Here is a 72,089-nt window from a genome sequence, read left to right on the forward strand (position 1 = left end):
CCAATAGGTACTCGCAAATTGCGAAGGCAATTTCAAGGGTGCCAAAAGGACACCTTGTTGCACCCCTGAAATATGCATGTGTGCCCATGTGCCGCATATACATGCCCTAGGGCATGTATGCGCATCACATGGCACTTTGAAAAATGCAGAAAAATGAATTTTTCAAGGAAATTGCAAATTACAACCAACTTGAAGTTGGTGGTAATTTGCGATTTCTTAAGGCAAAATCGCACAACTTGGGTACTTCCAGAATTGCATTTAAGGAATCGCAATTCCTTAAACGCATTTGCAAAATAGGGAATCACAAATTTTGAGATTTCCTATTTTGCGAGGGCCTTTTGGGATGATACATCCCAAAAGGCTTTTTCCCGTTCGCAAATGGGCCGATTCTGAGAATCAGCCCATTTGCGAACGGGAAAAAGGCTTCATACATCTGGCCCAAAACTTCATGCAGCCTGCTTGACATTGCGTCACAGCCAATCTGACCCTCGCAATCCCATATGCAGCGGCAATTTGTCTGCTACTTACCCTTTGCTGATGCAATGTACGCCATGTTGGTATGGTATTGTGGTGTAAGTGGACAAGGGGTGGGAACAAATGGCAAGAGCAGAAAACTGCCTGCCCGAGGAGCATCCAGCTGACTCCCCCATGGTGCTGACAATTTAAGACTGCCTCCACAATCAAATGATACAATCGACAGCCTGTGTGCTGATGTAAACAGCAGCACAGAGGAATAATGTGTCTGCGGCTAGCCACTACATGCAGATTTGTAGGCTTTTATCAAAGACATCCTTGTGTGAGTGAATCCTTAAGGAAAGTGATTGGGGCATTGGGGGTACACTAAGATTTATACATCGGCTGCCAAAATACTTAAGCTGGCCCTGTGCCAAGTACAAAGGCGAACAGGACCAGAGTTGCCTGCATTTCTTATTTCCTTTTATTAACTCAGTCACTCAGTTCAGGCCCAAATTACACACAATAACATGACTGGTTTAAAAAGGGTTTTTGGTCTCACCTGTCCACAATGCATAAGCTGTCACTGCAAGATATATTGCATGCTATAAGGTGCTTGGCTAGCTCCTTATTGTCCAGCTCCTGCCAATGTCACTTCCTTTTCTTTTGTTGGGTGCTGTCGTGTTGTATTCATCCCATGGAGCTCATTCCTAAACAGTGTTTTTTACTGAAGAGACAGATTCAGTATTGTTGGTCTCAGCTTCTTTATTAATGTGGACTGACAGACCTCTCTACTTACAAAGGGCCTACACATGGGGAGCTGCCCTTTGATGTGTCTAGCATTAGAGTGTGAGTACCGGAGCATTACAGCTGACAGGGTAGAGAGAGAAGGCTGGGGAAGAGAGGTTTCTAGTGGTGATGGTTGGTGGCTGAGAAGGAGGATGGAGGCATGGTTGTTGTTGCTGCTCATGTTTAATAAAGTTCCACGACTTACCTGTGCTTTGGGGTCGTATTGTACACCCTAAACACATCCACCTTTGACTGTCTCCTTCACAGAGTCCCCTTACTTCCTGTGGTTTAACCAGTAGTAGGGATTAGTGGAACTCGTGGAGTTTTACTCTATGGAATTCTACGGGTGTTACCTTAAAACTCAGCGATATTCCGCAGAGTTCTGCGAACGGTGGAATTACGGTCTGCCATACACACTCATTATTATCATCAAACATCAATTGGTGTTCTTTGTGTTTTCAATGGCTGATGCTCTGAAAGAAGATGCTTCCATGGTGGAGTTCAAGGCGAGGGGACATTGTCAACCATTTCTCTTACTGCAATTGGAAGTGAAACAACCCACTGCAGCTGGCAGAACAATTCTCAAAAGTTGTGCCAATTGAGATACTTTATTTATTTCCAAATTATTAATACAATAAAGTTTTAGAAGCACATCACTGGCGGCCAGTTTACCAAACAGAACAATTTGTAGTCAATATTTAAAATCTATATGAGTGTGAGGGGCAGAATTGCATGTGACATTACACCGGACATCATGCGCAGTAGTGCTTCTAAGCACTAGAATGAAAGAGGAAGTGGTGTCACACTAACAGATGTCTATAACAATATGTGAAATATGACTTTATGCACAAGGTAGAGAGGGCGGGTTTATACTTGTAGATGTATATATTTAGATAGAGTGAAAGTATATTTCACAACATTTGGGCGTTTTCACACTCCTGCACCTTTCCATAATATTCTGAGCCCCAGCTTTCAAACATCATTACATTCTGACATTGAAGGATGAGGAGGGGTAATGAGGATGCTCAGAGCTGTCCAAAGTGTGAGTGACTCATTACACATTGAGCACAATGAGTTTGCATACGTAGAGGGCCTGGCAATACTGTGACTAGTCCCTCCTGAAATTGGTACACAAAACCTAAATTTAAAATAAATATTAATTTAGTCATATTTTTTAGAAGGTACTCGCATTAACATATAAAATACGTAACACAATTGGAATCCATCCACAGATTTACGTATCACACTTCATGAGATTACAGTTGTCCTTTCAAGAAACCTCACTGCACGAGTTTGGTTTATCCACATGAATGCAAAGAGAAAATTAACTAGTTTGTTGCACCTATGTGGTCATATTGCTCTTATGCATGAACTACTTTGATAGATGGTTTAGGTCAATCATACCTAGACTAGCCAGTTTACACTCAACCACACTTTACTCTGTGGACCGCTAGGATTAGTGACAAGGGGGATCAGAGGCATAAGTATTTTGTCCTATGCCCAATAAATGTGAAGCCCAAAGTCCAACCCTGGCCCACACAGAGGCAAAACCTTCTTGTGAAAAGTCTTTATCATCACACAATTTAAGATGTGAACTCCCCTCAAGCAACTATTTAATATGAAATACTCTCATTCTACCATAACTTATGCAATCAAACACTGACCTGACTTAACCACAGGCGACACGTTGTAACCTTCCGATGATTTCACATTTTCCCATTCCTTTTGGGACAATTTCCTTTTTCCTGAGGGCTGTTACTGATTGTTGGTCCCTGAGTTTGGGTGCAGGAGCAGGGGCAGCACATCTCTCTGGAAATCGAAGATAGCGAGCAGCTCCAGTTTCACTATGACAGACCAGCAGATGCAAATCTGAGCCTCAGCCTGACTCCTTGCTACCGCTTCCTGGGCCTTGAGGCACCTCACAGTCACACGTCCATGAGCTCAACACATCTCGGATCGGTGCCAGTAATGTGGAGACTGCATAAACCAATAGGAGCCAGCATGCTGCCAGCCAATCGAGACTAAGCTGTGCTACACCAGCAACCAATGTGAGTCAGTAGCCTGTCAGTCAACCAATCCAAGGCAGCACTTTCCTCCTCATCAGCAGCAACCAATGGGTGCCAGCAGACTGATGGGCAATCTGAACCTGCAGGGTTCATTAAAAGCAGCCAATGAGAGCCAGCAGACAGGATCTACTCATATAACTCATCATGCTGCAAGTCTAGAGGTGGGCCATAAACTCTGCCACGTGGCAGTTGTGGAGTTTTTATCGAATTCCGCACTCCGAGCTGAGCGCGGAGTGGGCAAAACTCTGCTGGCTCTCCTCTAACCAGAAGTTCCTGTTTGAGGAGTTCCTGTCAGTGCTGACTATACTGCTGACTTGCTGATGCAGATATGTTCTTTTCTAGAGGATATTAAATTACCAGCACACCAGAGAAAACAATTTCATTTCCTCCATGAGTCTCTTGGGATTCTTGATTGATCTTTTTGACTTGCGCGTGCTGAGGGTGGTCTCTGTATCCTGCAGTGCCTGCGGAGTTTTCGGAATGGTTTAATCTTCACTCTCCCATTTGGTACCTTGTGCCGGGTTGAGGTTCTCCCTCTTGCCACTGTGGCTTCATAGTTTTGTCTGAAGTGAGATATGGTCTGGGTAATTCGGCTGTTGCTATTCCTGGAGGTGACCGCTGCCCCTTTTCTTTTTATCACTTGTGATAGAGCGTCATGAGATTCTGAAATTTGTAGGGGTGCATCATATTCACAGTTAGTCAGCACCAGCATATTAATCGATGTATGTTTAGGAGTGCCATAGAAATGTATTGCTGTAATCGTTTAACATAGAGGTGATTAGAGATGTAATAATGCTTTTGTGAAGATCAATGTTGCAAATTATCGTGAATGTATTTAGTAAATGCATAATGATTAGTTTTCGTGTAATGCAATGTATTTGGTCAAACGTGTGCCATGTTAAAGTTACACGCGTAGGTTGCTTATTCACATATATGAGAATAATGAACTAATGCTTAGAGTGTGATTTATTAGCGTTTAACTTTGTAAGGGCCTGATCGCATACACGTTAGAAGAGAAGGGCCTGCTCATTTCCTTATGTTAGCTAATGTTATAGGCCGAAAATGATTTCCCTTGGTAAAGGCTTTGGGCTGCAGGGAGATGTAAAATCGTTCCCATGTTTCTGTTGCAGGTACAAGGACATTTAGCTCATTAGAGAGACTAGGTCTTTGTTTTAGGAGTTAGGTTGCTGTGAGAAGCCAACAGGGGAGTGCATTGGAATGTGGAGATGATACTTTCAGCGGAGAAGGTGCCTGGGACCCATGATCAAGCTAACCGTCGTTGGATGCCAGACGAGAACTGCAGGAAAATTACTGGGAGAAGACCTGGCAGAAGAGGTGTGCCGAAGGGCGTGTTCTATGATTTTGGGGTTTTGTATTAGTGACAGTGCCCCGTGGTTTGAGCAGTTGAGGTTTAGACGGGAAGCTAGAAAGAGCATATTAGATCGAGCTCTGACTAAGTGAATGTACTTCTTAGGGAGTCTTCACTTCTGACACCTTTTTCGGTTCTTGCCTGCGATGGGAGATGCTAAGTAGGGATGTCACCTTAGAGTCAGTGTAGGAATAGACTAACACTTTTTTTTGCTTTTGACTAATGATTCCTCATTTAGATATAGGTTTAACTATCGCTTTTTTGATGATTTTGGAATCAGTGATTCTTTTTGTCTTAAGTCGGATGAGAATCCTGCATAGGCTTGCTTTTGCGTTAGTGCCCATTTATCTTCTACACCTTGTACTGAGGTGTTTGTATGTTCAGCTATTTTTGGTTGTAATAAAATCTTACAAATTTTAGATTCGGAGTCAGTGGTCCTTTACAAATGAAATCTAATTGTGGTAAATATATTTTAATAATTGTATTCATCCCCTCTACGCTATTTAGCAGATAAAAAGATCCTGGCGACCTGAGAGGATACTTGGAGATAACCAGGTAGGCAAGAATCCGGTCCTATCAGTTGGTAGCAGTGGATGGTTATCTCTGATAGCGAGGGGAGATCTAGATTAGGATAAGAGATTCTTGAGGCACATAGAAGTCAAGTGATGGTGACTTATTGAATGACGAGCAGAGGACGACGGTGGCTGATGGAGGTTGATGGAGAGTAGCGGTGCGGCGGATGCAGTCGTTCGTGGAGGAGTGAGTATGAATAGGGTGAGATGTTTGTAGATTGGGGGGTTGATTTGTTGTGAGATGTCTTGCGCTGGTGGAGTGTGTGTTAAGTGATTGTGAGATCAGGCTGTGAGCGCGCGCAGCCCGGGAAAGTCTTAGGCTCGACAAGTAGCTTAAGCGATTGTGGTGTAGAAGACATCCAAGGTAGATTTTGTTGACCACCGAAAGGGGATTGTGAGACGTCATCGATTACCTGGACCGAGATAGGGGGAGCGAATGTGTGAGTGCGTGAGTAACCAATGCTGGTCGTGGGTTGTAGTATGTGGAATTTGAGTATTTGTAACCTTTCAGAGGTGATTGTCTGGTCGGTAGTGGACAGACATTTGCCAGCCGAGGTCGCCAATTTCTAGAGACTGTGGACGGACAGTCAGAGAAGTAACTTATTTGGGACAAACGGTTATTTCAGCGTATGAATGGGACGAATGCAAGGGTGAGACATGAGTTGTGAAGGAAGGGAACTGTTGCGAGCGGAGGACGGGTGACGTCAGAAGGTGCCACGGTGCGATAGGTCGGTTGGTGTGAGTCGCACTGCTATTGGTGGGTTTGATATCAGGAAGTAAACGAAAACATTGTGTGTGATCGAAAATTGCTCATCATGAAATGTTTTAAAGTTTTCCGAGAATTATGTAGAGGTGACAAACATGTGGTTACTCGTGGGGGAGAAGAGGCCCCTCCCGAGGATACCCCGGCGCATTACATGGCAAGAAATGTGGGGTTGCATACCATAATTTGGCTTGAAAATTGGCATAAGATGACCCAGAGTGAAGGAGAATTAGCTTTCCCACGATATGGCTCATTCAGGTTGGAAGTGTTGTATCAGTTGAAATCTGTGATGGCAGCTTTACGACCTCTGCTGAGACCGACACAATTTGAGGCATTGCATGCATGGATTAGAGTATCGCATGATAGGAAAAGAGATCGAAGTCAGGAAAGGGTGAAGAAGTCAATTAAGGCATTTCAGGAAGCGAGGTGGGATGCAGAAGAGAAAAGGTGGAGAGTACAAACAATAGAGGGAGACAGGTTGTATCCGTTATTGGTAAAGACTGACGGCTCAAAGGAAAATAGTGTGGACGATGATGACAGTGATACGGATGATAGTCTACTACAGAGGTTGTTGTCCGAGAGACCACCACCAAATAATCCAGATTCCTGTGAAGGGATGTCAGCCCCAGTAGAAGGGACTAGTGGATTACAGACTCAGTCAGAGGTTAGAGTAGAAGGGAAGGGAAGATCTCGACTGGACCGAGAGTACTAGGAACCAGCCAGTAGCCAGCACAGAGGTTGGGAGAGGTGTGAGGTTACCGGATGCTCTGAAGGTACCGGTCACCATTGGACCTATTGTTTCTGTTTACGACCCAGATCAAGAGAAGGTTGGGAGTTCAGTGCAGTCAGTTGTAGGAGCGAGGAGTGTTGAGGGAAATGGATCAGTGAGTGGAATGGAGCAGACTCCAAAGCCTATAGAATGGGGTACACCATTGCCAGCTACAGCAGATTCCTCTAGGGGACAGAGGGATGCAAGAACAGTGAGGCCGAGGTCTTTGGCCGAGTCAAGATCAGACTTGCGGATGTGGGCACCGCCAGTGAGAAATCAGAATCAGATTGAGAGAACCGCAGAACGTGAACGAGGCACGATAGTGAATCATTTTGTTCGTATGAGTATGTCAGAAGAGAGTAGATCTCAGGAACAGGAGTGTGATTATGATGAACGAGATGGAGCAGCATGTCGAGAAGTACTGAAGGGAGCCTTGAAAGGAAGAATGTTAGACGTTGTGAGGTTGAAAGCAGAAGAAGATGAGATAATAAGCGGAAATTTGCCTCTTGAAAGAACATACATGTACGAACAAGATGAATTGCTCTTTGTAGCGAAGGATGTGACTTGCAAAGCACGAACCGCACATGAGAAGTTGTCAGATTTGGCCAAAAAGTATGATGTGGATTTGTCCAAAATGAAATCATTGCAGGGAAATCACAGATTGCCCTATAGCGATCAAGAATTGGAAGAGAAAACGGTCATGGGATTGAGAACCCATATCAAAGATTTGATCATAGCAATGCGTGCATGGATCATGCTTGATAAGTGGGAAGAAAGATGGTCCAAGAAGAAAAGTTCTAGGAGAACGATAGGAGAGACGCCACCTCCAGGTGGGGGGATGACGGAGGTAGGGAATTTCCCTTTACGAGAGGAGAGAGGATACGTGCATGTGCCTTGGAGTAGGGGTGACTTAGCTGCATTCACGAACGACTTTCCCCGTCTTAGGGAAAACCCTGAGGAGTGGTACAAGCAAGTTGATTGCTTTGTTATGATCTCGAAGGTGTTGTGGGTCGACCTGAATACATTGTTTGACATTGTGGTTCCCGGTGATTTATGGTCGGCATGCAAAATCGCTGTTGAGTGGCCAACCTCAGAGCCTGACAGGGATTCAGTCTCAAATGGTCCATCACCTGTAGTCATGAAGAAGTTCGAACAGGTGATCACATGGTTGAAGTCGAAAATCTCACCTCAGGACATTGACTGGGTGAAGATGGATCGAATAGTCCAAGAGCCAAAGGAGACAGTGCATGAGTTTTATGAGAGACTTTTGCAGGCTTTTAAACCGTACAGTGGACTAGATGTGTTAGATTCTAAAGACATCGGACAGTTTTTTCAATGTTTGTGTTGGGATTGAGGCCAGAGGTTAGTCTCATGATACAGCAGCACTTGATTTGTTGGCAGAACAAGCCTGTGGATGAGATTTTACGGTATGCTAGGTACTGTAGTGATGAGATAAAATCGAAGTACAGGAAGTTGAAAGACAAATTGATGCTTGTTCAGATGCAAACGGCCCAGGGACAGCCTAATGGAGGGACGTTAGGAAGAAAGCAGGGAAATAACCATGGAGGAAATCAGAATGTCCAAGGTAAGGGAAGACCAAAGTCAATAGACCCGAAAACAGGGATAGATGTGGCGACATTGAAAAAGACCACGGCGTGTCATGTTTGTCACCAGATTGGACACTGGAAACGCGAGTGTCCCTTGAACCCGTTGAATCAGATACAGCAAGAAGGAGAGATAGTTCAGGTACCTGTATCTGAAATGTTTCCCACAGTGACTTGACCTAAGATGGTCGAAGGGGGGCCTAGTGTTCCGCAGGTGCAGGTTCCTCAACCACCTAGGGTTCAGAACATGCAACAGGGAGTTCGAACCGACATGCAGATGCCCATGTTTGAATGGAGTGAGGAATTCGGCCCAGATTCGTTGGCATGACGGTGCCTGAGAGGGGAGGAGGACTGCACGCTTGGAGCAGTCTTAGAGGTAGACCAGAGGGGACCATTTGTGGAAGCAGACATTGATGGTCACCCCACAACCTTTTTGGTTGACACTGGTGCTACCCGGTCTATTGTACGATCTGCAGTAGTCCCCGACCTACCCCTCTTGGGACAATCAATCCAAGTTGTTGGCGTAGCAAATAACAAACTGACTAGTCCATTGACAGAGCCAATTCCTGTGAGAATAGGAACCTTTAAAGATCGACACCAGTTTGTGGTGTGCGATTCAAGCCCAGTTTGACTGTTAGGGAGAGATCTGTTGTGCAAGCTGAATTGCACCATCTATTGCACCCCAAAGGGATTGGAAGTACAGACAAGAGATGATGATGCGACCTTTAAGGTTTCAAATCAACGTGTGTGCATAGAAATGTATCCAGCGTTGACAGTGGAGGAACTTCCACTCGATCTGAGGGATTCTGTGTCAATTGATGTGTGGGACGTCAGTGGAGAAGAGATCGGGTTGGTCAAAGGCATAGACCCAGTAAAAATCCAGATCAAGCCAAATGTGGAATTTCCTAGGACGCCCCAGTATAATCTGTCGCCTGAAACGATTGCAGGGATTAAGCCTGTAATTGAGTCTATGATCAAGCAGGGAATTCTGAAGGAGATCATGGGTAGCCCATGCAATTCACCTATCATGGGACTACAGAAACCAAGTGGAAAATTCAGGATTGTACAAGATCTGCGGAAAATTAATGAGATAGTCGTTCCATGTGAAGCTGAATGGTTTACAGTGATTGACTTGTGCCAAGCATTCTTCTCAATTCCTCTACATGAGGAGAGCCAATTTATTTTTGCCTTCCCGCTGGAGAATCGTGTGTTAACGTGATGTCGTATACCACAGGGGTATACGGAGAGCCCGTCGATCTTTAATCAGATCTTGAAAAAGAAACTTGAAGGTCTTGTGTTGCCGCAGAACTCCGTTCTAGTGCAATACATTGACGATTTGCTTGTTGCGTCAGAAACTGAAGACGCTTGCAGGATCAATACCATTGCCTTGCTGAATTATCTGGCAGAGAATGGACACAAGGTATCTCCGAGCAAATTGCAGTACTGCCTGGGTGAAGTGCAGTGTTTGGGTCACATAATTGAGAAAGGCAAGAGAAAGGTGTCACTAGACCGTATTGAGGCTATTATGAATATGTCTGTGCCCACCATTCAGAGAGAAGTCAGAATGTTCTTGGGAATGGTTGGCTACTGTCACCAATGGATCCCAAATTTCTCTTTTGAAGCAAAGCCGTTGCAGCGGCTGACGCGCAAGGATGTGAGCGATCCGGTACCATGGGACGAAGACTGTTTGAGGTCATTTTTGAGGCTGACAGAAGCCCTGTGTTGCGCTCCAGCTTTGGGAATGCCTGATTACAACAAGGCATTCGCACTATTTTGCTGTGAAAGAGAAGGTTGCGCATTAGCAGTTTTGACTCAAAATCATGGAGGTGTCCGTAGACCAGTTGCCTACTTCTCAGCTACTTTAGATCCAGTAGGTTCTGCGTTGCCCGGGTGTCTCAAATCTGTTGCTGCAACAGGTGTCAGTATTGAAAAATGTGAGAGCATTGTAATGGGACATCCGCTTACAGTCCATGTACCACATTCTGTTGAACTGTTGATGACAAGGACTAAAACACAGCACCTCACCAACAATCGATTGACGCGTTATGAGCAAGTTATACTTGCTGCAGAAAATGTGACTTTGAAGAGGTGTTCTGTTTTAAATCTGCCACATTGCTGCCTATCCCAAATGTAGACAATGAAGATTGTGAGGATCATGATTGTCTCGATGTTACTGAACTGTGCTCCAAACCGACACCAGCCATTGTTGATGAGCTGCTCCTTGACCCTGATGAAATTTTCTTTGTGGACGGTTCATGTCTAAGAGACAGTGCTGGTCGATTGAGAGCAGCGTTTGCTGTGTGTACCATCACAGGGGTGGTGGAAGCTGCTTGCTTGGAGGGAGTACACTCTGCACAGGTAGCTGAAATCATTGCCTTGACCCGTGCCTGCTTGGCTGCTGATCAGATTCTGATAACGATTTATACCGATAGTCAGTACGGGTTTGGTGTCGTTCATGACTTTGGATAGTTATGGTCACAGAGAGGGTTCATGACATCTTCTGGTTCGCCCATCAGAAATGGGGAATATGTGAGACAGTTGTTGGAAGCATTGCAATGTCCGAAAGAGATTGCTGTTGTCCAATGTTCAGCTCATTCCAAAGGAAACGACTTTGTGTCGAGGGGGAATTGTTATGCTGATGAAGTTGCCCGGTTTTGTGCAGAACAAGGATGCATATTTACTGGAGGGTTTACTGGAGAAAGCCAAGAAAGTACCGATCTCAGCATGATGTTAGCCATGGCCGATACATGGGAGGAACTAAAGCAACTGCAGGATGAAGTTTCTGATCAGGAACATGATAGTTGGATACGAGCAGGATATGAAAAGGGAGATGTGGATGTGTGGGTTTCGAGTGATGGACGGGCTGTGCTACCAGAAGGTTTGTTGAGCCCAATGGTGAGATTGATACATGGTGCGGTACATCTTGGTAGAGATGAGATGGTGCGCGTGTTTCGACAGACATGGTACAATCCGAAGTTTCATGCAGTAGCTGAAGCTGTGTGTCAGAGGTGTGTTACATGTCAGCAGATGAATGCAGGAAAGAGGACTGCTGTGACCTTGAGCCACATTGGGAGGTCAGGAGGGCCTTTCAATAGGATGCAGTTGGATTTTATTGAGATGCCAAAGTGCAATGGACTGTGGTACATCTTGGTTGTGGTATGTGTCTTTTCTAGATGGGTGGAGGCTTACCCAACACGCAGATGTGATACACTCACTGTAGCAAAGCTGTTGTTGAGAGAGCTCATTCCGAGGTTCGGTTTTCCAACCTCTTTGGAGTCAGATAGAGGAATGCACTTTCATAGCGAAATCATGAAATTGCTCTGTGCTGCCTTGAATGTGGATCAGAGACTTCATTGCAGTTACCGACCAGAGGCTTCTGGGATTGTGGAACAAATTAATGGGACTTTGAAAGCATGGATGGCAAAAGTGTGTTCTTCGACATCTCTGAAATGGCCCGACGCATTACCCTTAGTTCTCTTGAGCCTCCGTAGTGTTCCTGATAGGAGGACTGGGTTGTCACCTCATGAGATACTAATGGGGAGCGCAATGCGATTGCCAGCGATACCTGCAACTGCCTTAATTAACATCACTGATGACTTGATTCTCGACTACTGTAAGGGCCTGGCTGACATAGTCCGTTCTGTGTATCAGCAGATGCAAGCAGCAACTGTTCCAGCCGCAAGTGACCTGTGCCACGACTTGTGCCCAGGAGATTGGGTGCTTGTGCGTAAACACGTGAGGAAGAGTTGCCTGGATGTTCGTTGGCGTGGTCCGTACCAAGTAATACTGGTGACAAAGACGGCAGTGAAGTGTGGGGTACTGCCGAACTGGGTGCATGCCTCCCATACCCGCAGAGTTCCAGCACCCTTGGAAGATACAGCCCCTCTCGTAAATGAAAATCCAGCTGAGGTGGCCGGGCCATCTGAGAGGGCAAGTCAAGCTGTGAGGGTTGCTGATGCAGTTGGTTGTGCACTAGATCGAGCTAAAAGGGGTTGTGCAAATCGAAGCCCCTAATTTGACTCAGACAGAGAAAGTGTTGCTGTGGGTGGAGTAGAGTCAAATTCTGCCGAAGTAGTGCACAGGGTAGTCACAGGGAGAGCAGAGGTGTCCCAGAAGCAGAAGGAGTTTGGCCCGTGAGTCAGAGGCGGTTGAACTCGAGATTGGCACCTGGGAGAGACCTTGCTCCAGTTTCTGAGACATCTGAATCTGAGCAGAGTGACGAAGAGCAAGCTCGAACCGATCTGAGAAGGTCAAGGAGAGTAAGAGTGCCATGTCAAAGGTACGCCTCACCAGAGTGGACATACGTTGTGACTGATGCCACGCATACCGAGCGCAGGGAGACTGAGATCCTTGACGTTGATCAGCAATTCTCCGAACCTGAAAATAGAAGTGTTGTTGCTAGTTCCAGGATTGGAAATCGAAGGAATACTGACCCTCAATATTCCGAATCCACCGCTTCTGAGTAAAGTTCGTGAGTTGATTCTGGAGATGCTGGTTTTCCCGACTTTTGGTATCGTGCCCCCACACCAGGAGTTGGTGATACTTTGACTTGAAATTTTGCAAGGGGTTTTAGAGCTTTTGGGAGCGAATATCGTTCTGGACTGAAGGTAAACCCTTTGTTGTACATAAAGGTCCAAAGAAGAAGATAACCTAGGCCCGAGTGGAGAAGAATAAAGCTAGGGACTTTCCGTCGAGACAACAAAAGAGGGCTAATGAAGTCTTGTGTGGACTGTGTAAATAAGGAACTGAAAAACTGCTAGGGGATTTCCAGCTTTGAGGCGTTGATGATTCTGGTTTGATAAGCAACACCCGGAGGAGAAAGAGACTCTTACATGTTGCTGTTAAACTAAGAATTTTGAAAATCTTGTAAAAAGGGCAGATGCTGGAAACATTCACCGTAGGGCTAAATTAGTGATAGGTACACTTTTAGGGGTAGTGATAGTTGCTATAGTTGTAGCCTCATATATTGTGTCACATGAGCAGGAAGGGGAGGTACAGGGGACACCTACACCTACCACCTCTAGCCAGAAAGAGTTTACTTTAGGAGCTCAAAGAGCTTTGATACTTGAAGAGAGTCGTAGATTTCACATAGATATGTCTAGAAGTGATTTTAAGCTTAATGCTTACACGAAGCTGTTGCATTAGTATGTTGATGCAATGGATGCGAAGGATTGCTATGTGTGCATGCAGCTACCTTCTTCTGTAGATGAGGGTATTAGATACCATCAACTTCCATTAACATATGGAATTTCTTGTAGTTTTTTGCTTAGTATCTTTTATGAGCGAAGACAATTTGAGTATTTCTTTTCCAATTATGATGCAGTACTTCCTGAAGTTCGAGCCTATAAGCATTTGAATAAGTACGATTACTGCAAGTCAGAAGACAGACTTCGGAAGTATTTCATACCAACTTTGGAATTGGATACGGCTTATGCTCACCGACATAATTTGAAATGTTCCTTGTCAGACACAGAGAAGAAGTTTATAGGTCAGGTAGAAGATAGATATAGAAAACTAACCAAGACACGAAATACAGGAGAGAGTCCAGTAGATTGGACTGATGAGGAGAGGTTGCATAGATCTAAGGGGAGTTATGGACCCATAGCGTTAGACCAGATACAGAAGGGGAAGTTGTGTGTGAGACATCCTCAGACCTATTATGAAAAGGTTTCAGTGGTAAAAAGTATGTGTGACCATATCTTTACTATGGAGGATTCTGCTAAGAACTTTTTGCAAGGTCCGGTGCAAGTGATTCCAACTGTGTATTATGTGTGTGGAAGGAATGCCTATGTGAGGTTGCCTGCGAACTGGTATGGTACATGTTATTTGGCTATCATTTTTCCGAAGATCTATCATGCAGAAGATTTGAATCTTTTGGAGACTGGACATCATTCTAAGGTACGGAGAGCTGCGTGTGCAGGAGCAGTGATTGGTGATATCTTTGGAGCGATGATACCAAGTTTGGGTGTGATTTTGAATGATGTGAAGATTAGAAGGTTGGCGACTGTGGTTGATGAGTTGTCGATGAATACTGCAAGGTCTTTGTTATTGGTGGATGGAGAGATGTTGTTGATAAGGACGATGGTTTTGCAGAATCATCTTGCTTTAGACGTATTATTGGCAAAAGAGGGCAGAGTCTGTAAATTGTGGAAAGTTCAGGAATGTTGTACGTATATTCCAGACAATAGTAAGGATCTGGAGAAATATATAGATAACATCACTACGATTCATCAAGAGATTGAGGATTTGATGGAAGAGAGTGTGGGAAATTGGTTTGCAAATCTGGGAAAGGGGTTCCTTGGATTTGTGCTGAAGCCCCTTATTATCGTTGTTGTTTGTGCGTTCTGCTTGTGGGGTCTCATCAGAGCCCATAAGTGGAACAGAGGAAACAGAGTTGAAAGAGCTCTCAGAGCGAGTGAGAGGCGAATGGCTAGACTGCAGGACAGTCAATATCAGAATCTTAAGAGAATGGAGAGGTTCCGACAGGGGAGGATGGCAACAAGCACTGTTTAGGCCTGTTCTTTCTCCAAGGGAAGAAATTGTGTGATGGTGTGATGACATTTGTCATCAAAGGGGGGAACTGATAGAGCCTCATGAGATTCTGAAATTTGCAGGGGTGCATCATATTCACCGTTAGTCAGCACCCGCATATTAATCGATGTATGTTTAGAAGTACCATAGAAATGTATTGCTGTAATCGTTTAACATAGAGGTGATTAGAGATGTAATAATGCTTTTGTGAAGATCAATGTTGCAAGTTATCGTGAATGTATTTAGTCAATGCAAAATGATTAGTTTTCGTTGTAATGCAATGTATTAGGTTAAACGTGTGCCATGTTAAAGTCACACGCGTAGGTTACTTATTCACGTATATGAGAATAATGAACTAATGCTTAGAGTGTGATTTATTAGCGTTTAACTTTGTAAGGGCCTGATCGCATATACGTTAGAAGAGAAGGGCCTGTTCATTTCCTTATGTTAGCTAATGTTGTAGGCTGAAAATGATTTCCCTTGGTAAAGGGTTTGGGCTGCAGGGAGATGTAAAATCTTGGAGACGTGAAATGTTTTTCGTTCCCATGTTTCTGTTGCAGGTGCAAGGACATTTAGCTCGTTAGAGAGACTAGCTCTTTGTTTTAGGAGTTAGGTTGCTGTGAGAAGCCAACAGGGGAGTGCACTGGAATGTGGAGATGATACTTTCAAAGGGGGAGAAGGTGCCTGGGACCCAAGGTCAAGCTAACCATCGTTGGATGCCAGACGAGAACTGCAGGAAAATTACTGGGAGAAGACCTCGCTGAAGGGCGTGTTCTATGATTTTGGGGTTTTGTATTAGGGACAGTGCCCTGTGGGTTGAGCAGTTCAGGTTTAGACGGGAAGCTAGAAAGAGCATCTTAGATCGAGCTCTGACTAAGTGAATGTACTTCTTAGGGAGTCTTCACTTCTGACACCTTTTTCGGTTCTTGCCTGGGATGGGAGATGCTAAGTAGGGATGTCACCTTAGAGTCAGTGTAGGGATAGACTAACACTTTTTTTTCCTTTTGACTAATGATTCCTCATATTAGATATAGGTTTAACTTTCGGCTTTTTTGATGATTTTGGAATTAGTGATTCTTTTTTCTTAAGTCGGATGAGAATCCTGCGTTGGCTTGCTTTTGTGTTAGTGCCCATTTATCTTCTACACCTTGTACTGAGGTGTTTGTATGTTCAGCTATTTTTGGTTGTAATAAAATCTTATACATTTTAGATTCAGAGTCAGTGGTCCTTTACAAATGAAATCTAATTGTGTTAAATATATTTTGATAATTGTTTTCATCCCCTCTACGCTATTTAGCAGATAAAAAGATCCTGGCGACCTGAGAGGATTCTTGGAGATAACCAGGTAGGCAAGAATCCGGTCCTATCACTTGCATAGGGCAGAGGTCATACCTTGTGCCGGACGTTTCGGTTTGTTTCTGTGAAGGAATACTGGTTGTCACTGGTAGTACGTAGTCAATAATTATTTTACTATCTCTAACTTTTATTTTGTTATCAGAGGTTTTCGTTGACAGTGCAGCTAAGTCCTTCTGAATACATTTTATATCAGAAATAATGGCAGAAGTAGTGGGATGGACTGCTTGAATTTCCTCTAAAATAGAATTTACGGATGGTTCAGGAGGTTCAGTGACTGCATTTTAAAGGAGACGGGGAAACAGCCTATTTTCATTTATTGGGGCGTTGATGTAACGAGTTTATCTGCATTATAGATAAATATGAATGTTATTTGTGTAAAAAGTGGTTAATAATTAGTTGAACTGTTCCAACTCTAAGTATCAGCTGCTGAAGAAAGAACTTAATCATAAAAAAGAAGTTGTCAGAAATTCTGTAAATACCTTTATGAAAGCCAGAATTGTAAGTTAAAGATGTTGCAGCAGCTATGTTGAACTAATGAGGGCCTACTGGGAAAGTCGCGATTCTCATCTAGAAGGGCTCGCCCTCTGTGACAAGAAGCTCGGCTGAGACTGAGTGGGAGAAAGGTGTTTACTGTCTCTGTGTGTGGCTTGCAGAGAGAGCACTCAGTTAAAAAAGAACCAATTTATTGTGTACAAAGAAAATGCCCCTAAGCGTAGCTGGCAAGCTTTCAGATTGCTTATATGCAGGTGAACCTTCCTGCACATAAACAATCTAAAAAAAGAAAAACACATTTTAGAACTTAAATGTGTGCTGCATTAAGCAGCACACATAGAAGTGACAAAATAGCATTTCAAGATTGTTTATGTGCAGGAAGGGTGATCTTCCCGTACATAAACAATCTTCCCCTGCACGCAGACACCCTTGCACTATGGTGCAAGTGTCCCTGTGTTGGTACTACACTGCTAAGTGTAGCGCCAGCGCAGAGGAAACACGAGACTGCACCATATCCTTGTAAATATGGTGCATCCTTTCTTTTCTGAAGTGTTGGAGTGAGGCATTAAGCCATGATGGCTAAAGCCTCACTCTGCCACTTCTTTGTAAAGATCCCTCTCAATATGCATGACTAATGCATTGTAATGCGGTGATGTGAACACCAGCATTAAAATGCGTTAGTCTAACCCCTGATGCATGGTACTTGACATGGCTGCCTAAGTCGTCTTTTATTGGCATCATAGAGTGGTAGCATTGGAGCACTTAACACAAGTTAACATTCCCCAACACGCCTCTCATGCGTCTCTCATCCAAAAGCAGGTCTCAACTTGATTATGGTGTCCTTACCTCTTGCTAATTAGTCTATAATCAGCTCCATGTGTTCAGATAATGACAGTTCCACACCAACCTACGAAGCATCACCATTGCCCAATATTTACATAACTGACTCTCGTAAATCCTGAATATTCTAACTGTAATCAGGTCACATTGTCATGTGAGCAGCAGCTTCAGCAGTCTCTTCCTGAAAGATTCATATTCTAACTGCATTGCTAGCTCTACTTTGCTGATATCAGTTTACATATAGATGGCTTCTGTAGAGTCAGTTTGCTTTTTAACAAAGCACAGACTGTGTTTATTGAAGCCTTTCATTATTAACTAAGAAAATTAAATAATTATTTCAGCAATCTACTCCAGGAAATAAGCGTCATAGGGGTATATTCACAAGAACGTGTGCCAAACATCACCAAAAAATGCTGACGCAACTTTACACATCACAGCCTATCACGGGAAAATAACCCAGTGTCAACGTGGAATTCACAACACCATGCGATAGTCTGCCGAAAACGCGGTCAATGTTCGCGATACAACCACCTCGACGGAGATAAAAACACAAACCACAACACAAAAAATGTGCGATGAGGAAAGCATGGATAATCACAGCCAGGCCCACGACACACACGGCAGGCGGGAATAAGCACAACAAAAGCATGAAAAAGAAAGACAAACCAAACAGAAAACAACAGCCAAGCACAATGGAGGCAACCCAAGCCAGCAGACAACCCCACAAGCCCCATTGGCAACAAAACATTGTACATGGCAGGCCATCTTGGACAAGGTGAATGCGGCCTGAGAGCGGAGGAGGATAATGGAAGAAAACCCGAACATCCGGAATGATTCAAAAGACACAAACAAGCAGAAACACGCCAACAACAAGAAGGCAGCAATGCACACCTAAGGTGGGAGTCCGGCGCCACACCAGGAGCTGGATGACATGGAGGAAATGGTGTCCACCACATCAGTGTGGAGATGGTGGCAGGACTCGGGGACCGGAAACTGCCCAAAATAACAGACACAACAGCAACAGGGAGAGGAACCAGCAGGGACTGGGGGACGGGAGAAGATGAGCACAATGGCAAACATGCACAATTAAGCACAGACCATGCCAAAGAGTAACAACACCAACCAGGAGCACAACTCACACAACGCGTCAATATCACACCACTGAACAAGCACAGAAGTGAAAATAACACTGCCTGAAAGGGAGAAGGATGAGCCAAATCAGAGCTGAAGGAACATCTCACACACACTTCAGCACACACACATAGGAAGCAGAGCACCCCAACATCGAACACAATGTGGCACAAACACCAACATTTGTACAACTGAACACAGGACACAAGTGTACCCGCCTGTGGCCAGTAAACGGCCATACGCATATGGCTAAGCACAAAACAGGGACATGATAATGCACAACAACAAAGCCACAGTCTTGATGGGGTAGCAATGCACGTATGGCAGGGAGCCAGAGAGTCCATGACACACACATTGGCATACAAATCAAGACACAACACAGTGGGAGACAAGTGAAAGTGCGGAAACTTTATTAACAAGTGCTTGTCAGTAAGGCCAAGAGAAGTGCCACGATATACAGACCAATGCAGCAGCAGGTCTGAATGAGGAACGTAGGAAAGCAGCCATGTCCACCTCGGGTGAGTCCATCACCAACACAAGTCAGTGCCAAACCGCGTTGGTTGTCCGCACCTGGATCATGAGTCCAGGCCAATGCAGCCATGTCCACTGTCGTCTTGGGACATGTGACCAGTTTCTCAACATGCAACCAGGCCTCAGGACACGTGCAATGGGTCACATCCAGTTGTGGCTGCAGGTACCTGTCAATCGTCCATGAACGCGAGTGCAGCTGCGTAGGCCAACATCTCCAATGAGCGATTATGTCCACCACATCTGAAATGTCATCAACGTAAACCATCAGCTGACCCGTACAGATGTGCTGACACCAACCACTGGACCCAATGTGCGCCAAAGCCGAATCGGGTAGTGGCTCAATGTGCTCACTGCACACGACGATTCGTGCAATCTTCCAGGTCGAGTTTCCAGCCTTTATGGCAAACATCCATGCATGCCGTAAACGGGTATCACGGTGACACTCCTGGTCATGGGCCAACAGGGGGCGCACATACACGTCGTAATCCAGGTCAGCTACCGTTACATTGGAGAGGCAGATATCCATGGACCACTCGAATGTGCACGGCCGACAATGCAACACAGGTGACGTCCGCAAGGAAGAAGCTCAGCCGGTAACTGATCTGCAGCACTGCCAACGGCAGTGTCCCCAGTACATGCAGCAGACGTGCACGGTACAGTAGAGCATGTGTCTGGGATGGTCTGTCATTGCACCAGTGGCTCTGCTTGAAGCGGCACTGGCTTGCCCTGCACCAGTCCTGTGGATGAAATGGCACAGCTCAGTGCAATGAGCAGTGTCTGTGTGCAACAGGTGTAGGCCTGGGGTGGGGTGGGAGTACGTGTGAAGGTCATTTCACGCACGCTAACTACGACCAACGATGTCTGCGTGTTGGATGTGTACACATTGGTCTCACGTAGGGCAGTGTGTTGGGTGGGAGTCGCAAGCAAATGCTATTGTATCTGTCATGGGGTGCTGGTCACATGCAAGTTCCTCCTCAGAGCTGCAGATGTGCTACTGCCTGATAGTTCAGACAAAGGACCTTTCATACCTACAGTATCTTCACCATCTGCATGCATACAGGAGATGTACTGAGGCCTGTGGTGGGTGTGGTGGGAGGTCTGCGACCTTGGGGATCATGAACAATATGCCCAGCACGTGGCACAAGAGCGGCCTCACTGTGTGTTACGTTGCCACACAGCTGCTCCTCCCTCCCATGAGCCCCCACGCTTGTGTGTGCTGTGCGGTTGCATCACGTGCACTCCTACGGCACACCATTGTAATGCCTGTCCGCGCATGTCCAGCGGCATGCCAATAACACTGTGACGCTGGCCTTTGAAGGTGTGCGGCAACATGAGTGTGGGCCAATGGTCCGGACAGGGTGGACACAGGTGTACAGCCCATGGCTGGCTGCGATCACGCTGCGAATGAGGCTAGGCAACTGACTCATGCATCCACAGGACTGATACACATAACACATGGCATGCATGTGCCAAGACCCCGAGCGGTCTTGTGCTCCTACATGTCCCCGTACATGCAGGCCCGCCCTCCTGGTGCATGCCACATTGCAACATCGACTACAGTGGCCCTGGTGGCAACAACACCCCAATACAGAGACACACTTACTGCACTTCCTTTCCAGGGCCAGGTCCGAGCCACACCCTGCTCCCCCTGCCGAATCAGCACACCCCTCCGCTGACCTGACGTGCACCAGACCAGCACACGTCACTTGTGCCTGCTGGAGGGTGCATGGGAAGCTACATGTCCAGGGTTACTGCCAACGCCCGATGAAGACAGCACACTGTGATGTCGCAGGGCCCATGCCTATCCTGCTGACACAATGACCACACGGACACACTTGCTCAGATGGTGTGAATGGCTGCGGGCACGTGTGCCTGGCCACATTTATTAGCAGGCACACATACCGAGTGACACCTGAGTTGGATGTGTGTGGGGTGTGTGCACACCAGCCGGCAAGAGCTGCCTGGTGCAGTCAGAAATCGACAACAGTTTACATCGTAAAGGACACAACCATTCAACCATAAAGGCTCCATGACTTGTGCTGCACAGAGTTAGTGGTCCCAGATGCCCAGCATCCTGTACAGGTCTACCGCCACGGGCCGCTGACTTGCAGGACAATGGAGTAGGGTCTCGAGTGCAGAGCAGGTTCCTGTAGATGACAAAGGGGCTTGTTGTAGAGTGTCTCGGTGGCCAGTGGAATGTGCAGAGGGCAGGACCACGCTGAAACAGTCACTATGGTGGAGGTGAATGGACACCAAGCTCGGTCCTGCCAGATGAAGATGCAGAAGACCACCAGGCCATGGACTCAGACGCCACCAAGGTCCAACCAGATGGTGCCCAAGACTCATTGCACACAGAGTTAGTGGCATCAGTGCTGGTCGGGGATGCCGCCTGCGATGAATCGTGTCCAATGGTGTGGACTCCTCCGCATCTTACCCAAGACACAGTTCCACATGGCCTACTGAACCACAGTGTAGGCCTGTGGCAGCGGTCAGCACGGGCTATTTACTGGGTGTCGCCGGCTAAGGTTGGATGGCCCCACCGGCCTGTGTAGTACAGGTTCAGTGGCACCGTGGGACGCGGACTTGCGATGAACAGGGTTGATGGCACTAGGTCAGTTGTTGATAGTGTTTGATCATCTCCGTGACTCTGATCCAGCTTCCGTCCGGACTGAGCCGCATCTTCCTCTTACTCATCTCCGTGCAATCCCTGCTGTGGACTCTGCCATTCATGATTCGCGACTATGTGCTGAATGTGGGACTTACTGTCCGCAGGGTAGGCCTGAGCCCTAATCCACATGTTGCCAGCTTGCGTTGAACAGTGTTAGTGGCACCACCTGTCGCCAGCTTGCGTTGAACAGGGTTAGTGGCAACACGTGTTGCCGGCTTGCGTTGAACAGGGTTAGTGGCACCACATGTCGCAGGCCTGCGATATGGAATTATGCTTCACTGATCGAAGAGAGTCTGGTGCTGTGGTCGCTGTCACGGACTTGGGGTCACTGCCATTTAGGACTCAGGACACAATTCCACTTGTGGGACCTACTGGGCCAAAGGGGACGTCGGTGGAGTATGTCAATGAGAAAGGAGACATGTGGGCCAGCGTCAGGGTGGCCAGTGATGGTCTGCAGAGGCTGCAGAGGTTGCGGGACTGGTGCATGGACATTGCACCGGCACGTGGTGGGCCCTCATTGATAGACGCCGGTGTAGGCAGGTGAGCGGAGCCTCGTTGGTGCGCTGGAGCAGGCATGATGGGTCTGGGGACCAGTGGTCCGGGGTGCAGCATGTTCACAGGGACGCAGGCCCCGCCGCGCTCGGCGCAGGACTCGTAGCAGGCTGAGAGGTGCCACCCTGACAGACGCGTTGTCCATTCCAAATGAGAACCACACCAGTGCGACGGGTTTTTTGTTCACACCCCTACACAGGCCTGGCATACGCAGGTCCAACCCACTATACATGCACATGCAGGGGCGGACCTGACGTGAGACATTTCCGCGTTCTGCCCCACAGCCTGTGGGGACATGGTAGCGTCCACTGGCCACTACACTCCATGCTCCAGCAGTTGATCTCCCCATGGCCATTTCCGTGGTTTGCACTCTGTGGTCTGTCCAACAGCTCCACGCCACACCTGGCATTGGGTAGGTTCACATTCCTTAGTCACATTCTTTAGTCACTTGCCGCTCTCGCACATGCCTGCTCCATGCCTCTCCTCACATCCTGCTATTGTGTGTCTGTGGTGCCATGCCTTGGCTGGGTTATGGGCATGGCAAGGCAGGATTCCCAATGGAGTCCTGTTGTCGTGTCTGGTCGGTTGGCATTTTGTGTGTCATGTTGAATGTAGTTGTGCTGCATGCCCATTAGCAGTGTCGTGAGTTGCATGACTGTGAGATGGAGGTGTGTGGTGTGTATATTTTGGACTTACCAATGGGCACTGCATTTCCATGTGTGCCATCCTTGGAGCGCTGGGTGATGAAGGACTGTCGGGAGATGTGAGTTTCATGCACTCTGCTTGGGGAGTTGGCCACAACATTGTTGAGGCATCCCGGGCAGTCCACTATTGCTTGCACATTCATGGTATGCGTGTGCTTTCTGTTGTGGTAATTGTGTGCAGTGTGGGCAGGGGGCACAAGGTGTACATGTGTGCAGTTGATTTTCCCTGACACGTGAGGGAATCCAGCCATGGTGTAGGGGCCTTGCTTGGTCTTCAGCTGCTCCTGCGCAGTGTGGGTGACGTGGGGTGCTGGGGTATCAGGCTGATGTTGGCATCCAGGACAGGTGTGATGACCTTGGATGGGGCTGGCTGTGTGACTCCTCCGACTCTGGCAGTTGTGGGTTGGATGGTATCAGAGGCCGGCATGTGCTACGCAGCCGGCAGCTTTGTCTACGGTGGAATGTTGGTTGTCCGCTGGGTTGGTACCGTCAGCAGGTGGGGGATGTGGGTCAGGATGCAGGGAATGGTTGTCCTTTTGGGCCTGTGGTGGGCAATGTCCTCCTCTGGCGTTGGGTCTGGGTGGCAGTGCGTTTCAGGTGGGTCCACTGTCTTTGTGTACGCTGCCTCTGTGGTGTTCCCGGGGGGATGGGGGCGGGACGGGTCCGGGGGGTGGTGGTGGGCCTGGGGTAGTTGTGGTGGGTGTTGTGGCCCTCATGTGTATCCGCTTTGCATGATCATTGTCTCCATGGCATCTGTGGGTCTTCCGGTGTGGCTCTTGGCTGGGCTCCCTTTTATGCTGCACGTAGTCATCCTGCTGTTAATTCCCTGCTGCTACCGCGGCTTATCGCCTGTTTTTGGTTGGCAACGCAGATCTGGCAGTTCGTTGTGAAAGTGGTGTTGTGTTTTTTTCTTGTGTTTTTGCATGGGAACGCCTGCTCTGCATCTCATTAGGGTTAGTTGGTGGTGTCCAACGTGGAGATAAATTTTGGGGAAGTTATCGTGGGAATCTTGGTGTTGTTTGCAGCTTGTGAATGGGGTGTTAAATCTATCTCCACTTTTGATGCGTTAAGGTGGAGATAAATCGGATATAAGTCCTTGTGAATATAACCCATAGTCTCGTATGTTACGTTGTATTTCTTGGTTTCGTTTTTTAATGTAGTACATTGGTTATATACCTCTATTCCTTCACTACGCTGTGCCAGGCTCTCAGCACATTTCGATGCTTTCGCATCGAGTGGCTTTTGTTTGGGACAGGAGTGCGCAAAGTAAGCCGATATGCATGTTGTGTAAATTGCCGAGGGGAAAACGCTTAATATGAGTTCACTGGTATTTTTATTGTCTGCCTTTGAGTATCATCGGCTCGCACTCTTCATTTTACTATCTTGTTGCATGGTAGTAAGGGATATTCCTCTTACACTTGTTTCCAATGGTCAGTCTATTCAACGACAACTCAGATCTGTCTGTAGGCGTTTCAAAAAACTTATGTGAAACACTGTTTTCTGTATGTAAGGTGGTTGAGTAACACATCAACACTACTGCTGCAAGGCAATGCGAATAAAACGCTTTAAGTCAGATGATGCCAAGGGATACTTTTAAATCATTTTGGAAACAAATGCAGTTTTTTTTCTTAGTTTTTTTCAAGTCATCTCATCTTTCGAGCCTAGTGCTGTACTCTCAGCGATAACAGTTAAAGGGAATACACTTTCTCTTGAATGCTTCATTTGAAATAGCATGTCAGTTGTATAAAGGGTTAACATGTTCATTTCGCAAGTTTGCTAACACTACTTTGGTTATACAATGTGAGCTCACAGACCACATAGTGCGATTTTCTCTTCCATATTAGTGTACATCTGTTTTATTGTCGAATTTACATTTCAGAAACACTCTTGCTACGTTGTAGGAAACGCAAGTACAATGCCTTTAATGCGCTATTTGTTTTATCAGGGCCTGAGACCAAATGATCTCTCGAGGGCATCATAAATCTGAGTTCCCATTTGAAATTGGAAAGCTATAAAAAGAATAAGACAATATTTAAGCTTTACAGAAGAGACATTTTCAATGCAAAATGATATTGTTATGACAGTCAGGCAAAGAGCAGAGGAGAGTTGGAACTCTTCAGTCTTAAAAACCTCGGGAAAAAAGAATAAAGAAAACAATATGCGCTGCTCTAGGGAAAGTATGAGACGGAAGAATTGATAATTTGCTAGAGTTATTTACACAGTTACAATAATTTTGTAGACCCTTATAAACACTCCAGTTCACATCTCATTGACTCAAATAATAATACAGCAATAAAATAAGAATTGCATGTATTTCATAGCCAGCTCCTAATTTAACCATACACTGTTTAAAATAAATAAGATACCGAAATGTCTGTTTCAAAACAAAATGGTTTGTTGAAACTAAAGTCATTCAAGATCGTATTCTATGCTCGCACGAACACAATTACATTTTTGTTTTATGGTGAGAGTATTTTGAGAGTAGAGAACATATCAGTCCTTGTGAAACTTAAACAAAAAAAGAATAATTGAAAAATAGGTAGGGCAGCACTCAAATGTATTAGATCTCTTCAGAAAGCATATTCGTTTTAATTTCTTTTTTCTTTATTATCGAGGCAGGAAAGTAGTAGGTAGGGATACCACTCATCAAGCGCTAAATCCTGGCCTTAAAAGTGACAGGTCTGGCCGCAAACTGCTGGCCTTAAATGTGACAGGTCTGGCCACAAACTGCTGGCCTAAAATAACTCTGGTTTAAAAGGGGTGACATGTAGGGCTAGTCCCAAAAGTGGCAGGTCTGGCTGCAAAACAGTAGTATGTGTGTATATGTTTAAAAGTGCGCAGAAAAGTGTGTGCATGTAGGAGGGAAATGTCTGGGTATGTTTAAAAATGGGGGTTGCAGACAGCTGCTGGTTGAACAGCTGTGGAGCAGGCCTGAGGCCACTTGTTCGTGTTGTGTTGTAGAGGTGTACGCCTCTTTTAGGGGTTGTGGTTTCTTAGAATACATATAAGCCTGTGGCAAGAGCCGTGTACAGCAAGCAGACATTTGAATACGAAAAGGGGTCCACAGCCAAAATGAAGAGATACAACCCGTTCGTGAAAAGACCTGTGTTGGATGGCTCCCAGGCCGTTATCAATATATATTACCGCAGCTTAACACCTCTGGTAATGGACGAGAATGCTCAAAAAGATACACCTAGGGATATGGGCTGCGATGTTACTGGTTTTGGCAACGGCCTGTGTAGGCCTATGGAAGAACTTAGGCTCAAGGATTACGAATGCCGGATGGTCCCGGTTATGTGCGACAGCAGCGAAAGTGAGGGCTCGTGTAGTGGCAGTGTGCTTGCTGGCCTCAGTTCAGTGGATATGGAGGAAGATGAAGAAGTTGTAGCACCTCCTAACACACCCGTCTATGAAGACATGGACCTTCAGGAGAATACGACTGCTGAGAAGGACGGTCTGCAACATCCTGGGACAAGCGCCGAAGATGATGGGTCCTCGCAGGACATTAGCGACTCCCAAGATTTCAGAGCCGCCGCAGAGGCCGGTGAAAATGCAGAGGTTAGTAGGAAAATGTTATGAGCAGATAGTTACAAAAATGATGTATTTTATTTCTTCAACTAACGTATTGTCATTCTTTCGTCTTTTGAACTTAGAGAGAAACCCCAAAAAGGCCTGCGTCAGAGTGGCGGCCTGCAAAAGCGAGCAATGTAATTTTTAATTGTCTGTGGTGTTCAAAACAAGCTGAAAGTTCCACATGTCAAAACCGTGAGGGCTGCGATAAGTGTGTATGCGGCTCCGATGTGTGTGAAAAGGAAGAGCTTGGATTGACCTACGACGACAGGCAGGCAGTTAAGGCTTTCGTTGCGTCGGTGGTACTAAACTGTGTCAAACGTGACTATTATAGCCTTGGTCAAGGTCATCAAATCAGAGATCCTCAGCAGGCGGCGCACGAATGTTTGTGTGAATCAAACAATACAAGAACAATATGACATATTTGTACTTTGTTAGACCCTTACAAGGTGTATAAACTGCTAAGGGTTGTGTATGGGTTGTACAATGAAAATAAATATGTCCACCCTGATATGTTGAGGATCTTGACAGTGGCACTCAATGAGATCCGATACGCCTTTGAACCGAGCTTAAAACTAACCGTTATGCAGGGAATGGACACGGCTTTCAATAGAAGGATGATAGAAAGACTCATAGCAAGGCGTATGTGTAATCTGTATAAAAAAATAGACAAGCAGGGTCTTTGGCCCCCGAAGACTGTTTTAAAGAAGGTCTTATGTAACGTTACATGATAGCGTATATTTAGAACAAGCTAGTAGATTGTTAAACCAAAAGGGTGACTATGTGTTAAGCCGTACTTACTATGCAGAATGTGAAAAGATATGAAACCATTGTCTATGATTTTGCTAATATTCTTTATTTTTTAATAAAATGTTCTTTCACAACACAAGCGTCATTCATTGCATGGTGTGTAACGGCTGATAACATGCAGGGGGGCCTTTTAAGAAAACTTTATTATGATACTAGGGGAGTTGGCAGCTTGGGGAGCGCCATAGCTCTATATAGAAGGGCTGTGGATGAAAAGGAGCCGGTAAGCAGAGAAGTTGTGAAGACGTGGTTATCAGGCGAGGAGGTGTATTCACTCCATAAACCGGCCAGAAGACATTTTAAGAGACGCCCGACAATCGTTAATGCGCAAATAGATTATCAATGGCAAGCGGAGATAATAAGACTTCAAGATATAGCAAAACATAACAACGGCTCTTGTTATATATTAACCGTCATAGATGTGTTGTCCAAGTACGCCTACGCAGAGGTGCTGCGTGATAAAAGTGGTGCTAGCGTCACAACCTCTTTTAAAGCCCTCTTCGATAAGGGGGGTATTCCTCAAAAACTACAAACAGATGCCGGAAAAGAATTCTTAAACAAGGCATTTCAGAAATTATTAAAACAGCACAATGTTCAACATTTTGTAACACACACGGAGGTAAAAGCAGCTGTTGTAGAACGGTTTAACAGAACTTTAAAGTCTAAGATGTGGAGGTATTTTACGGCCCACAACACCTACAGATACGTGGATGTTTTGCAGGCTTTTTTAGCTGTATATAATGCCAGTTATCATAGAACCATCAAAAGGGCCCCCAAAGATGTAACACCTAGTGATTTGTAGTGTTTGGAGAAATGTGTATGGTCGTAATTTCTATACAAAGGTGAAGAAGCCTCTTTTTAAAAAAGGTGATCACGTAAGGATTTCAAAATTGAAAGGGGTCTTCACGAAGGGTTACCAACAGACTTTTAGCAGTGAAATATTTATAGTGGAAAGTGTGGAGCTTAAGTAAGGGCTGTATATTTACAGGTTAAAGGACTATGATGGGGAAACGGTGTCTGGGGGTTTTTACAAGGGAGAGTTACAAAAGGTGCCAGATGATCCGAACCGTGTGTACAGGGTTGAAAAGGTTCTGAAAAGGAAAGGTGGCGGTGCTAAGAGCCAGGCATATGTCAAATGGCGGGGATGGCCTGAGAAATGTAACAGTTGGGTGTTGGCCAGATCCCTGAAGGGTGTGTGAGCTCAAAACAGCTGATACGATGGAGACAAAGCCCTTTTATATAACCTTACCATCCTACGCTTCTAAGGGTATGTTCCCCAACAATCATATTTCTAATTACACCGTCAAATTGGCTAAGCCTGTGGACTTGAAAGGGGACTGGGAGGTTGCCCTAACAGAAATCCAGTACCCTAGAACATGGAATACATTTACAGCGGCCGAAACCAAGTTTCACATCAAGCGTGAACAGGACCCCAAAGGCATACACGTATCCTTCCCTCACGGCTACTACCCAAGCGTATCAAGCGTTGTCGAAGCCATCAACAAATCCACAGCTGCCATAGAACCACATCTGAATATTCATCTGGTGCTAGATAATGTTAAAAAGAAGGTGTTTCTTAAATCCATAAATCGCAACACCCTGTTTAACTGCTCCGGTAAATTAAGAAGGGTTTTAGGTACAGTACAACATGTGAAAAGTCCGGTGGAACAAGATCACACGTGCCCCGATATTAATGGGGGGTTCTACACGCTCTATGTGTATGGTGATATTATAGAGGCTCAGAGGATCGGGGATAGTTACTCACCGCTGTTAAGATGGGTTCATGTACAGGGTGATAATAATACGATGGTCAACATACAATTTAACAAACCTGACTACGTCGCTGTTTCTAAAAACCATTTTGACACTATTTCAATTATGATCTACGATGACCAGTCTGAGCCGGTGGCCTTTAAATACGGGAAAGTTATTGTTAAGCTTCATTTAAGGCCTATACAAGACAGGGGATATTAAGCAGCAGGAATGGTGGTTATGAAAACATACGGGGACCCGACCATGTACAGGGACTATTACAGAAGTCAAGCCGGTTATGGAGGACCCCCGTACTTTCAAGGTTCACCTGTTATGTACGGGGCTGGCTTAGGAGGATTCTTTAGGAGTCTGTTTAGAAGAGCTATGCCTTTCCTGAGAAGAGGCTATGAAATTGCAAAACCTCATGTTAAGACTGCCGCCACGAGCATTGCCCAGGATATGGTGGGGTCTATTACATCGGCGGTTGCCGAGCGCATGAACAAACAGCCGCAAGAAGGAGCGGGGTTGATGTATAAGCCACGCGCGAGTGTCAAAAGGAAACGCGGGGTTTCCAGACGCAGGGGCCCTTCGGTCCCCTATAAAAAAAGGAGGAGCTCTTCAAAACACACTCAGAAAAGAAGAGTGCCAAGAAGGAAGAGAGCTGCCAAGAAGCGAAACGGCTCTAAAGTAAATATTTTTTAAAGCCTTGTAAACAGCACTATGGCCTTCGTACATTGTGGATCAGGAGAGCGCGCCAAATCAGAGTTAGACTTGTTTACTCTAAAACCCACGCAGACAAGCATCGAAAACAGCTTCTTCATGGAGGTATCACCTTTAGCAGCATTGACGCCATTGGCCCCCATAGAGTTTTTTGTGTCAGGGTCCAGGGATATGTATTTGGATCTCAACAACACGCTGCTACATCTTATGTGTAAAATCGTAAAAGCCGATGGGACCGACATTGACGATGATGCTAAAGTGGCAACAATCGCTTACCCGCTAGCTACCCTGTTTAATCAAGTGGACATCACCTTGGGTGATCGACTGATCACCCAGAACGATAACATGTACGCCTACAGAGCCTACATCGAGAGCATTCTAAATTACAGTAGCGACGCCCTTGACACGCAACTTTCAGCGGCTCTGTTTCACAGGGATACATACGGTCAGTTTGAAATCACAGCTCTGGATGGAGCCAATAAGGGTTTTATAAAAAGAGCGGTGCAGGCATCAGGTAGTCGTACCTTTGACCTCCTGGGTCGCATACATTCAGACCTCTTCTTCCAAGATAAACTGCTCATCAACGGAATTGATCTTAAGCTCAAGCTCAGTCGCAACAAGGACTCATTCTGCCTCATCAGTGGGGATGCGGAACACTACAAGCTGAGCATCCTGACCGCGAGCCTGTTTGTAAAGCGAGTGAAAGTGTCCGCCGAAGCTTTACAAATATCCAATGCCAAGTACGCTGTGGAAAGAGTATCTCTGAAGGTATTCAGTATACCGGCAGGAACCCGCTTAACACAACAGCAGAATGTATTTCTGGGGCAGCTACCCAAACTCATCATCATAGGCTTTGTGGACAATACAGCTTTTAGCGGCACCTATGCCTGAAACCCCTTCAATTTTAAACACTACAGTATCAACTACGTGGCGTTGGTCCACGAGGGCAATGTGATTCCTGCAAAACCCTACACACCCAGTTTTACAGACGCCAACTACGTCAGGGAATATCAAGGGTTGGTTTCGATAACCGGGAAGCATCAAAGGGACTGTGGTGTGGCCGTGTCACGAGAAGGCTATGGGATCGGATACACGCTGTTCGCATTCGACCTAACACCCGACATGGAAGATGGCGATCACTACAACCTGGTAAAAAACGGGAATCTAAAAGCTGAAATACGTTTCGCCGAGCCTCTGAGGACGAATGTGAACATGGTCGTATTCTCGGTATTCAACAGCATGATTCAGATCAACCACGCCAGACAGATTTTGTTCGACTATCTTTGAAACATTTGTGAAATGGACACTGTGCAGATACGTGACTTCTTAAACAGGCATAAATACGCTAGGAAATACTTTTTAGGGGTTTTCCCTAGCGATGGGTTACCAACCGAAATAGGGTCAGAAAGACCTAGCACCCTAGTCTTTAACACAGACCCTCATGACAAGGGTGGGACACATTGGGCCACCTTTTTTATAGCTAGGGACAAGGTTACAGTGTTTGACAGTACAGCAGAGTTCCCTGAACACAGTATCTATACACAACCAATATTCAAGTTTGTGAAAAAAGCTGCAGCTGTGGTGGAGTATAACAAGCTGAGGGTGCAGGATTCTATGGCCATCACATGCGGGAACACTGTATTTATTTTATCAGTAAAATGTCAGAGGGTGTTTCGTTTAGAAATTTCTTAAATCTATATTCAAGGGATCTTGTTAACAATGACAGTATAGTAGTGAAATATGTAAAAGAAAACACAAGGGCGTCAGTCAGACCTGTGAAAACCGAATATGCAGCTTGTCAAAACTGTAAGGGTTTATAACAGTTGTGTGCTTAATGTTGAACGTGTAAAATAAAGACATTGTATTTTAAAAAACATGTATTCAGACTCCGTATTTCAATATACATGCACCTTAAATGTTTTAAAAGACGACTGAGACGGATTGAAAAGTTATAACATGTGTTTATTACAAACAGGTTGGTAGGTGGGTCATTAGTTTGACAAACTTTATTGAAGAAGCTTATGAAGAAAAAAAAAACAGACACGTTTATACACATAATACACACAATTATTCAAAAAGTCTGTAGAAGCATCAAGGCGTAATCCACGTGAGGGGTTTGGGCACTGTCTTTTTGCGAGGTGGCACCGCAGGTGCAGGGGTCGACCATTTTGGGGATAGCCTTCGAACTTCAGAACTTATAGGCGATGGTAGTAGGGGGTCCTTCAAATTTTCTAGCAGTCGACGATGTTCATTATTCCCAACAAGCGTGGAGGGTATATTGAGTTCAGCAGCGGCTTGCAGAAACTGATCCCAACCACGAGGCACATTTTGAGGCGTTAGGATTTTGGGGTGCGTGAGACCTTTTACTAGATCGTACATGTGCAACCCTGCAACTAGTTGTCCCTTGTAGAGAAATTCACCTCGCTCATTCCAAGAGGTTAGGTCTTTAGAAGCTGCGAGTTTACTCATTATCATCTGCGCCGCCCCTCTGTGCCTCTGGCTTATATTTTTTAAGAGATCACCAACAAAGGTATCTGTGGCTGTTGCAAGATCAGGAGGCGGCTGCATGGGCTGGGTGGCATTGGCTGGAGCTGTTGGTTGTTCAGAGTCTGGGGTATATAGAGTCAGCTTGTTTTTCTCAGTATTCCACTGGGTGTAGAAATTTAAGAATTTCTTGAGAGTGACGGTGTAAAGGTTAGCCTTGTCGTAGGGATTTAGATCGGTCCTGCTCAAAATTTCTTGAATTTCAGTATCCAGGCGTAGAGTCTCATTTCTACGGATATCCCAGGCATTGTCCGAGGAAGACCCCATATGCTCCCTTTGCTGCCTAGGAACCAGATACATTTTTGTGGCATGCTCCATCACAGGCCCGAGAGGAGGCTTGTAATTAAAGGTATAGCTATGCCCAGCAAGTTACCTATAAAACCCCCAGACTGTTTCACCAGTTTCTTCTTGGTGATGAGCGAGGCCCTTTTATTACTGAGCTTCCTGATAAGACCCCTCTTCTTCTTCAACACCTGTAACTGACGCTTTGATATAGGGACGTTGCCTTACAGGGTGTTTAGGGCTATTTCTGAAATGGCAGACATTTAGGTGCCGATCACGATCCGGTAAAAAATGTCCCCGTACGACTCGTATCGGGTCTTTTTACCGTACGAATCGTACAAGTGCCGTACGAACTGGCAATCACGATTCGCATGGTAAAAAGTCCATACGAACCGCACTGGGAATAGTTCCCCACACGTCCTCGGGTCGGAAAATGTGTCCGACACGTCCTCGTACGATTCACCGTACAAACGTGAAAGGTGAACTCCGACCGGGGAATCACGATCCATCCCGGGCGTCCGAATGTACAACCGTATGGTGAAAAGACCGTCCGCACCGAACTCCCATAACAACCATGGAGACGTCCAAACAGGTGCCCGGTACGTGCCGTACCCCCCCCAGCCCCCGTAGGTACGGGCCGACCCCCCCCAGCCCCCGTAGGTACGCGCCGACCCCCTCCCAGCCCCCGTAGGTACGCGCCGACCCCCCCCAGCCCCCGTAGGTACGCGCCGACCCCCCCCAGCCCCCGTAGGTACGCGCCGACCCCCCCCAGCCCCCGTAGGTACGCGCCGACCCCCCCCCAGCCCCCGTAGGTACGCGCCGACCCCCCCTGTGTGTACACCCGTGTACGGTGCGTACCCCCCCGTGTACGCTCGAGTCGGACCCCCCCGTGTACGCTCGAGTCGGACCCCCCTGTCTACGCTCGAGTCGGACCCCCCCGTGTACGCTCGAGTCGTACCCCCACCCGTGTATGTACGGTGCGTACCCCCCCGTGTACGCTCGAGTCGGACCCCCCCGTGTACGCTCGAGTCGGACCCCCCCGTGTACGCTCGAGTCGGACCCCCCCGTGTACGCTCGAGTCGTACCCCCACCCGTGTATGTACGGTGCTTAAATGGCTTTAAAAGGCATCAGCGCAGCTTTTTATAGGTCCGGGTCTTGGGCATTGGGGTGTAAACTACCGGTAGCTCGGGGGGAAAAATATCAGCCCTCAATCTATAGTCTTCTAGAGTTTCATTTTTTAAGTCTACCAACAGGTACCCGTGGGGTTTTGATGTAGCGTCGTTAAAGGCCTCCATGAAGAAATGTGTGTTGCCGGGGTACATCTGTTTAGCTATGACGGATATTTGTTGTTTGTCATGGGGGTTTTTAAATAAAACAAGGTATGAAGCGTTGAGAGCTATAGACCGACTGTTCTTACCCTTGTAAAAGAAGTCTGCACAATGTAGCAGATGCTTAGATTGCGATGATGTGAATATTGAGTAAAAGCTCTCTCTAACTCCGGATGATCACCACCTTCACGCATAAGGTCATCGACAATTATCATATTTACAAGGGTCAGGGGCAGTAGCTCATCATCGTTGACTTTATCCGGTATACCCTCTATAAATTTGATATGGGGGAACCTTCGAGCCAAGTCTGTATAAAGAGGCTGCCAGCAAGAATAAAGCCACACAATGTTGTTAGGAGTTTGGGATAAAACAGAGCCGGCATTTTCTAGGAGCTTTTTTATGAAGTAGCTTTTACCGCAGTTTGAGGGCCCTGCTAGCACGCAGGAGAACGGATGTTGCAACTTGGTGTCCATGATATGGAGGCTGGCTCTCTAATGGGCCTAATAGCCATAAGGCAGTGTTTTATAGTCAGTAGTCAGGACCCTTTTATCAAAAACAACTCGCAATGTTTTATGTAGGGGCTGGGTTGTAATTTCCCACTTCTTTTTGGATCTGACTATGCAGGGCTGGTTCACGACTATGGTTTTAGCATTCTCAGAATCGGCTGCGGTAGTGTATTCATGCACCAAATTCTTCAAACTATCAAAATTGATTTTTAGGGTGACATTTAATGTTATTCCTTTGACCTTCATACACACTTTGTTCTTGTTTGTACGGTAACTGTATGTCTTAGGTCCTGAGGACGTATATTCTAATATATTCTCATCCTTATCTAGCTCGCTGGTCAGATTACCCAGATAATCCCCTAGAGGAGGGTCTTCATCCCCCGGTTTGCTGAGAAAAATCGCAGAGTCTGTATCATGATACAAGCAGCGATCTTGGAGCTTATCCATAACCCCGTAAAGCTCTAGACATGCGTGGGCTGTCGTGAAGCAGGCTATGAAAATGTTTATGTTGTTACTCGTTGTGGGGTACTCTTGGGTGTATTTCCAACACAAAGCAGCCGTATCGTCATCGATAAACTCACAGCTGGACACTTCGTAGCATGGAGCAAACAGGTACTTGAACAGTTCATCAGGATCTGTTATTAAGGTAGTATTTGATAAGGGTGGGCGTAGTTCGCGAAGTAGCACTTCGCGAAGCTACGCAAAGTGAAGTTCGCACTACGCGAGCTACGCGTAGCACTTCGCGAACTGCGTAGTAACATGTTCGCACTGTGCAAGATGTTGTTTTCAATGATTGCACAGTGCGGACAAGCAACCGGCACTGTGCAATCATTGAAAATGGCATCTTGCACAGTGCGAGCTGTAGTTTTCTGCTGCTCGAGTAGATTTTTACTCGAGCGGCAGCTTTCTCAACGCGAACTGGTAGTTTCTCATCGCGAGCGGTCCCTCGCAATGAGAAACCTCACCTCCTCGCGTTGGGAATCTCGCCGGGAGGTTTATTTTCCATGCTCGCGATCGCGAACAAGGAAAAAGTCTCGCCAGGATGTCATTTTGCTTGCTCGCGGTCGCCAACTTGACGTTGAGGACCGCGAGCAAGCAAAAAATGACCGCAGCACTACGCAACACTACGCTACGCGTGTTCGCACTGTGCTACGTGCAGTTCGCGTAGTGCGAAGTAGCGCGAACTTCGCAAACTACGCGAGCGTAGCGTAGTGCTTCGCCCAGGCCTAGTATTTGACAGGTTCATGCGCTGTGCAAATTTTTCCCACAAGGAGTTGAGACAGAGTTTGGCTAACTGAGGGCATGCAGGGTTGACCTCTATCAGATGGGGGCGTAAACGGATACCCTCGTGAGCGTAGTAGTCAGTGATGTATTTCTGTTTTGCATCCTGACTAGTACACCATTCTGGATGCCCTGAGGCCTCCTGTTTGTCTCTGAGAAACAAATTATTGTAGGGTGCAAAGAGTTCTGTTGTAGTGTTCTTAAAATGCCACACTTCGTGTACTCTGCCGAGCCTGTACCCTTTCTCTAAGGCAGCCTGTACCTCGATGCTACACCAAGTCCCTGTGAGCATCCTTTGTTCCTCGGTGTGGCTGCAGACTTCAACCTCTTTAAGCATCGCACATGTTCGACAGAGGGAGAACAGCAGCTTACCATCGACTTTGCATGGTAACACCGGAAAGTAAAGCTGCTTAGGAGGATAGATTTCGCATTTGACCAGCCCAAAGTATTTTGTTAGGGGCTTAAAATCTCTATAGATGATTGTGGGGTGCCCCACGGGGTACAACTTCATTTTGTTCACAAAAGGGTACAGACTGGTGAAATCATAGTAGTGTATTTTCTCACCCTCACCAGCGGCCTTGTACAGCTGTATGGCATTTGTACGACCCCCGAATAAGGCATCGCGGGGCTCCAGAGGTTTAGGTAAATCACGAGTCTTAAGAAAAGAGCAGAGGTCAGTGTCTCTTTTTAACATGTCTAGCCACTCGTGCTCCCAAAGAACTCTCATAGCAAAGCCCCGCTTTTCATCATACCGGGCATTTGTCAGAGTACGTCTGTATAAGTGTTCAAATGTGGCACCCAGCATTTTGTTATACTCGTGGGGTTTGTAACACTTGGGGCAGCCGTGGTAAAAACAGCCGTTGAATTCAAAGGCCGTCGGCACGCCTTTAATTACAGAGTACCCGTCCAGGTGATAGGGGCCCAGGCGGTATTCACCACCCTGTAAGGCATGCTGAATTTGTATGCCTTCCTTCTCAGAGACGTGCATGAGCCATTGGATAGAGGGGGTTGAATAACGTTTCTGTTTACCGTTATAGAGGTCTGGGGGTACTAGAGCGATAGTTTCTGGCCTCAAAAACATGTGCTTGTAGATGAACATACACATGGAAGTCAGAGTGACGTTTTGAAACGGGTCTATGTATTCGGCCGCTTCTAGCATTTTAGGGGTTTTGGATTTCACAGCCTTGACTTTCTTAGGCATTGTCTTAGGTTTCAAGACCTTGCCTTTTTTAGTCATAGACACCACAGCATCTCTGAAGAGGTTACAAGCTTGCCGCAGGATCATTACATCAGCCTGACAATAAGCTTTCAACTCTGTTTGAAAATGAAACTCCTTTTCACGGTTTTCAGAGAACCATTGTAGAAAGCTCTCTTTCTCATCAGGCATCATGTATTCAACCCCATAGCTGGCAGGAGGCGGCATGGGCCCCACATAATTCTGGTTAGCCCAGGTGTTAAAAAAGTGTGGAAAATAACCTTTACACCCTGGGAACCCAAAGGCCTTTGGCAGCTTGCTCAATTTCATGGGTAGGAAATTGAGGGTGTCTATGAACCGTATTTGTAAAGGGCATACCGTCATCAGCATCAGTTTAGAACCCTGGGTTATGAGTTCAACTAGGATCTTTTCACGAATCATGTTTTGCCGAATAAAGAAGTAGTCGTAGGCTTTCGAATTGTGGGCTAGCATGGTATACCCTTGGAATTTGGTTTGAATGAAAGTGCTGAGGAAATCACCAACGCACGTTCGCCCTTCAAACTCCCAGCTAGCGTCGGAAGTTAGGTGGTGTGAGTAAATATAGTTAGGCTGGTGTACTCCCGTCTCTTGTGTGCACTCTATATCAAACACTATATAGTCTTCGGTCTTGGTTTGGGGGAGCCCTTTAACCATGTAACACTGATGGTTGGTGCTGGCCGTGAAAGACACATGGCACCGGGGGCATATCATGCCTTTGCACTTGTGATCCGTTGCCACATACCGACCACACTCGCGGCAATCCGTTTTAGGGATGCAGTTAAAAGATTTCTTGTGTGTGATCAAGCATTTTTGCGAGCGACAAAACATCCTACACATGCCACACCGCACCTTCAGGGTAGTGTCTTCTATGCACCCGTCCCTCTGACACATCTTACAATGCATTTCACACTGGTGATATGTTCTATTGTTGTATATATGATCACAATGGGCGCACACATACTTGACCCCCAGAAAACCTTTAAGGGATCAAGATTCCGTAAAAATGATTTTCGTTGTGAAGGACATTTATGGTCTTGTTTCTCACACGTTCCCCGGTTGTAAAGTACTGCCAGGAACCGTTGTGATAAAGAACTTTCACCGTCACTGCAAAATAGTTCTCAAAAAGACCTATGTCACCAAAGCCAACCAGGCGGTCAGGAGGTATTTCAAGAACCTCATGGGCTTCAGCCGTTCTAGACAGAATGACAGCGTCAGGGGTCTTGCGATCCATCAACAGCCCCACGATGCTGGCCGCCAGACATGTACTGGAGGCGGCGCTGTTAAAGTTGAGCAGCCATCGGTGTTTCTTACCAATTATCTCACTGTATAGTATGCTCTTTAAAGGTCTGGAAACACCCCCCTCACGCCCCCGTACAATGAGGGCTATAACTCTAAAAGGGCCATAGGCGACTAGTTCGGCCTTACTCTGTAAAAGCCTGGAGAGGTTTTCTAAAAATTGCACAGCGTCAAACACATCTCGGGCCTTCCTCCTGGTGAACAAAGGCCTGTCAAAACCCTGCCCCTGGAAGCGGAGTTGGAAAAAGTCATTAGGACCCACATCGCGTAACAACCTTTCTATGAGCTCCTGCACAGCCTGATGTATAGCTAGAACTCCATGATCGGATGATGTTATTTGGTGGAGGTTAACAAATCTAAACTCCTCATAGTGTTCTAAGATGTTAAACCTTTCTACAGTGCGCCTGTAACTTCTAACACTCTCTAAAAACAAGGGCTCTGAACCCTCATCATCAGGAGTGTGACTTACGCCGTTGTTCTCGGGGGTCCTTGTAAACCTCCGGGTAGCTCAAATTCTAGCCTTCTTCAGCTTACGTATTAAAAGCCTATGCTGCTTTGCACTATTAACCCACTTTTGTTTTTTTTTTACGAGCCCAGGCTTTTCTACGATCCAGGCCCCAGCCTATCTGAACAGGTTGGTTTGTGACGGTGTACGTCTTGTTCAGGGAGGCTTCCACTACAGCTCCACCCCCTACCCCCTTCAATTGGCCGCCCCTCGGGATGTTAGTTCCTGCCCCTATGTATTGGATGTTGTGTGGTGCTGAGTTAAGTATTTCAGGCTCCGTTTCAGGCGTTGGTCTTGAAACTAGGGTACCTTGTTTGAAGGGTTCTAGGGAAACAGGGGTGTCTTGTTTGAGGGGGTCTAGGGAAACAGGTGGCTGCGGCTTCAACAGTTGTATGAAGCGTAAGGACTTTGTCAGTAACCTCTGCACCTTACGGTTATACTTTGATTTCGGGTGCCTCTTATGAGCACCACAGACCACTGGCCTCTTTAGGGGTTGGCGCTGCCATAATCACGCCCTTATAAGACATATGTCTGCCACAGCCGCCTGACACGTCTGGATGATCACTTTTTTACACATATCAACCCTTTGCATGACCTTCTGTTGGGCCGCCCTCTTGAATATGTTGCTGGTAATCCCCAGCCCCAATTTTAATTTAGCGGCGTTCGCCTGGCGTTTTAGTTTTCTAACCGCCATCTGCATCTCTTTTACATGCGCCCCCAAAACCACATGTGTGTTTATAGAACTGTCTTGCATCTGATTAGTTGGGACCACCTTGCACGGTCTTATAAATGGCTGTAACACTGCAGGCCCCTCTTTACGGCTAACCGCCTTAGCCCCTTTCTGTAAAGCCTGTGCCGGTAGTGTTTTAGAAACAGGCACCCATTGCAAACACCCTGGTGTGTCCATGAGAGGATAAGTACCCCAGGGGTGTGCAATAAGCGGCAATGACCACTGGTCCAGGGCGGTATTGTTATCCTCACATATTGCTATGGGCTTACGCTAGACGCGGGGCTGGTAGGGTTGTATGCTCCCGGTGGGGTAATAGGGGACACAGGGTATGAGAATTGTGTGGGGGTGTCGTTGTAGTAATCAGGGGGGCTAGCAGAAATGTTATGGTGTGGTGCATGGCTCCCAGGGCTCTGTAAACGCCTATTGTTCAAAGCCTCCTTGCACCCCGCTTCTGTGGTTCTACCTACACTGTCTACCAGGCCACCCAAAGCCTTGAGAACGTCGGTCCTCCCGTTATAAAGCCCTCCTAATTGCGTATTATCACATTTGGAGAACCAAGGCTGGTCCTGAATGCTTATAGTCTGCTTTGGGGTCTGAGCCGGGGTGTGCACCTCTACACAAACCGTTAGTTTATTTGAAACTGTCTGGGGTTTCAGGACACAGACTGGATCCTGAGGTGTAATAGGGTTGTTCAGGGGCGGTGCTATCTGTAGCTTCGGGACCCCAGGCTTCAGCTTAAGATATTTTCTGGGGAGGTGCGCTGTTTTAGGGGTCTGTGGCGGCGCCAGCTCTTCTACAACCGGCAGTACAACTACCACCTCCTTGGAGATCAGGGGGGTATAGACATCATTCAGGGGTTTAACAACCCTTTTTACGGATAGGTCTAAGGGTTTTGAATGTTGCTCAGGACTCCTTTGGTTCTTCTCAGGGCTTGAGGGCCTTGCCTGGATCTCTGGGGGCACCTGCTCCTTCTTGAGGTTTAAGGGTTCGGGGCTCTGTAAATACAAGAGTTGCCTTCTCACATTTTAAAGGGTAGGGGTGGTTCTCTGAGTCCTGATGTTTCTTCATAAGTGGTGCCATGCTTGAGACACCTTTCCCTTTGGATACCCTGAGAGGGCTCGGACCAGCTGTACCGTTTTTACACAAACCATGCCCTATGTTATCTGGATTTGTAAATACGCCGACAGTGCTGACCCCGCCCCTGGACATAAGAGATTTTTCTATAGGATTGTTCATCGTGTTGGAAGGGGTGTGGTATGTAGAGAGTTTCTCCTGGCGTACACGGCTACTCACGCCTTTTGCGTTGAATCTGTTGTTCTGTCCGGTTGCTGTTATGTCCCTTAATGGCTGGGCCGACCTCTCTTCAGCATATTTCTGAGACGCTTCTACAATATAAAGAGAAAAATATATATATTAGAGAAAACATAAAGCACCATGTACAAATCACCACCATCCTAATTTTCTACACAGCCATCTTTTTATACAGGCGTTGCTACAAGCCGCTGGACCCTCTGGCTGAGAGTCTGTAACACCGCTAGTACTTCTCACACCCTTTTGTAACAAACACACCTGCTAGAGGTCTTTTTACAGCTCCTTTCTTTGGTGCAGGTCCCCCTTTACACGTTAAAGCTTTCCTCTTCAAAGGTCTTTCTTTTGAACGTTGCGCAGTCTCTTGTACCTCAACGCCGTCTGTGCATAACACTGGGGCCCCTGTAAAGAAAAAATAATACCAGGCCTTAGACATCTTTCTGCGGAGGTACCCTATACACCCCTTGGTCAGGCCTTTGGCCTACCCCAGCTCCCAGCGTCTTAGACAGTTTAAATAGCGGCGGGCTTTTTTTATTTTTATTTACATGTAGGAACGGTAGTGTTTTGCACATTGCTCATAGCTCCTTGAGCATCGAAATACACCATAAGATCTTCAAGAACTTGTTGTAGGTCTGGATCATAAGCTGTGAAATCATACATACATGAGAACCCCATTAGAAAAAACTTCTGAGAGATTTGTGTACAAAAACTACGTAGAACTACCCAACTCTAAATATATATACCTGTCTGCGGGTCTATCAATTTTCCGGCGTTGATAGTTATTTCAGGGGTGTCCAGCGCCTGGGGTACATAGATAACGTCTGTTTTTGCAGGGTCTTGCATCTGGATTAAATAAAAAACAACTGTTTTAAAACACGCATTTTCTTAAACACTGTATTACAATTTCAAACAATTAATGTAGGCATTTAAAAAAGCTGTTAGGAGGATGCCACAACCCACAATTATAAAAACTATAAAAAGCGCTACATGTGGTGCTCTAAAACATATATTAAAAAAAAAAATGGCTGCCTGTGTAGCACAGAAGCCTGTACTTTAATAGCACCGGCATTGGGGCTAACCTTAGCATACAATGGCCACCACTGCCACCTGTAACGTAATGTTTGTTTTAGTGTTTTGAGCATGCCATTTATTGCAATTTTTTACATCTACGCGTACTTTGTATGCTTTTATTACCTGCACACGTCACTTTATCCTTTTTTTTTTTTAAACAAAAAAAAAACTTTATCCTTTTGTAACGTAAAGTGTGCTACCTCTTGTATTTTGTTTACTCTTGATACTTGTACAGTTGTCACTATTGCCTCATGTAACGTAACGTTTGCTACCTTTTGTATTTTGTTTGCTCTTGATACTTGCACAATTGTCACTATTGCCTCATGTAACGTAACGTTTGCTACCTCTTGTATTTTGTTTGCTTTTGTAACATGCACAATTGTCACTATTGTCTCATGTAACGTAACGTTTGCTTTTGTAACATGCTGACTTGTAAATGTTCTCCTCATGTATCATTACTGCTCCTATTGTGAAGCACTCTGCCACCCTAGGGTAACACACACACACACACACGCACACACGCAAACACACACACACACACACAGCCGCTGGGAGATTCACCTCCGGGGACTGCTGTGTAAGGCCCCTCCCCTTCAGTGATGTCACCATACAGTCACTGAAGGGGTGGGGCCTTACACAGCAGTCCCCGGAGGGGAAGCTCCCAGCAGCCATGCCGCTGCTGTCCCTAAGGAGCCCCGGAGAAGCGCGACCACGGAGCCTGCCCCTGAAACCCCTGAAACCCCCCGAGCAGCGCCACCAGCAAGCGGGCTCAGGGGTATTTTTTTATTTTAAAAAAAGCGGCAATCGGCCACAGAGCCCGCGGACCATCGGAGCCTGAAATCCCCCCCCTCCGAGCAGCGCTACCAGCAAGCGGGCTCGGGGGTATTTTTTGATTTAAAAAAACGCGGCAATCGAGCCACAGAGCCCGCGGACCATCGGAGCCTGAAACCCCCCACCCCCGAGCAGCGCCACCAGCAAGCGGGCTCGGGGGTATTTCCAAACAAAAAAAAAAACGGCAATCGGACCACAGAGCCCGCGGACCACCGGAGCCTGACCCTGAAACCCCCCGAGCAGAGCCACCAGCAAGCGGGCTCGGGGGTATTTTCTACATTTTAAAAAAAGAGCGGCAAGAGGCCGCAGAGCGCCGCGGACCCCAGGAGCCAGACCCCAAAGGCCCCCGAGCAGCGCCACCAGCAAGCGGGCACGGGGGTATTTTCTACATTTAAAAAAAGAGCGGCAATCGGCCACAGAGCGCCATGGACCCCTAGGCGCCAGACCCAAAGGTCCCCGAGAAGCCTCCTGAGCCCCCGAACATCTCCTGCCGCATACCAGCATGGACTCCTGAGGACCCCTGGACTTTTTGCAGCTTTTATTTTTTAACCTGAGGACTATGACTTCTGAGGCAGTTCACCGGCAGGAAAAACAGGGTGGTGAGTACCAAATTGTATTATTTATTTTGTATTTTATTTAAAGTACCTCTGGTAAACTTGCAATGCAAGCGCCTCATAACCTCTAACATTCTTGACCCTTAATGTACAGCTGCATGGTAAAATGTTTCTATACATTTTTTTTTTATAATCTTAAGACTACACCCCCTGCGCCACAACCAGGCCCTCCTTTATTCACTTTAAATACATCTACATTGTATGTTACGCCTTTTAAAAACTTCAATGCCGACATTATTCACAGTAACCAGCAGATCATAATGCCTTAAAGCTTAATTAAAACACCACGGGTACAATACCACATATGCACTGAGCACCATTTAAAATGCGTCTATGCTCACTTAGATGCAGTGTCCCTAATACTTTAAATAACCCATAAACATGCAGCATGGCGTCATCCCTTATTTACCTCCATTACAGTGTAGCAGGCGGCGTCAATCTGGGATAAGTGGCACAGGTCCATTCTTGCTTTAAGTTTCTGGGGTGGCTCTCTGCAGCAGAACAATCCAGGCAAGTTGTTCCCCAAGGGTTTTTGAATGGCTGCTGGGGTAAGAATCCTTATGGTCCAGCAATTCAATCCAGGCAGGTCGCTCCCCCAGGGGCTTTTGAATGTGTGTTTGGGGCAGGAATCCTTAAGGGGCCTTTTTATATTTGTCCCGGCATGCTAATTTGAAGACCCCACACCCTTTATGGCATGTTGGGGGTTTAGAACAATATCATGGTGGTCTTTGGGGTGGGAACCTTTTCTATCCTTGTACAGTATAAACAGTACAACACTTTTATTATTTTGACATCTGGTACATTAGGGTTAGACACCGTTGCTTGGGTGGCCATCGCATAACTCTCTACACCTTCTTGACACTTTTATAATGACCCTCATGTGTTAAAGCTGTTTTGCCCTTTCCCCGGGGTGGAGGGCTCCAGGGATCAGGATCTATCTCCAATCCCAACTCCCTGTCATTTTTAAGGCCAGAGTTTTTCCTGCCAGACCTGTCACTTTTAAGGCCAGTCCTACATGTCACCCCTTTTTAAGTCCAGGCATGTCACTTTTTGCTACCAGGAATGTCACTTTTTGCAGCCAGGAGCTTTGGGATGTGTGAATTACATCCTGCCAGCTGCCACCCTGTTTCAGGTTGACAGGGGCAGCTCTGGGCTGGGTTTTTTCACTCTTCCTCCCCCCAGATCAGGCCTGTTACCCTTTACCACTTTCACACCTACATGCCCGAGCCTTCACAGGCCATGGGCTGAGGTCTCAGGACGGCTCCACAGCTGTTCAACCAGCAGCTGTCTGCAACCCCCAGTTTTAAACATGCCCAGACTTTCCCCTCCTACATGCACGCACTTTTCTGCGCACTTTTAAACATATACACACATACCACTGTTTTGCAGCCAGACCTGCCACTTTTAGGACTAGCCCTACATGTCACCCTTTTTAAAACCAGAGTTATTTTAGGCCAGCAGTTTGTGGCCAGACCTGTCACATTTAAGGCCAGCAGTTTGCGGCCAGACCTGTCATTTTTTAATACCAGACCTGTCACATTTAAGGCCAGGATTTTGCGGCCAGACCTGTTACTTTTAAGGCCAGGATTTAGCGCTTGATGAGTGTTATCTCTACCTACTACTCAGGAAATTACATAAAAGGCAAGTAGACTTGAGCACTTAAGCAGTTTAGGTAATACAGCACAAGTGACAGACAATGAGATATGCAGCAGTTAATCGGAGACGAATTGAAAAAATCCAACTACAAAAACACAAGAATCAAACATTCAGAACGGACATTTCGTTCTAGAGGACTCATGCTAGTGAAAAGCATCAACTCAGTGAAGGTAACACCCACACACCTCAAATTGAAAAATGCGCTACAACGGCACGTCCCTCATTCCACAGCAAGAGTGCAAAAAGGAATTCAACTAGATAAAAAGTCCTTATTCAATGGACTAGGTCTATTTTGAAACATACAGAGTAACTTTGGTAGTATTACCACTTTCATAAGGACTATTCTACCCGCCAAAGACAGGGAGTGAGCTCCATTGTTCTACACGGAACGTAGCCCTTCAACATATGTTCCACAATTCTCTAGAAGGATGGTCTGTGAATCTACATGATACAGGACTGGCCTTAGCAGGTGAGGCATAAGGGGTGGAAATCTGTTTGCCAATATTTTTCCTAAAATCTTAATATCTATATTCATAAGGAATAGAGGGCAATACAAATCACATTGCTCCGGAGTCTTGTCAGGCTTCAGAGGTGTAATATTAAACACCTCCCTAATGGACGGTGGGAGTGTTCCTGCCTCATATGCCTCTTCGTAGACTGCCCGAAGCAAAGGAGCCTTAGATTCTACAGGGAGGCCATGACTGTCATGACTGCCAGGGGCACTCCCATTCCTAAGGTGCTAAATCACAGACTAGGGGGCATATTATCAAGGACGGCATTAAAAATTATCGCTGATTTAGCGGCTGAAAACTGCTGTTAAAGCGGCGATAATGGGCTTGATAATGCGGCCTTGAGAATTCCAATAGAAGTCCATGTTCTGGTGTGAACATGGGCTTCTATTGGAATTCTCCAGGGCATATAATCAAGCCCATTATCGAGGCTTTAGCGGCAGTTTTCTGCCGCTAAACCGGCGATAATTTTTTTTGATAAACAAGTTTTTATTGTTTTAAACAATACAACAACAGAAACAGTCTGGCATTCCGAAGCAGTACCACACAGCATTACATTAGAAAGCACACCCCGTTCCCCCCCGCCCCCAAGAGCTCTCCTCCACCCTCCAAACCGCCCTACTAAAGTATGTTGCCTAGCCATTTCCCCCAAACTTTTCGGTACTTCTTGGGGCAACCTCGTGCCCGATAGAGAGTCCGCTCCTGCGCCGCGCACCAGTCCACCCCAGCACCCCACTTAGCCACGCTTGGCGGCAGCGGTTGTTTCCATGCCGCTGCAATGTCGCGCTTGGCCACCATCAAGGCTGTCATGAGAAACAGCTGCTCTGAACGCGTGCCATCCAAGCCATCTGTGATGCCCAGCAGGGAGTGTCGAGGGTCATGCGGCACCTCCCACCCCAGGACCTCCGTAAGCTCGGTCTCAATGCCCCTCCAGAACCCCTCCAGGTCAGGGCAGGACCACACCATATGCAGGAAGTCTGCCGGCTCGGAACCACATCGGGGGCAAGCCGCGTCCCCGGAGAGGCCCGCACGGTGAAGGCGAGCAGGTGTAAGGTAAGCAGCATGGAGATAATAAATTTGGATGAGTCGCAGCTTAGCGGAGGCCATCACCAAGCGGGGGGCCATAAGGGCGTCCCGCCAGTCGGCCTCATCCAGGGGGCCCACCCACCCCTCCCAGCGCTCCTTAAGGCCCGCAAGGGACATGGGGGTGCAGTTGACGAGGGAGCGGTAGATCCTGGAAATGCCCCCCCTCCCCAGGTTGCCCAGCAGGACCTGAGCCTCCGGGGGGCTGTGGTCCGGCAGCCGGACGTCAAGCGGGGTGTAGGTGCGTATGGCGTGGTGCAGCTGGAGGTACCTATAAAATTGAGAGGAGTGGAGGGAAAAACGCGCCTGCAGCTCTGAAAAGGAACACATCCGCCCTCCCCGCCAGACGTCCCCAAGCTGGGAAATGCCAATGAGATCCCATGATTTGAAGCCTTCCAGCTTCGTGACCTCCCGCAACCACGTCCCGTGCCACAGGGGAGTGACCCGGGTCAACCGTCCCGTCCATCGGGTGAGGCGGAGCGCCGCTCGCCAGGACAGGAATACCGCCCTGGTGATGTCCGGGCAAGAAGCAGGGATGGAGGCGCCGTACAGGCGATCTTGGATACCGGAGAAACCCAAGCCGTCAAGTTCCACCCTGTAGGCCGGGTCGGACCAACCCCCTACAACCAGTCATGAATGACCAGAAGGCGGGTGGCCATGTAGCAGAGGTAGAGATCAGACATGCCCAGGCCCCCGTCAAAGGTGGGTATGCGGCACGTCGACAGAGCCAGCCGCCGCCTCCCATCGCCCCAGAGAAATCTCGTCGCCATCCCGTCCAGTTCGCGGAACCAAGGTCGCGGAAAGGAGAGGGGGGTGTTTTGCAACACATATAAAAACCGGGGATGAATCATCATTTTGTAGAGGGCAACCCTCCCTAGCGGGTTAAGGGGCAGCAGTTGCCATCGCGCCAAATCTACCTTGGCTCTCTTGACCAGGGGGGCGACGTTGAGCGCCCAGCTCAGCTCCGGGAGGAGGGAGACCCAGATGCCCAGGTATTGAAATGATGATCGGCGCAGAGGGATGGTCTCCTGCCAGTCAAAGCATTCCCTGGAGGGGTGCAACGGAACCAGGACCGATTTCCGCGGGTTAAGGGAGAGACCTGACACCCGGCCGAAACGGCTCAGAATGGATAGTGCACGTGGCCCGGAGCGCGCCGGGTCCCCAAGGTACAGTAGGACATCATCCGCATAGAGGGCGATTTTGTCAGCTTCCAGGCCAGGCCACTCCCAGCCCCGAAGGAGGGGGTCAGATCTAATCAAGGCGGCCAGAGGTTCCATCGCAAGAGCGAAGAGAAGGGGCGATAGTGGGCAACCCTGCCTTGTCCCCCGGCCGATCCGAAAGGGCTTCGACAACGCACCGTTAACCAATACTCTGGCACGGGGCTGGGCATAGAGGACTCGCACCATCCCCACGAACCGAGGGCCAAAGCCCATGCGGGTCAAGGCGTCGAATAGGTAGACCCACCCCACTGAATCGAAAGCCTTTTCGAAGTCGACGAGGAGTAGAGCGAGGTACGGGGTCAGACGGTGGCGGTGGGCCAAGGCCACATGGAGACGGCGCAGACAATGGCGCGTGCCCCGAGCGGGCATGAAGCCACATTGATCCGGGTGGACCAAGGTCGACAACAGGGGCCGAAGCCGTTGGGCCAGGACCGCCGCATAGAGCTTCACATCGGTGTTGATGAGCGAAATTGGGCGATAGGTAGCTCTATCAGTGGACGGCGGCGTGGATTTGGGCAAAACCACAATTGTGGCCAGGTCAGTCTCCGGGGGGAAGGAACCCCTCTCAAGCGCCTCCACATAGTGAGCTCTCAACCGCGGGACCAGGGTGTCTCTGTAGGCCGCAAAGAATTCTTGGGGAAAGCCGTCCGGTCCCGGTGTCTTCCCCGCTGATGTGCGCCCGATTGCCTCCCCAATTTCTCCGACGGAGATGGGGGCTTCCAGACTCTCCATTTCGTCCGGCCGAAGCCGGGCCAGGCAGGCGTTCCCAGACGCGAGCAGGGCGTCCAGAGAAAGGTCTGGTGCACGCGCTCGGTAGAGCTGAGAGTAGAACTGGGCAAATGCTGCCGCCATCGCCACGGAGGAGGACTGGAGCACCCCCGAAGAGTCGGTAATCGCCGTAATGATGCGCGACGCCCTGGGGTAGGTGGCCAGGCGGTGCAACATCGCGCCGTTCTTGTCACCCCAACCATACACCCTCGCCACGAGGACTGCCAAAGAAGCTTGGCCGCCTCGAGGGACCGCTGACAAATCTCCTGGCGAAGGAGCCGCAGCTGCCGGTCCACCGCCGGGTCTTCGTGTTCAGATACTGACCGCTCCAGCCGCAACGCCCGAGCTTCGCAAGCAGTGAGCTGCCGCAGCTGCATCTGGCGGTGCCGCACCACATGTGCCTTGGCCGCCCCTCTGAGGGTTGCCTTGCAAGCCTCCCAAAGGGTGCCCGCCGACGAAACCGAGCCCTCGTTGGCCCCATAATATTGAGTAAGCTCAGTGCCCACCGCCTCACGCAATGTCTTATCCTGGAGGAACCAGGCGCTGAACCTCCACACCGGCCTAGCCGCGTGAGGCGGGGGGCCCAGACCCAGGAGGACCGGCGAGTGGTCCGAAATGCCCCTGGGAAGGATGCGGACATCCTGGACGCTTCCGCACTCGGCGGGGGGGACAAAAATCACATCAATACGGGCGTGAGAATGATGAGCGGCCGAAGTGTGGGTGTACTGACGATCGTGAGGATGCCAGAGCCTCCAGGCGTCACAGAGGCCCTGGGCCTCGGCCCATCCCGCCAGCTGTCTCGCTCGCGCGGCGCGGGAATCCGAAATCGGTCCCGACGAATCCAGCTGTGGGGCCAAGACAGCATTAAAGTCTCCCCCAAGCACCACAGCGCCCAGGGGGAGAGATTCCAACAAAGAGGCGGCATGGGATAAAGCCTGCGACAGACCCGAGGGTGGCATACTTAAGGACTGCAGTGCGCTTAAGCCTATCCAGCAGGCCGTTCACATTCCAGGACAGGATACGCAGCTGCTCCCTGGGGGCTACGTCAGCCATGGAAGCAACGGTCGCGTTGGGACGCCGCGGGATCGGAGCCACCCCAGGGGCGCCATGAGGACATCATGCCGCGCTGGTGCGCAGGGAAGAAAGGAGGATCGTCCAGGTCTCCCAGGGGGAGAGCAGGGGACAGACAAAAGGGGACCAGGGGTGCCAGGCTGGGAGCGGGCGGCAGCAGAGCGTGTGTGTGAGCCGGCGCGGAGCTTTGCAGTAACTCTCGCAGGAAGCTGCTATGGGGAGCACCTAAGAAGAACCAGACCCAAACTAAAAGAACCACCCTCCCTAGGAGGAACATCCAACAAAACCCACCCCCCAACCCCCAACCCCCCACCCTACACTTCGAAAACTGAAGCATCTGTCGCCCTAACTTCAACAACTACTACAAAAGCCCCAAGCGAAGCGCTCGGGTGTCAAGAGCGTGGTGGACCCCTCCAGAAGTACGGATGCAAGTGTTCCGGCCTAGACTACTACACATGAGCGGAAATCCGCTGAGTCCAGGTCCGTGGTGGAGGCCCCAGCCGCGGGACCGGGCTGCCAGAGCTGCTGCCAAGACAGAAGACCACCCAAAGTCAAATGGCCGGGCTGCGGGAGAGATCAGAAAGGTCCACAGGCGTGAGGAGGGGGGTCGGGGACGGGTCCGGCAGACGTGGCGACCGGCGCCGGAGGCCTCCAGCCGCCTGAGAGGATGTCCCGGATGAGGCAGACGAGTCCCTCGGCCTTCTGCCCAACATGCTCGTGGAGCGAGGCCCAGCTGCCAACCCCCCCCGGGGCCGCCGGGACTGCGTGTGCCTCCTGCGGCGTGGGCGAGGGGGCCTGGTTGTATCTTGATCCGAAGGCCGCCGAGCCGGGGACACCCGTCCAGACTGGCGCAGTGGTCGTTCCTCAGTGAGCCAAGTCCAGGCCGCCCGGGGAGTGTCGAAAAACAGGGTCTTATCCTGAAAGACCACGCGGAGGCGGGCCGGGAATTGAAGTTGGTAGCGAAGACCCAAGGAGCGCATCTTGTGTTTCACCTCTAGGTATGAGCGGCGTTGCTCCTGAACCTCCCGGGTGTAGTCGGGGAAAACCATGATGTTGTGGTTGTTGAAGGACAAGGGAGACTGCACCCGCGCCTCCTTCAGAATAGCGTCTCTGTCTCTGAAGTTAAGGATCCGCAGGATGAAGGGGCGCGGGGGGGGCCCCCACCGGAGGCTTGGCGGCCAACGATCGATGCGCTCTTTCCACTACAAACCAGGTGGACAAGCTGGCCGCCGGCATCCAGGACTTAAACCACTTCTCCAGGAAGTCGTCGGTGCGGCCAGATTCGACCCCCTCCGGAAAGCCCACCAGGCGGAGGTTGTTGCGGCGGGCCCAGTTTTCGGCATCCTCCGCCCGCCGGTGCAACTCCTTGGAATGGGTCGTGAGCTCCCGGACCTGGTCTTGGAGCTGCCGGATGTCGTCCTCCGCCGTCGAAATTCGGGACTCCGTCTCGGTGATGCGGGCCGTGGCATTGCGGAGGTCTTGTCGTAGGAGCGCCACGTCCACCTTCACCTCCCCAACCATCCCTTCCAAGGACGTACGGGAGGCGGTGATGGCCTGCAGAATGGTGGCAAGGTCCGCGCCGGGAGTCGGCGCTGTCTCCCCCCCCACGCCCGGGGGATCGGAGGTCGTGAAACGATCAATCTTGGTCTGGTGGGGCGCGGCTGTCGACTTGGCACCCCTGTCCTTGCCCATGGCTGCCCTCGGGAAGCGCGCGCCGGCACCCAGGCGCTGCGTGGCTCGCCGTCCCAATGTCCAAGCAGCCAGCCGGTGCAGGGCCGGAGTCGAGGGGGAGTAAGAGGCAAGAGTGTCGCCCTCCCCCCGCTGCGGAGGGCCAGGAGACCACCGGGGGTGCCGCAGCCCCGCTTCAAAGTCGATCCAGCGTGGTCCCGTCCCTCCGATTTCTCAAGCACGGGGCCCGTATCCGATCAAGCCCCCACAGCGGGCTCACGGGCACACTCCACCGGCGCTCCCCGCCATGAATGTCCACCGAGCCCCCCAGGGAGGGGGAAGGAAATAGGGTCCTCTCTGCCCCGCAGAGGCAGACTCCCGCAGGCGGCGACGGGAGTTCCAGGACCTCCGTGTGGCGATGAGCCCCCGCCGCCAATCGCCTATGCCAGTACCTGTTGTGGGCTCGCGGCCAGGGCCCTCCGCAAGGTCGCCGCCTGGGCGCTGCCCACGCCAGTTCTCGGCCGCCACGAGGAAGGAGTCTGGGTCCAGGTCCGGCCCGGCCCTACGGGGCCGCTCACGCAGGTGCGCGCCTCCCTCCTCTGATCGGCAGCGTCTCGGGGTCTCCGCGGGTCCCGGGCGTCTCACGGGCACAGCAAGCACCCCTCCAAGCCGGTATCAGGATTCCCCGGCTCCGGGCAGGACCGGGACCCCCTCCGCGGGTCCCGCACTGTACGGCCGGCCGCCGCCAGCCACACGGCCTGTGTCTCCCTTAGGCGCCGCGGCCTCGCGTTGCCCCCAGCGCCGGCCACAGACCCAGCCAGCCGCGTCCCCCGCGGCCTCTAAGCGACAGTTGGCAGAACTCGGGCCCGGGAGCAGGTGAACGGCCAAGAGTGCCACCGTTTGTAGTGCCTCGGTCCCGCAGCAGATAGGGACCTCCGGGGCGCTGCTAGGACGGCTGGAGACGGATAAATTCCGGATGCGAGGGGTCGAGCATCGGGAGCCTCACATCAGTGCGGCCATCTTGCTGTGCGCCACCTAGCGCTCCAAACCGGCAATAATTTTAACACCGTCCTTGATAATATGTCCCTTGATCTCTTTGACCAAGATTGGTTGGTTTGGTATGGTGCATTACTTGAGCCCCAAACATGCCAAAGTTGCCCTTTCCAGGTTAGTGTGAATAGCAGTGACGTCGACCTGTAACTTGGAGGTGAACAAATCTCTATAGAATGCCGGAAAAGATTTTACAATGGCGTCAGGTGTGTGCAGGTTGTGGGCTTCTGACGTCTGTATGTGACTGATGACAAGCAGCCTAGTTAGGTTTGAGCAGCAATGCTAGTGTGTAGCCCCGATCCAACTCCCTCCCCGTATTGTTGAGCTGATGCCTATTTTCCCAGGAATTTTAACTCTATGTCTGCCTCCTCCTTAAACTCTGTCAATTTGGATTGCATAGGTGCTAAAATTGTCCCATCCTGAAGAGAATCATATTGCTGTTCCAGAGTGTCTAATTCGCTCTCCAGTATATAGGCAGGTGCACAGACAAAATATCGAGTTTTTTATTTCGACCTACATTAATATTGACTTTTAAATATTGTAGGGACAGAATATCTACATCAAGCATATCGGTGACCAGAATAGAAGGTAAGACTCTTTAACATCTATAATCAGGTGACTAGCCCGCATAGACCCTCAGTGACAATAACAACTCTGACAAATTATCTTGACTCATCCATGGGGTATCACCGACTGATAATCGCCGGGGATTTTAACACAACTTTTGAACTGGTTGATTACATACAGGATCTTGTCTCGGAGGAAGATACAGCAAGGGGGATCGCTAAACTCATAATACCATCAATTAAGAAATGCACTAGTGTGGTCCAACAAATGTTGCCACTCACAATCGCAGATGGGGTCAGAGCCTGTAATGGCCGGACACACTCCGATAAAGGAGCGAGTCATCCCTTTAAGAGGGGTGCCTCCAAGACCCGGATCGACTATATTCTTGTCGATCTTGATCTTTGGCCTTATGTCAAAGATATGGTAATTTTACCCCGGGATGACAGCGATCACAATGCTCTGTCCCTCACGTTGATTGGTCTAGCCTCACTATATGGTCCTCCTAAGCGTGAGAGTACCCCGCTCATAACTACAAATAACAATAGAAGAATCAAGTGGCCTTTCATTTTAGCTGATCCAACTGTGCTCCCCAAAATATATACAGAGGTGGAGCAGACACTAACTGACTTGAGTACACCTACTATAGGGCCGGAAGTTGTTATGACCACTTTTTTAAAATTGATTACAAATTTAAGACCTTTTTTCCTAAAAAACTGTTCCCGACCCAAGCGGAAAACAGCTCCCTGGTTTAATGAAGCTTGTAAAAAATCCAGGGATGACCTGTTTGAGGCAGTGAAAAGGAAGTCTCCTATAGTAGTACAAAGCTGCAGAAAGTCTTATAAAATGGCACAAAATATGGCAAAAAGGGACTGGGAGATTGGTAAGTGGAGCATGCTTCTTGAAGCTGCAAAATATAAGAACAGCCAACTTTTTTGGCATCTGCTGTCGAAGGGATCATCAAATATAGTTGTAGAAACAGACTTCCACTTACAGCCCCATGTGTGGGAGGATTATTTTGGGAATCTATTTGCAGATCAGGCGTTGCATTATGATATAGGTACACACAGGTACCTACAGGATCTTGGCATATTATTTGGAGATAATTTTGCAGTAGACGAAACCATTCTGGCAATAAATTCATTACAGAGTGGGAAAGCCTCAGGCCTAGACAAGCTTCCGGGCGACTAGTTTAAAGCCAAGCCTGTTATATGGGGCCCCCTGCTTCAAAAAGTGTTTAATACCATCCTGCACGGGGGAGACATTCCGGAAACCTGGCGGGGCGCGGAAATTATTCCTATCCATAAAAAGGGTGATAAAAGGTCACCCTGCAATTATAGGCCTCTCAGCCTAATAGATGTTCCCCAAAAAATATTTTGTAAAATTATTCTGACAAGAATTCATAACTGGATAGAGGATAACAATGTTTTGTCTGATCTGCAGGCAGGTTTTAGGGCTTCCACAAGCACCACTGACCAAATTTTTAGATTCCTCCTGTTAATCTGGAAGGAAGTTACTATTAGAGGTGGTCACTTATATGTGGTGATTGTGGACCTAAAGACGGCCTTTGATTCAATTGACCGGACCAAACTCTGGCTAGCCTTGAGTGAATTAGGATTACCATCCTATATGCTCAGAATCCTGATTCGGCTACACCATGATACATATGCCAAGGTTAGCTGGAACTCCGATGGCAGCCTGACCAATAACATACTGGTTCAGAAAGGCATACGCCAAGGCTACGTTCTAGCTCCGACATTGTTCACCCTCTATATCAATGGTTTAATTGGTGAACTCTATAATTGCGAAGGTGACCCCCCGAAATTGGCAGGTAGAGCAGTGCTGTGTCTGTTATATGCAGACGACACTTTGCTTATTGCAAAAACCGCAAGAGGATTTCAAAATCTATTAAATAAGTTTGCTAAGATCTGTAAAGAAAAGGGCTTAGAAATAAATTGCTCCAAGACTAAGTATATGTCCTTTAATCCCTATAAATCTAGTAAGGGCAAACTTGCGTTGGGTACGCAAGTTTTGGAGCAAGTTAAGTCCTTTCACTATTTGGGGGTTCGCATCAGTGATAGGTTAACCTGGAATGCGCAGCTGGCAAAGAGCACCCTGACCCTCCAGCATGAAGATTGTGCCCTAGTACGTAGAGCTAGGGCATCTCCCTACCGGCCCATCTCACCTATCCTAGACATGCATAGGGCTAAAGGTCTAGGAGCGGCTCTTTATGGGGCTGAGTTATGGGGTTTGGAAAATCTTACAGACCTAACCACCTCTGAGAACAAATTTATTAGAGCCATTATGAACTTACCAGTGAATACACCACTTCTGCCACTAAGACTCGACCTTGGCCTAAAACCTATTGAATATTTTGCCATTCTCCGGGTCCTCCTATTCAGGATAAGGGTGGGGACAAGTAATACAAAGGTCCCACTGAAGGAAGCAATAGTTGAGCTGATTGCATTGCACAGGCAAACTGGCCAAATCAAGTGGTTCAAAAAGATCAAGGATTGTTTTTTAAAAATTGGGTTGGGGCAGCTTTGGGAGGAACCTGGGTCCATTACTAAATATTTGATCCCTCTTGTTAAAAAAAGGTTCTGGGCACTGATGATCTTGGAAAGTGTTGAACATTTTGCACATGGCACTTTAACCGTGAGGTTTTTAAATGTTAAAGAGAGCTACGGCTTTGAGTCCTTTTTGGACGACATGGAGCCACCACAGGCACGAGCTATGTATACCCAACTTAGATATGGAACGATTCCTTTAAATACAAGGAAAAACAGCTGGGGAAATGTGGTGGTTAATGTATTGTGTCCATGTTGCCTTGTTGCATCCGAGACAACTGAGCATTTTCTCTTTTATTGCCCCTCCTCTGCTGACTATAGAAGAACCTGGATAGCCCCTGTTTGTCGTATTTTTACGTCTAATTCGGAAGCTATAGGCATTTTTAAATCTGATACCACACGTTGGCTAGTGTTTTCTATCTCAAGATTTCTGTTTTTTGCGTGGAAGAGGAGGCTAAAATGTGTAATTCACCCTGTGAAAATGGCTGTGCATACATAACCTTAATTTGTCTTAATGGATGATTTGGCCTACTGTGTTTTCTACAGGAATTTTAACCTTGTTTTTAGTGGATATTCTGATAATATATATATATATATTTTTAACGAATATTAACTGTTTTTATTCTGATGTGTTGTATTTTTTATGATGTGAATGATCATTTCTTTGATCGAATAAAACTATATATGTATATAATTTATAATTTATTATAATTAAGTAATTATTTATTAATATTTCTTGGTATTTGGTAAATAATTTATTGGTAATTAATCATTAATTGGTAATTAATTTTCATTAATTATTATTTATTGGCATTGATAATTAATGTATTATTAAATAACTATTAATTGGTAATTACTTTTATTAATTGATTACTTGATGATTATATTAATTGTGTTAAATGTTATGCGGAGTGGGTTGTGTGTTTATTGGGAAATAGGGTGGGAAGTAATGTAATGTTATTAAAGTCATTATTAATTTTAATTTATTGGCATATAATTAATTTATTGTTAATTTATTAATTAATCATTATTTAATTACAAAAATGATTTAATTGATAAGAATGTTATTTTTAACCCCTACGCTATCCAACACTTTCCCTACTGTTGTACACTCTAGAGTGGGAATAGTAATTTTTACCCTTACGCTATACAACACTTTCCCTACTGTTGCCCTCTCTGGAGTTGGAATAGCAATTATAACCCCTACGCTGCAATGTAATTTGTTTTATTTATTTATTTAGTTACTGAATTCCGTTTGGCCTTAATCCGGAGTTTACTACCCCCCACCGGGCCTCTCCCCCGCCCTGCCTCACCTCCCGCAGCACTCCCTCCAGGAGCCACTACTGACCCAGCCCATGGGTATAACTTGGGCCTACCTTAAGTTTGCCATACATGTAAGCAAAGGAAAGGTTTGGGCCTGGCACGTGGGGAAACGTGCCAGGGCAGCATAACAGTTACAAAATGTGCACGCAGATACTGCAGTGGCAGGTCTGAGATACATTTACAGGGCTACTCACGTGGGTGGCACAACCAGTGCTGCAAGCCCACTAGTAGCATTTGATTTACGGGCCCTGACAAACTCAGTGCACTTTGCTATGCCAGTCATTTTTATAATTTATACAGAGAGCAAATGCACTTTTGCACTGATCAGCAATGGTAAAGTGCCTAGAATCCAATAGCCAACAAAAGCAAAGTCCAAAAAATAGGAGGCAAAAAGTTTGGGGATAAACCTGCAAAAAGTGCCAGGTCTAACACAACCCTCCCCCAGCCTAAAGCCAGGGGAGACCAATAAATTCCTTGATGGACTAGCCTGATTGGGGCGATAGAACATGGTCCCTGACCTGCAACAGCAGGGGTGCATTCCAATTCTACACATTCCTGAACCCAGTTGAATCCCTCTATCCATACTAACCTGACTCATGGGGAACCCTTCTCCTCACATGCGGATCCTATCTGTCCAGGATCTTAATGTACTCTGCTCACTGATGTGTCCCAGCAGGTAGACAGTACCCACATGGCCACCACTCTCCACATCAGTAGCAGGTAGAACAATGAAATGATTTGGCTCAAGATATAATCTTTCTTCAAAACCTCCCAGCAGGCAAACTATTAGCCCAGTTTATCATGCTCCAAAATCATGGCTTTAGAAGTTGATTGTCCTCTCCTTTTACCACATAATCATTTATTTATAAAAGCATTGCAGCACATAAAAGGTGAAATTCCAATGGGCTCGGAACTCCAATATGAGTGATTTGTTGAATAAGCCTCAAGCTCATCTGGGCTTTGAATGAATGGCTACAATGCATGCAAATACTGTGGCAGGTGACCAATATCTCATGAACTATTTTCTTTTGGAGGACCTCCTGATCAGTCGAGGTTGGGCTAAACATAGCACTCTGAAATCAAGCCAGTTGTAGACTTTGGCACCTGATTCTTTTAGGATGTTGATTGCTGTGTGCGTCTCTTCATGAAGAAGATTCAAATTACAAGGATGAATTCCTTGCAAAACAGTTGGGCTGGTAGGAGAATTTGATAAACCTTTCTTGATCCTCTTGAGTATGTCCCAGTGTGCAGTGGTGCAAACATCATCTCTAGCTTGACGTGTCTGTATTGAGGTAATTTGACTATACTGAGCTCTTCTTCAGTGCTTCATAAACACATCTTGCAACTGTGGCATATATGTGACACAGCAACACTTGAGAAAAAGGTGCAACTTAGAATCTTATATTTTTCTAAAAACTGTCTCCACAACTTCCTGATACCCCTTTCCTTCCACCAGAAAAAAGGTAGAATTGAAGTGCCAACCTTTTAGACCGTTTTCCACTATATAGGTGGACCGGGTGTTTGGTTTATGAAATACAGTCTTGCCTTCTATTTCCTTGATTAGCATAGGCTTGATAGCACTTTTTTTAAGGACTCACCTAAAATGACTTCCATGGAGGTAGGCTGCTAGGTACTGCAGCCAACCTGGTGACTATGCCTTGGTACTGAATGCAGACTGTGAGCTGTATGCTTGCTATCCTGGTGATGATTGTCAAAGCCATATAAGCCTGGAAATATGGAGCCTGCTGTAGAGATTACTTTGAGCCTACCAGCCCCTTGCCTTTTGCCAGAGTTGTACACAAACAAACGCAACCAGCACTGATTTCAATGCAGGGACAAAGAGAATTGGAGTGAGAGGGAATTGGAGTGAGAGGGGAAATGATTGATCGCTGAATGTCGTTCTCAAATAATTCTTGACTGTGTTAGTAAGTGGACAGCAGCAACCTAGAAGAGCAATCTGGAAAAACACAGAATAGAAACAGTGACTGATTTGTAAAAAAAACCTCAACAACAACAGACAAGGACACATGTTCACTGCAATAGACTAATCTTCATATTACTGATTGAATATGGAGTGTTCCTTCATCCTTGTCAGTATCCAAATGTTCTGAAAAACTCTATGTAGTCAGTCACCAAGGTCACACATGTTCATGGTCTCAAAAAGCTGTTTGCACATGTGCTGTTTTCTGTATCTGAAAACTGTCATGAAAATGTATTAGACTGTTAGAGTACTTAACACTTGCAGAAAAAACAGTAGTAAGTGTGCTTTGAAATTGGCAAGCAAATTTCGTTTTCTGCCTAGAATCACACCATGAATCTGTGAGCACACAGGAATTGTTGTCAGAGATGTATTTCGTGTCACTCTGGTTCTTTTTGGATGTATCCATGCATATGTCTCTTGTAACTGAAAATACACAGTCTGCATAAGCAGACTCTTAGCACACACCCAGCAGTTTATCCTGTAGAATCATGTTTAGTATTCACAAGTGAGTGGTGTTTCAGGTAGCAGTGAGTAACACTAATACATTCAACATCACTAAGGCTGATTTCTTTTGCTGGAGTGTAGTCAGTCACCAAGGTCACACATGTTCATGGTCTCAAAAAGCTGTTTGCACATGTGCTGTTTTCTGTTTCTGAAAACTGTCATGAAAATGTATCTGACTGTTAGAGTACTTATCACTTGCAGAAAAAAAAGTAGTAAGTGTGCTTTGAAATTGGCAAGCAAATTTCGTTTTCTGCCAAGAATCACACCATGAGTCTGTGAGCACACAGGAATTGTTGTCAGAGATGTATTTCGTGTCACTCTGGTTCTTTTAGAATTGCATTGGTAGGAAAGGGGAGGTTTTGAATGTTGTCAGAGATTTAATTTCTGTTGGCCTGGTTCTGTAAGAATGCCATTTGTATGAAAGGGTCAGCTTTTTTTTGGGTACTGGGATGGTTTCCATTCAGTATGAATCAGTATCACACAAATGGGAGGCAAATGATAACACATTTGAAATAGATATAGCAGATTTTGCTACTAAACATGGAATGGGTGAGGTTGGTCCTACATATACAAAATTCCAATTAACCCTTGCCACACATGTACTTTTACATACATTACTACAATGTTTAAGCTGTTATGGATGCATGCATGCATATGTCTCTTGCAACTGAAAATACACAGTCTGCATAAGCAGACTCTTAGCACACACCCAGCTGTTTATCTTGTAGAATCATGCTTAGTATTCACAAGTGAGTGGTGTTTCAGCTAGCAGTGAGTAACGCTAATACATTCAACATCACTAAGGCTGATTTCTTTTGCTGGGATGTAGTCAGTCACCAAGGTCACACATGTTCATGGTCTCAAAAAGCTGTTTGCACATGTGCTGTTTTCTGTATCTGAAAACTGTAATGAAAATGTATCAGACTGTTAGAGTACTTAACACTTGCAGAAAAAAACAGTAGTAAGTGTGCTTTAAAATTGGCAAGCAAATTTCGTTTTCTGCCTAGAATCACACCATGTATCTGTGAGCACACAGGAATTGTTGTCAGAGATGTATTTCGTGTCACTCTGGTTCTTTTTGGATGTATCCATGCATATGTCTCTTGTAACTGAAAATACACAGTCTGCAGAAGCAGACTCTTACCACACACCCAACTGTTTATCCTGTAGAAACATGCTTAGTATTCACAAGTGAGTGGTGTTTCAGGTAGCAGTGAGTAACGCTAATACATTCAACATCACTAAGGCTGATTTCTTTTGCTGGAGTGTAGTCAGTCACCAAGGTCACACATGATGGTCTCAAAAAGCTGTTTGCACATGTGCTGTTTTCTGTATCTGAAAACTGTAATGAAAATGTATCAGACTGTTAGAGTACTTAACACTTGCAGAAAACAACAGTAGTAAGTGTGCTTTGAAATTGGCAAGCAAATTTCGTTTTCTGCCTAGAATCACACCATGAGTCTGTGAGCACACAGGAATTGTTCTCAGAGATCTATTTCGTGTCACTCTGGTTCATTTAGAATTGCATTCGTATGAAAGGGGAAGCTTGTTTTCTGGAAATGTGATGGTTATCATTCAGCCCAAAATAGTATCTCAAATAAGAGGCACATGCTAACATATTTGAAATGAACATGGTAGATTGTTCTTCCACTCGTGCAATGGGTCATGTAGTTGCTACATGCTAAAAACTCATATTAACCCTTACCACACATGTAGTCTAACATACATGTTTACAGTGTTTATGCAGTTATGTAAGGGTCCATTCAAGTCTTTCTTGCACCTGACAGTAGACAGTCTCCAGAACCACACTCTTAGCAGAGAGCTAGCTGTTTTTCCTGTACACTCATGCTTACTAATCAGCACTGTGTGGTGTTTTAGGTAGGAGTGAGGAACGCTAATGCATTGAACATCACCAAGGCTCATTACCTTTGCTGGAGTGTAGTCAGTCAGCCAGGTTACACATGTACATGCTCTGAAAAAGATGTTTGGACATGTGCTCTTTTCTGCCTCTCTAAACTAAAAGGAGAATGTGTCAGACTGTTAGAGTAATTATCAGTTGCAAAACAAACAATAGTAAGTGTGCTTTTGAATTGCAAATCAAATATCGTGTTCTGCCTAGAATCACACCAAGAGTCTGTGTGCACACAGGAATTGTTCTTAGAGATTTAATTCGTGTTAGTTTTATTGTGTTTTTCACTTGTAGGAAAGGGGTAGATAGTATTCTAAGATTAGAAAAGCTCATTAAAAATATAGTAATATATTTAAATTACAAAAAGGTATTTTTTTTTTTAGTTTCTTTCAGGTATTGCTGCAGAGCAGTGAAGGAAATATAAGATGCCAATAAAATCAAGAAAGCAAAAACAACAGAAAAAACATGTATATTTGAAGACAACTGGAGGACCCAAGTTAGTTGAAGATGCTCATGTTGGAAAAAAGAAAAAGTCTTCTGGTAAGCAGACAAAGGAATTCTTTAAAAATATATTCAAAAAAAGGAAAAATTTAAAAAATGTCCCCATTGGAAAAACTGTTTCAAGTAGAAAACAACAGGACAAAAGTGAGAATTTACTAAATGCTAATGTACAAGCAGAAGCAATAAAAATTGACTTAAAAAGAAAATCAGCATTTAAAGAGATCCGTAGGAAAATGTTTCAGAGAAGAGTGATGTCCAATTTGCTAAAGGATGTGAAAACATATAGGAAAAAAGCGAAATTTTACAAGAGAAAAAAAGATATTGAAGCCATTGTAGCTAAGGCTTTAGAATTAAAAAGAAAACAATTCATTTTAATTTTGAACAGGATGCGTACATTAGAAAAAATAGTCAATGTAATGAAGTCACAAAGCAAAACGAAAAGAGTAGTGAAAAGAAATAACTTTTGTAAAGTGTTTTTAGGAGAATGGATGCATAGTTCAAGTACTGAACCATTTTTTAATGAAGAGAGTTATCTTCAAAGTAATAGTTTGCTGCATGCAGTTGACACCACTGGACGAGCTTATGAAGTAAAAGATGGTTGTATATGGAAAAGGAGAAAATGGTTCCAAGAAATGAGGAAGAAGTGATTGCGGATGAGGTTATGGGGAGACGTCCTAAAGCCCCAGTGTATACTTGGAATTGTAGTAGTATTTGTACTTTGCGACAGGAATCTATTGATAAATTACGTGAGTTTTTAAGAGAATATAGTAAAAAGAGTGTTAAACAGAAGATTAAGGTGCTTCAAGGACTAGATCCATGCAGAGTGAGAGAGAATACTGGTTTGCAAGGACACTCTTTGGCTTGTCTATCTAGGAAAGTTTGTCAAATTGTTTTTCACCAATTTAGGATGCTGGCGGTTCATCATACTGAAATTAAAAAATTTGTGAGAAGATTGTATTTTGCTAAAAGTCCAGCACTAAAGTTAAATGAGTTGAATAGGGCTCTGTTCCGTGGAACTGTATCAGATGTTGAGAAGGTTACTGATGAAATTCAGTTAAGTTACTTTGGTCTGGAACAAGAAAGTGCAGGGAATGACATAGTTATTGAGGAAAATGTGGAAGAGAATGTAGAACCCTCCGTAAATAAGAAATTTGAAGATCAAATACCAAAATTTGCTATCATCTCTAATGAAAGACCAAATATTACTTGTATTTGTTGCCGGAGAAGCCATTATAAAATCCAAACAAGGAATGTTGATCTCTACAAAAAAAGTGAAGAAGAAGATAATTATAAGTGGAAGGATTTTGCAACATATGTATTTCTTGAAAATTGTTTTGATTTGGGTGAAGATCATCGTATTTGTAAATACTGTTACAACAAGTTAGAAGAAAATAAAATGCCAGCTAGAGCTGTACATAATAATTTAGAATTGGTTGAAGTTCCTGCAGAACTTTCTGATTTAAATACGTATGAGTCTATACTAATTCAATGTGTTCATCCGTTCCAGACCATAGTACGTATGGAGCCAAAAACAGGCAAATTACCTCCTTCAGATTTACAGAGAGGTTTAAAAGGAAGAGTTGTCTATGTGCCGTTGGATTTGAAAAAAAAATATGGAAACTATTGATACAGATACTTTGGAAACTGAACCATTAGTTATTCTGGTTAATGGTGTACCTACAAAGAGTAAGAAAATTTGGCAGGAGCTGGTAGATGTATGGAAAGTACAAAGAGCAAATTTATATTTGAAAAGGAATAATAAATGGTATGCATCAATTTATATAGATGAAGATGAAGAAGATTTACTAGGAGACACAGACACACCAACTGGGCAAATTGAAAAATTGGACAAGTCAAAAGTAGAAGAAATTTATGAACATTTCAGCATACATCCTCTTCATTCAAAAGAAGGTATGGCAAATACTATTGATCTATTTCAGATGAAAAAAGCCAAAGGAACTCCCGTAAGTGTATGGGAGGAGAGCTTGGAAGCTTGTTGTTTTCCCCAGCTGTTTCCTACAGGAGAAGGTGGACGATACGATGAACGTCCAGTCCAGATTCCTGCTTCTGAGTATCGGACTACAAGATTATATGCAGAAGATCCCAGATTTCGTCAAAGTATTCCTTATTTGTTCCATCTGTTATTTGAAAGTGACTTGTCTGCACTATCTTATGCAGTAAATCACATTTTAAAAAGTGGAGTACATCTACATAATGTGTCTGCTAAGGATTTTATGAACAAAGTGCAGCAGCGAGATGATCATTTGGAATCACAATTGATCAATCTGATGGCTTGTCAGCGTGGGACAAATGAATATTGGTACCGACACCATGGAAAATTGAAATGCATGTTACGGAATTTAGGAACTCCTACATGGTTCCTTACCCTAAGCTGTGCTAAGTACGCTTGGGATGATCTTCTGGATTTTCTTCTAGAGGCAAATTCAAACATTAAAAACATCGAATACAAGACAGCAGGAGAACTGTGCTCATTGGATCCGGTTAATGTTTGCATATATTTCAATCATAGATTTGAGGCTATGATGTCCTTCATCTGCAATAAAAAAAATCCACCTCTTGGAGAAGTTGTGGATTTCTTTTGGAGAAAAGAGTACCAAGCAAGAGGTGCTCCTCATATTCATATGCTGTTGTGGATCAAGGATGCCCCAAAATTTGGAATAGATGCTGATGAAGCAGTTTTATCTTTCATCGAAGAATATGCAACATGTGCTATACCTAAAAGCACAGAAGAGAAAAAGTTAAAAGACCAAGTTTTACGTTTTCAAAGTCATCGGTGTGGAAAATACTGTCAACGGAAGTACAAGAGCAAAGATAAATTCTACACAAAATGTCGATTTGGATTTCCCAGACCTGTTCTTTCAAAAGGAAGAGTAAACAGTTTTATGTCAGCTGTGCGACATACTATTACAAGAAAATCTCCCAAAAATGCGTACAACCTAAGAAGACAAAAAGAGTCAAAGTATATAAATGACTACAACCCAGTCATTTTATCCATGTGGAATGCTAACATGGATATTCAGTATGTGGCAGACAATTCTATTGCTGTTGCTCGGTATGTCACATCGTACATTACTAAATCTGAGAAAACGGAATTGAAGGAAATGTGGGAAGAGATTTCTCACGAGAAAACTGTCAGTAAGAAACTATACAGTTTCAGTTTAAAGATGTTATCGCATCGAGAAATTGGATCCTACGAATGCTCAGATAGGTTATCATCTGCAAGTCTGTACTCGAAATCCAGAAGAATAATTTGGGTAAGTTTAGGCCTTGCAGCAATGCGAAATCGGGTACTGAAATCTGTTGCAGAAATTGAATATTTGGCCGAGAACGACTGGGAAAGTACAGATATTTTGAAAACAAACATGTTGGACACGTATTACCCAAAAAGAAGTTGTCATCTTGATAACATGTGTCTCTATGAAGTGCTGCAAAACTATATTTTTTCACGGAAAGCCACAGAAGACATCAAAAATGGAAAATATAAAGTCATTGGTGAGGAAGGATGTTTGGTGAAGCAAACAAAAGGAAGTTTGATTAATCATAGGAAGCTGAGTTGCGACACTACTGACAAAAAGGAATTTTACTACTTGGCACTTTTACAGCTGTTTAAACCATGGCGTACAGAGGACGAACTACTTGGAGGATTTGAAAGCTATGAGGATTCATTCAATGCATGTAAAGATACGATTGAATGCAGTACTTTCATAAATTATGTGCAAATGTTAAATGAAGAAATTGAAAAGGAAGCAACAATTGCAGCTGAAGTAGCTAGAGACAGTTCTCAAGACAGCCAAAGTTCTGAAACGCTCAGTCAAGATCCCCTAGGACAACCAATTGTAGAAAATGAAGCTGCAATAGCCATGAATGAAGTTGAAACAGCTAAGAATCAAGCTCAAGAAGATTTAATAAACTTACCAAATTTGGAACAACAACTGAATGAAGAACAACAACAAATTTATGAAGAAGTCAGAAAAAAAATTGATCACGGATTACTACATGAAAATAAAGAGTGCACATGCACATCATTTGAACCAATCAGGATGTATGTGAGTGGACAAGCTGGAACTGGAAAAAGTTTCCTAATTAAAGTCATCAGAAGCTACCTACAGCAAAAAACAGATTCAACTTTGTCTTGTGTTGTTACTGCTCCAACTGGGTTAGCAGCATATAATATAAAAGGAATTACCTTACATCGCTTGCTAATGTTACCAGTGGAGCATGAGAACAAAATAGAATATCGCAAGCTTACAGGAGAAGCATGCTTCGAAGTTTCAAGAGTGTTGAAGAAGATGCAAGTTCTCATTATTGATGAGGTAAGCATGGTATCAAACTTAATGCTTGCCTTTGTGCATTTAAGAATGCAGCAAATTCTAAAGAGAGACTATGACGTGTTATTTGGAGGAAAACATGTTATAGTTTTTGGGGATCTTCTACAGCTTACTCCAGTTAAAGGACAACCAGTGTTTAATACTGTGACACATGAAGACACGAAGAAGTCGTTAGGAAGCATTGGTAATGCGAATATTTGGTCGTTCTTTGAGTACAAAGAACTTACTACCAATATGAGGCAAGCAAACGATGAAGATTATGCAAGTATTCTGAAAGATATCAGAATTGGACTACTGACAGAAGTTGGCAGAAAAGCATTACAGAGTCGGTTGCTACATAATTTATTTCCAAAGGAAGAAATAGTTACAGAGAAAATATACAAGAACATTGCAGAAAATAATACTGTAATCTGCTTAATGCCAACACTACGTGAATGCTCGATATTCAATGAGGAACTTTTGAAATTGGAAAAGGAAGAGATTAAGAAAATGGAAGCAGTTGATAAAATTCAGCATGAAGGAATTACTATTACATTAACAGGCAAACTACAAAATAAATTGGATTCTCTAGAGAAGAACATTTCGAAAACAGCTGGATTAGAAAAAAATCTATATCTTTGCATGAACTGTCGAGTATTTTTAAGGAGAAATTTGGATGTTGAAAAAGGTTTAGTGAATGGAGCTATGGGTAAAGTTGTGGGTTTTGTGAAATACCAGAAAAAAGATGGAATTGAATTTTTAAAAATAAAATTTGATCAGATTGCAGAGATTAAAGATATTAGTCGTTGTTCAGTCCATTTTTTGCTTGTAAAAGACTTATATGTACATAGGAAGCAGTTTCCATTTTCTCTAGCATATGCTGTAACTATTCACAAGTCTCAAGGATTAACTGTAGATAGTGCTTTTGTAAACATTGGATCTACTGTGTTCAAAGAAGGTATGGCATATGTTGCTTTGTCACGAGTGAAAACATTATCTGGTTTATTCATGATAGACTTTGATGACTCAAAAGTTAGTGCAGATGAAAATTGTGTAAAGGAGTATAATAGATTAAGAAGATCCTATGCTCCTCATTTAGGTCAGTATCCTGTGTTGGAGAAACGTGTTGTTTCTCGGAAAAGGAGATTTGAGAATATCTGTAATGAGGATGTACAGCAGAGAAAACAAAAAGAGACTCATGTGATTGCAAGCAAAAAGAAAAAGGATAATGTTGAAGAGGTTGTTGGTTGTCATTTTGAAAATAGCTCATGTGTCAACTGCTACTCTAATGTAGTGCTAAATGTTGTATTTTATCTTGAAAGTTTGCAAGAGCAGATAATAGTAAATCATGATGTTCTGTGCTAAGTCTCCTTTATGAGAAACTGAGTATTGATAAAACTAAAATAGAAAGTGCTAATTAAATTAGAAATCTTTTAGATGTATGTTCAGGACGTACACAGTTTACTCAAAATATCCAGCAAGATGCACAGGAATTCTTAATGTATGTCCTTATGGTACTGGAAGATGAAGGCATAGATATTGAGAATATGTTCGGTCTCTCTTATAAATGGGAACATACTTGTGAAAACTGTTTCTACACATGCAGCTCTAATGTTGATTCAGAAAGGTTTATCTATTTAACATTGCCAGAAAGTAAATCAGTGAGTTTTAGTAAATTAGTTAAAGATGCCAATCATAGCATGGAATACTGTGAATGTAAATCTGACATGTTTTCAACGTTATTTTAAAGAAATATGGAAGTATGTAATTTTAATGATGCAACGTTGCAGAGCTGATGGTTCAAAATTGGACACTTTAATAAAGAAGTTTATAGGACAGCAATTATCAATTTCAGGAAAAACTTTTGTTACAGTTGCAATAATTTTCCATGATGGACCTACAATAACTTCTGGTCATTACACAGTTTATCTTAAATGTGAAAAAGGCTGGACACTGTGTAATGATTCTCAATTGGTTTTTAAGCAACATTTGCCTTTTGATTTAGCAAATTCCTATTTAATTTTTCTGAAACCAAAATTTTAGATAGAATTTGCAACATCTGTACAAATCATTTTTGCAATTTTATTGGATTACCATTGGAAATTTCATCAAAAAAGGTTTTAAAAATTACCATTTGGCCTAAAGGAAAGGTAACAATTAGTATTGTGGACTTCTTTGACACATAACATTTTGGTGATTATGCTTATGCAACAAAAATTTTACGACGATATTTAGTGCAAAAAGTTATTGTTCTTAGATGATATTTTTAAAAAATATGTAACATTTCTATAAAGGTATGTTTAGGTGAGAAGAGATTCTGGGCTTTTTTTAAACAATCTTTCAGATTGTTATTTTTTTTTGCCCGCTGTTAAGTGATGAATGCTATTGCTTTCACGATTTACAGTGAAATTCAATATATTCTGAAAACAGCAAAAAAAAGGCAAAAAATTGTTTTAAAATATGAAATTATGTGTACTGTATTCTAAAATGTATTATTAAATATTAATACTTTTTTTTCAGATTGAGAAAAAAATTCTTTTTTTTTAAAAAAACGTTTTTTCTAGCAATTTAAATGAAGCATTTATTAATAAATATGTTATTTTTTTGGTCAGGTAAGTGTGAAATTTCTGTATTTATTACACATTTATTTTCCTGCTCCCTTTTTTTCACTTCTCCTCTCTCTGCTTTTCTCATTTCCGTTGTACTCCCTCAAGGACCTTGTAGGGTAACAAAAAAAATTGTTATTTTTAAAAAAAAAAAAATACAAAAATACGCGTACCGTACGCGCACGGTAAAAAAATAAATAAATAAATGTATTTTAAAAATTAAAAAAAAGTTGTGAGGTAAGGTTGGCTCTTACAAGAGCCGTTGTGTTAATACAGGGACAGAGGAAAGAAAGAATGGGAATATTAACAAGGACCACAGATGTGCTGGTCTATCTTATTGTTTTTTAGGGAAACACCGCTCTCCTCATGAACAATTAGACCATAACATCTGGTGCACCTCATTTGTACCTTCAGAAATCGAGGGTTCGTTTCCAGAGGAGCAGAAGAGGGTGATGCTCCCACTGCAGAGGAAGGGCTCGGCTGAGCTGCCGAAGATGTACTCGGCTGAGCTTCTGCGGATGTGCTCGGGTGACTTACTGAAGGGTTTGCTTCAGTATGTCGAGCAAAAGTCCTTGAATGAACATCCCTAAGAGGTCTCAACATAGTGTGATTACCAAAGGAATACTTCTTTCTAGGATTACCTCTAGATAACACACGCTCACAAAGTAAGCAGGTAACTAAAGGAGCATTTACCTTTTTCTGCCCCTCAGGAAATGTAAAATACTCCCAAATAAAAGAACTCTTCTGTTTTCTCCTTCTCTGCCTGATGATGCTACTGCCCCCCTCACTCTCAGAAGAGGTCTTCTGCTCTGCCATTGTATCCCAAAGACAATTCAGCTCCTTCTCCTAAGAAATCACAAGCAGTAATGAGGGGAATGGGTGTGGTGTAGGAAGATTCCAGAACTGAAAGTAGTTTAAACGAATCAAAAGAGTTGTTTCTTGATCATATGACCAACCGTACGCGCACGTTAAGCTTACCGAGCGCGTACGGTAAAAGTACGCATGCGCGTACGAAAGACACGCGCATGCGCATTGCAGGCACGCTCGAACACTTCCGCGTAACGTGCGCGCGCGCGTGCGCGTATAAAGCATGCGCTTACGCGTCGCGTAGGAAGTACGGACGCCTACGCAAATTGCGTAAGCATACGCAAACAGAGTAGAAATATTATGTACGCTTGCCGTACATAAAGCGAACCGTGCGCTTATGGTAAGCTTACCGTACGCGCACGGTAAAAAATAAAAAAATAAAAAAAATAAACGGTTTGTTTAAGATATAAACTATGTTATACAACTATATCTAACCAATTATTTAAAAAAGGTGAATCTTTATAAATTGAAGAATGAATTAAAACCATGAATATATACATAGGTAGAATAGTGTTTAAAGGAAAAAATAAAAAGGAAAAAAATGTTGTAAAAAAGAAAAAAAATCAATAAAAAATCATAGGTTTCACACACATTATACTTAGGAAATAAAATTCAAAAAAACATGCAAAAACACAAAAAAATATAGCTTTCACACGCGTTATATTTAGAAATTAGCTTTTAAAAAACCTTGCAAATTCACTGAAAAAAACATAGGTTTCACACACGTCATAGTTAGGAATTAGCATTTAAAAAACCTTGCAAATTCAATGAAAAAACCATAGGTTTCACAAATGTTATAGTTAGCTGGACATTTCACTCGTACAAAACCAATGAAATTCCCCCGTTATAGTTAGTTCAGCTAACTATAACTCGCGCACCCACAATCCACCGCTGATGACGTCACATATTACATCACTCATGACATGGTCAGTGACATCACTCATGACATCACTGATGACATCTAAAATGACATCACTGATGACATCACTGATGACATCACTGATGACGTCAACAATGTGATAAATTACAACATCTTTTCACACCCTTATAAAACCTTTGATAAACCAACTCAAAATTAAAGAGTTCCATTCTCATATCCATAAATAATGCAATACCAATAACTGCATACCCACATATTAACTTTTAGGTCTTCATACACCTACACACACTCACGTGAAAAGTCACTCATAGTTACAGTCACTCCATAAAAAATTATCATATGAATTTATACACACACCTATATAGACACTCACACACTACCAATCATCCATAGAGGTACTCTCACACCTAGTCATTCATACAAATAATCACACTGCCATTTACTCACCTATGCAGTTATACACACTCAAGTTCCCTTGCTCACAAAAATAGTATCACATTTTTATACTCTATTAGAATCATTGACAAAAGCACACACTCATCCATACAGTCACTGTCACAATCACACATTCTCACAGGTAGCCACTTATATACTCTTACACACATATATACTGCCTTTCACATATGTAGTTAGTTGCAATTGTACCACTGACATATACATTTAATCCCTAACACACCCATACATACACTCGCTCAAACGTACAGTCCATCACAGATGCAATCTTAAAACCATGCACCCATAGAATCACCCACTCACACATCTATGCACAGAGTCACACACAGCCTACCCACAATAACACTCAGGCACCCATACAGATACTCAGACAACCAATCGATAACCCACATAGACACACATATAAATATTCACAAAACAATTCAGCCACTTATACACCAACAGACAGAAACATACAGACATTCACATAGATTAGTCACTAGTCTGCAGTAAGATACATTTAATCACTCACTTATAGAGTCAGTTACGCACCAAAGAAACTTATCCATTTACACACTTGTACATCCACTCATTCTTCAACAGGCCTTTCCATATATATATTAAACATATTAAAATTGTTAAGAAACACAGACTCAATGGATGATGTCATCAGTGATGTCATCAGTGATGTCATTTTAGATGTCATCAGTGATGTCATGAGTGATGTCACTGACCATGTCATGAGTGATGTAATATGTGACGTCATCAGCAGTGGATTGCGGGTGCGTGAGTTATAGTTAGCTGAACTAACTATAACGGGGGAATTTCACTGGTTTTGTACGAGTGAAATGTCCAGCTAACTATAACATTTGTGAAACCTATGGTTTTTTCATTGAATTTGCAAGGTTTTTTAAATGCTAATTCCTAACTATAACGTGTGTGAAACCTATGGTTTTTTCAGTGAATATATATAAATATTACCTACTGGCGGTCGCCAGTAGGTAGTTATAGTTAGGACCGTGTTTCCATAGG

Source organism: Triturus cristatus, chromosome 2_2 (assembly GCF_964204655.1).
Source record: "Triturus cristatus chromosome 2_2, aTriCri1.1, whole genome shotgun sequence".
Lineage (NCBI taxonomy): Eukaryota > Metazoa > Chordata > Amphibia > Caudata > Salamandridae > Triturus > Triturus cristatus.